The sequence below is a fragment of the Chenopodium album genome, chromosome 7, assembly GCF_948465745.1.
Source record: "Chenopodium album chromosome 7, dcCheAlbu1.1, whole genome shotgun sequence".
Lineage (NCBI taxonomy): Eukaryota > Viridiplantae > Streptophyta > Magnoliopsida > Caryophyllales > Amaranthaceae > Chenopodium > Chenopodium album.
In genome coordinates this window covers 10,456,690-10,528,778 of record NC_137840.1, presented here as the reverse complement: position 1 = coordinate 10,528,778, position 72,089 = coordinate 10,456,690, and the positions used below count along the sequence as shown (strand labels likewise).

Below are 72,089 nucleotides of genomic sequence, written 5' to 3'. Positions count from 1 at the left end.
TTTACGATAAAATTAGCTATAAATATTTATTGTAATCCCACATTGAAGCACAAAAAATATACACACAAATACAACGGTTGTACTATAAGTGTGATGTATGAGAGACATTCAGATGGTGCAAGGGTTATGTGGAGAAAAATGTCGTATCAGATTACGATAATCAAAACAGGGGAGGGATAGACACGTAATTGTATGGAGGTGAGAGCTTGTTGAAGCAAGAATTGAAGGACCTCAAGAGAAGAGTAGCAAGACAACAAAAGATAGTAGACATAGCAATTAAAATAGGAGTACTTATGTTTTTTGTTATTGTATTTGTAGCGTTAAAATGATTATTGTAAACAAAGTATCATTGCTAAAAGTAATATGCATTAGAATTCTTAGCTATATTTTGGTAAAAGAGCACTTTTACATACGAAAAATCGAAAGAGGAAGATGATGATCTCGAGTGTGTGGACATCATTTAGAAATGCTTTTGGAAGTGTGAAGTACTACGTGAATCCCTCAAACACTCCACTTATATAATAAACAAACTAGTCATTATTAGTGTTCAACGGCTAGTTTTTTGAAATATTACCGTTTCCAAAAAATGGGTAAATGGTGAAATAACTTTTAAAACATGGTATATGGTGAAAAAACTTTTACATAAAATGGTACATAGTGAAATGGTAAATTACCCCAAACGACTCACTAACGGCAGTTAGCCAAAAAGGCATTTCATGTTAATGTACAATAATGGAGTGGTATTTGGTGTATTAGAAAGTTTTTGATGGTATACGGTGAATTAAGCTTAAACTCAGTGGTATATGGTGAAATTTCCGTATTATTAACTATGGATTTTTCCGAAATATTTTATTATTATACAAAATTATTTATATGATTTTACGACGATGATTTTATTTTTATGAATTATAAAGGTTTTAATTATACGAGTCAAGTTAAAATTTGTCTTACCCGAAAATCGGATTTTAATTGGTTACTGAGTCAAGAAACCTTATTTTCGAGTCAAACTACAAATTCATTCCTTAAGCCCAAATACATACTTGTAGTACACTAGTAATACACAAAACCTATACTTCAATCTTCCTACTTCATAAAATTAGTATATACTACAAAAAAAAAAAAAAAAAAAAAAAAAAAAAAAAAAAAAATGTCGGCAAGGGGGGGGGGATTAACCATCCACTTGCCTCCTACATTTAAGAGTATGAATGGAATAATATCAAGATATTGCTATAGATAGCCATCTTACTCCATCTTATTCCTCCAAACTATCTCCTCCTTCTTTCCTCTTCATCCCCTTCTTTCTTTCATTTTCCTTTTGATTGTGAGTTGGTCGGAGCTCCTTCTTACCACTGCCCAACCACCACGACACTGCCACCATTGTCGCCACCTGCTGCCGTCAGCCACCAACCACCAAAAGCAGCCCTCCTTCCTTGTTGTTGTTGACTGTAAGTCCCAAACACTATACATATATTTCCTTTAATTTTTAACTACTACTACTACCATATACTAGTGATAGTGTGATACTACTACTACGTACTGCTTCTACTTCTTCTTCCTACCTTATTATTATTATTATTATTATTATTATTATTATTATTATTATTATTATTATTATTACTATTATTACTATTAATATTATTATTATTATCATTATTATCATTATTATTATTGTAGTCGTTGCTGTTGATGTTGCTATTATTATTACTTACTTACTACACTACTATTAGTGATACTCCTACACCTACGTCCTACTACTACCACCTTTCGCCATTATTATTATTATTATTGTTGTTGTTGTTGTTGTTGTTGTTGCTGCTATTGTTATTTTTATTGCGATTTTTTCACCAAATGCCCTTGAACTTTTAAAAAATTCACCAAATACCCTCTTACACAAAAGTACTCATATATTGAGGAGGATGATTTAGATTGATAAATCATGGTGTTAAAAATTTGTTTTTAAGCAAATAAGAGGGATGCTATGTATCGAGTATTTATGCAAAAATAAAAGGGGTGAGAATCAAAACTAACGGCTATTTTCCTTAAATTTTAAACTAGACATTGTACTTCTAAAAATAAGAGTATTTTGTGTAATTATTTAACAAAGGTAGGGCATTTGGTGAATTACATTTTATTGCTAACGGAACTTTAACGTCAAGGTTATTTTGAGGTCACGGTGTGAATATTAACAAACGTCAGTGGTATTTGGTGAATTTTGAAAAACTTTAGGGTATTTGGTGTATTTTTGAAAAGTTCAAGGGCATTTGGTGAAAAAACCGTTTTTATTGTTATTAACACAACTATTATTCTTATAAGTATGTTTAATGGATTATTAAAGATTAGTTTATAAAAGCAAGCGTTAAATTTATAAAAAGGGTTAAAATAATCAATTGTTCATGCACAACTAGTTAAAGTCGGCAGTCTAAGTCGTTGTGTTTATGGGCTGAAAAGTATTTGATTAGGATTATTGGTTTGTTGTAGGAAGAATTTGGAGTTCGTAAATAGGAGTCCCGTACTTGTGTGCAAAGATCAAGGTACGTACACGTGGTTAGATCTTTTATAAAGTGAATTTTATATGCAACGTGATTTACATGTTAAGTGATTTCGAACCATGTTTAAATGATTGCGAAATATATTTCGGCGAAACATGTTTTAAATGTTTGATCTCAAATGTTCAAATATTTCATATGGTTGATTATAAACTCGTACTGATATACATGATGTTTAAAAAAGGAAGTTTAATTGTTTAAATTATCCCGAATATGGGATATTGGAAATTTTATTTAACAGGATTTATTCCTTGGATCTTTGGAATTTTAACTCCCACTATGCGGAGTAAGTTGAAGACCATGGACTTCGTATAACCTAGTCTTTCCCCTTGATAGCATTATGTAAAGGAGTTACTACCTTGGGGGATGTGCACACTTAGATGGGAAATGATTTACGGAAATATGGATTGATCCATCCTATTTGGAATTATCTTTGGAAAGTTGGTTATTTCGGAAATTGGTTATTTTGACAAGTTTTAATATATGAATTACTATTCATGAATGGTTTGGATAAATTATGATTTATTAATTAAATTGATTTTACATGTCTAGCATTTGTATGTACTTAGCATTTTTGCTAATACGTATTTGTTTTGTTCTGGATTTGCCCTACTTATCATTAATGATGAATAGATAGGTGATGATGACCAGACAACGTGGATTATATGCGGCTTAGGGAACGATGGGCGGTGATCACCTAGTTTAATTTAGTCAACATAGTATCAGTGTTTTAGTTTCTCAAGAAGTGTTTCAAAACTATTATTATTATTAATAAAAGATAAGTACTATTTTCCGTTGCAAAACTCTGTTAAGCCTTACGTAATCACGTGGCGGTAATACTCCCAAGTTACTCCCTAAAGTTGGATTATAATTGTTAATATTAGAGAGTAATTTAGGGGTGTTACAGAAAAGAAATCCGTCGGAATAATTGGACGTTCGGACGGAATATTCCGTCGAAGAAGCTCATTTCTTCTGTCGGAAATTTTTGACGAAAAAAAAATCTGTCGGAACATGTAACTTTTAAAAAAATATTTATTTACTTCCTTACCCTAATCCCCGTTCTATCCGCCCCTTTTCTTTTATCCCTCCCTTCTCTTTCCTCTCTTTCTCTCTCCTCCTTGTCCTCCTCATCCCTCCTCCTTCTTTCCTTTCTTTTCTTTCTCTCTCCTCCGTCCGCCCCTTTTTCTCCTCCTTTTCTCTCTTATCGATCTTCTTCTCTTTCTTCTCTACTCTTCATTTTCATCCCCTCTTTCTTCTATCACCACCGACAACAACATCACTGCCATCACCGCCAACAACAACCAACATCACTGCCATCACCACCACCACCAACAACAACACCACAACTACCGTGCAACAACAACGGCGACCACAACAACACCAGCAACGCCAACAACATCAATTGCACATCCACCGTCGCAAGAATTGTAAAACGCATAATTGTTGTAGGTCTAGTTTTAATTTAGGTTAAATTGTAGATCTAGTTAATTTTTATGTAATTGTAATGTTAATTTATAAATTTATTAGATAATTGTATAATTATATATTTCCTTTATTTTGTTGTTTTATTTTTGTTTTTAAAATTTTCTGTATGAAATTCTTGTTAAATATGTAGATCTAGTGGTTTTGATTTATTTGTGTGGTATTTATCGTATTTTTGGGTTGATTTTCGATTATTGGGGTTAATTTTCGATTTTTTTTTTAGCTAAGTTTTGTGTTTTGGGGGTTCACTTTTGGTGTGGTGGTGTCGGTGGTGGTATTTGAAGGTGGGAAGGGGCTTGTGTGAGTATGGTGGTGTCGGTGGTGGTGTTTGAAGGTGGGATAGGGGCTAGTGTGTGTTAGTGGCTAGGGTCCGTGTAAAGTGGGGTCTGGTTGGGTGGGGTGGTGGGAGGCTTTTTTTTTGTTTTTTAAAAGAACTTTTCGACGGAATTTCCGTCTCAAAATATTGGCGGAATACAGTCCGTCGGAAATTTGTGACGGACTTGATCGCGCCTGAAAATCACTTCATACGGACTGAATTCCTTCGGAATAGTGTTTCCGAAAGAAATTCCATCGGAAAAACCCCTTTTCCTACAAAAGGTTTTGCGACATCCAGTTCCGACGAAATTTCCGTCGGAAACGGGTTTTTCGATGGATTTTTTCCGTCGTTATTTGCCTGTTTTCTAGTAGTGGTAATACGCCTCGACATGCTACCTCGTTTTAAACCTTACCAGGAAAACCTAATGTGGGAAAAAACCATGGTTAAGCGAAAAAGAGTGCAACGCGTATTTTCTCCTCTTGATGAATGCATAACTTGAGATCTTCCAATGTAACGAATCTAATGTTGTCTTAGGATAGTAACTTCACACTTGTAGCTGAATAATATTTCTTGATAGTTGATCCTCCCTGATCAAACTCGAATCTTCAAATCTTCACTTTAAGGAATCTTCATTTATCCATGCATACTTGAAAAAACAATACTTATGTTGCGTTTACCACTATCTTATATGACAATTTTGTTTCAAGTTGTCTTACCATCAAAATTATGCCTACTTTTGGAAGTAGTAAAAGTAACTATTGATAATCAAATATTGATGATAATTTATGGCAACTTGTGATATCTTGATATCATTATCTAAGATTATATGAATTAGTAATAATATAACATAAGTAATTAATTAATTATTATATACTTTACTCATGGTTCTTCTGGACCATAAGAAGATTATTCTTATTGTAATATATCTCGTTACTATTTTTCTTTAGACATTTTGTATTTTATACGAGAAAATTCTAATTAATACAAAAATTGATTAAATTTCACTTGGTTAAACTTCAGGTTGAAATGTCAATAACTTAGTCACCAATACTCTCTATGAGTTTGATAACAATATCAAAATTGTCATTTTTCAGAATATAGAATTTGAAGGGCTAGATATTTGAATATGTTGTATGAATTTTCTTCGGGGACTTTTCATGCATGATTCATAACATATTATTGGATCGAAATCATTTAAACTTTCATCACAGTTATAAGCCCATCAGAGTATAATTTTCTTCTTGTTAGCCTTCATCATAATTATAAACTCCTCATACCACAAACATTCACATATACTCCGTAACACAATTGTTGTTAGAACTAAAGCTTGCAATATGAGATGTAGAATTCATGATAGAACATTAAGCAAAGTATATATGTGATGAGTAATGCATCAAATTAAATCATATACATACAATGAGTAATTCATAAATCTAAAACTCAAACATGCACATAAATACAAGACTCTAAAAAATGCAAACACTGTACAGTGTAGATTTCAGAATTCCATTTTCTAATTTGACTGCTAGTCTATGATAAACTTTTGATTTATATCAAAATGGACACATATTTTGATCCCTTATTCAAAAGTCCATTCCATCTACATATGCATATTATTTAGGAAAATACACTTTAATAATCCCAACTTTGGCTCATTTACTTTGAATAATCCCAACTTTTGATTATTATGCAACAATCTCAACTTTTACTTGTGTTTTTTTTTCTTTAATCCAAAAAACCAGCAACCTGCTGAAAAGGTTATTTCTTTTTTTAATTTTTTGATATGCCACATTTCAAGCATTAAGTGGTCTAAAAATGAAAATCAAAAACATAAAAATAAACTAAAAAAACATCAACAAGCCCCCTCCCTGAATCCCTTTTACCAGCCCCACCGTGAACGGTGAACCTCCCTCCTTCCCAGCCAAGGATTGAGTCGCCGCCTTGAACCAACCACCCCCGGCGACCCCCTCCGCCATCGGCCGACCTCCGCTACAACCCTCCCCTCCCTAAACCCTAACCCCGACCCGTTGCAACCCTAACCGTCTTATTATATCCGCTACAACACTCAGGAAATTTGTCAAAAACACTCAAATCTTAGATGAAGAGAAAGCCGGAAAACGATAATCGATGATATCCTTCCACAACGATGCGATGTTTGATTTTGGAGTGGTTTTTGATTAGTTTAGGGTGACGTGGGTTTCGATTTTAGGGTGAATTCGAGTGGGTTAGGGTGGGGCCGGGCTTCGACTTTGGGGTGATTTCAAGGACGGGGCTGGGGAAGGGCGATATTTCGGTTAAATTTATGTGGAAAAAGGGTGGTTTCAGTGGTGGGATAGGAGGAGGAGTGGTGGTCGGAGAGGCTAAGGTTGGGTAATGGGGTGGCTGTTATGGATGAGTTTAATTTTTTTTTTTAAATAAAAATATTTTAAACCACTCATATGTCGACATGTGTCAAGTAACCTACAATAATAGGTTGTTGACTTTTGTTGACCGGTTTGGGATTGTTGGAAGAAAACAGAGTTGAAAGTTGGGATTGTTGCATAATAATAAAAAGTTGGGATAATTCTAAGTAAATGAGCCAAATTTGGGATTATTAAAGTGTATTTTTCCTATTATTTATCGGTTCCATCATACACCGGTATATCATTTAATTTCCCAAGATATATTTTTTATTTGGGTGCTATTTTGACAATAATATCTAAATATATTTCTCATCGGTACCTGTAGGCATTGTTCGAAGTGCGCCTACGTTAAAGTATGTTGTGAATATGCTTGGCACTCATAGGAAGTGGGAATTGACATAATACGATTAGGGACAAGGAAAGTAGGGAGCCGCCAACAAGTTTTTAAGGAACTTGTAAACCGTTCACGGATCATAAAAGGCAACCACAATTAAAAGACAACGATAGGCAATAACGACTGACCCGTGAAGGTTACACCCCATTCATAATCCATGAGATTACTAACTCCATATGGTTTGAAACCACGAAAGGAGGATCAGGGATGATGGTACAAAGTGAGTCATGGAGTCACATTCGCCCGTATTGGCCTCTACTCGATTCTTATAGTGAAAAGTGATTCCTGCGATCTCAAAGGCTTGCAAACAAAATATTCAAGTTGCTCCAAACTATTATTATGCTAAATTGGTTTGATATTAATGCAACACATAATTCTAAAATAATGTGATCACTTGAATTAACAACAAGATTAAAAAGGAACCTAAACCGGTTGTCCAAATTATCTTATTAGGCGTGATTTTCAATTACATATTCCCTTTAAACATGCAATATGGTGATCAAAAATAATATTGGAAGCAATTCAACAATAATAGCATTAGTCAAATCAAATATAACATAACCTAATCATGATACTAGCAATATTTAAATAAAATACGAGTAATTAAATTAATTAATTACTCACATTGCGCCCGTTCCTTTAAATTGCTACATCATGAATAAATTGTTGGTAACTTCAATAAAAAAATATAAATCAAATGAAAATTAAATTAAATAAATGTAGATTTGATTTGGTCCAAACCCTCAGTTAATTATACCTTTCACGCCTTGATTTAAGTATAGAACTCTGGGTATTGTATGAACTCCTTGGAGTGCTTAAGGGAAGAATGGTGAAAGAATGGGAAGGCTAGTGTTTAGAATTATTTGATGATCAAGCTTGTTGATGATCGAAAAAGGGGAGATATGACCTCTATTTATAAGGAAAAAAGAGGGTCGAAGAATAAAAAAAAGATAAGAATTCGAACCGGAATAATACTCTTGCGATAGACTGCAGTTTTTGCGGTTTTTGTTTTTATCATATCTTTTGATCCAGAAATCGGAATAAGATAAATAATATATAGTTGGAAATATAATGAATTCTACTTTCTAACCCAATTAGAATCAGATTAAAATAATTTGTAGAATAAAATATATGGACGAAAGAGTGGGACGGTATCAGTTTTGGATAGAGTTTGATATTTCATTCATGTCTTTTCCGTTATAGCTCATAATTGATATTATAATATATCATTGGAAGATAATTTCAAGGTCTATCCCACCATCTAAGATTTTGATAAAAAAAAATATGAGGCACGAAAATAATATCTGTCTATCTTTGAACGTCTTTCAATTCGGATAGAATTAGGACTTTCTAAAAGAAAAGTTTTATTAATTTCAAACTCTTTAATCTTATCTTTTCAAAAGGAATAATTAAGATATTTTAGAAACTTATCCAAGCTTCTAATTAATCCTAATTTGTTTAGAAATGGGATTAAATCCTTTGGACCCTCCACATGATCATTGGGTCGTAGGTAAGGTGGTCTTAGGTTCGATTTGGACTCAGTTTAGTATTTTAGTCATAACTTATTCGTTATAACTCGGATTTGGGCTTATAAAATATCGTTGGAAAGCTCTTTTCAAGCCCCATCCAACTACTCAATCATTGGACCCTGATTATGGACCAAAATAAACTGGAATAAATGTTTTTATAAAAAGGACACGAAATGAACGATTTTAAAGGACAACAAATAAATTATTTTGGGTTTAAAGGCATGAAAAGAGGAAAATAAGTGAAGGTTTGGGGAAATGGGCTAGGAATTGGGTTGGTTTATGAAATGAAAATATGGATTTAAGCACTCCAAGATTAAATACTCAACCCGACCAATAATGGCGGTGAAAGGTTGTTCATCATCAGGTTTGGTTTTGGGGAGACATTTTTAGGTGTCTACAGTGCCATCATAACTTTTCTTGCATCATAGGTTATCTATTGTAATAATTTAGATATCTATACCACTTTTTGAGTATTTCATACATTATGGTATTTATATATTATCACACTATTAAAAGTGTTAACTGCACTACCTTTCCATAATTCATATCTTTATATTGGAACCGATCATACAACCTACACTTCAGGTGCAGTAATTCAAGTATAATTGACAAGATTTTATCTCAATGTATACACATAATATGACCAAAGTGTGTCTTCAACGCTGTGCAACATGAGTCATAACTAAATACAAATCAAATCATAAATGTGCAACATATCTTGAAGATATATAGACAAAAGATGGCATATAGCTTTTCAAACTACCATCATAGGGATCATCAAATTTATTTATTTATTTATAATATTTTTCCAATTTTTGCTGATTCTTCTCCCCTTAATTTGGTAAAATATCTCATTTATAGGGGCTTCTAATTCTATACCAACTTAGTATATAAATTTGCATTAAAATTCATTTCATTGGTAGGATCACAGTAAAAATTTATCTCGCAGAAGATTTGTATCAAACAAAATTTATCACTTCTAGAGAACTATTTCAATGAAGCATCATTTCTTCATTAACTTTACATTTCATGTGTATTTATTATTACATTTTCCTTGATATGTTCTCTTCTGAAGTAAATTTCATTGGGGGGACATGTGTTGTGCAGTTGTATGTTTTTCATTATTATATTTATTTCTTATGTGCTGACATAAAATGGCCCCAATCAAGAGATTAACCACTTGTATTTAAATTGTAAAGCCACTATATGGCAATCTTCTTAGTTCCCCAAATACTTTAGCATCTAGTTAGTTACTCAAAATCTCTACACACACAAGTTTTTTTAGTAAGCTTCTGGCCACTTATTATTATTTGTTCACATGCAAAATTGTTCAAAACTAGCATATGATCTCTTGAAATTTCCTTAAAACAAACTATTAATTAAATCACAATCTTAATATAGCTCAATCTCAGTGTTATGTATTGCCATTCAATTCATTTTATATATCTAACATGAGAGAGCACTAGCATACTATTTCTTTCATATCAAGTGAAATTAAAGTTCAAGTTTTCATGACAGGTGATATTAAACCTGGATGGCCTAATTTAACTATCACATCCAATCAATTCTCTAAATTTGAACTCTGGTCAGTTTACCAACACCAGTGATCACTTTATTAAACTTTTTTATGCATGGCCATGAATATGATGTGATATTAGAACACCAACATGTGTTTCTTTAATTATACAATTGGCAAGACATTCAACTAATATTTTATCTTATAATTACTCATACTCTGCTGGAGTTTTAACTATAATCTTGATACATGTTAATCTTGTTGGAAATTTCATACTCTTCTGGAGTCTTTTTTATAATCATGGAATATAAGAATTTTACTAAAAGTTATTCCTTCAAGGAATGTAATGTGGGATTTATCACTTCCTCAAATTTGTCATTGTCAACAGTGGTTCCTTTCCTTTTCAAGGATACTTAATTATATTTAGAACCTATTGGTCTATCACGCTTCATGCGTGATACAAGTTCATCGGTAATTGATGATGTCCTTCTGGAACGTCAATTTTAATTGAAGCATGTACAATTAGTATATGATCAATTACATTTATTTATCAGGTTGGTATAATTTCAAAATATTTAATTAACATGTGACCACTTCTAATAAATCGTTGATATTAAGTTAATGTATATATGTATCAAACTGACCATCAATATATTTTATCATTTATGTGCAAGGATTATATAAAGGAATAAATACAATCTCCCCCTAATCCTTGCATATGGGGCATGAAATGAATCAAAAAACCTTTAAATCTCTTCTACCTTTGAAGGTATAATTTCTTTTAGCAATGCATGTATCAAGCATAACAAAATTATTTTTATAAACTCTTATTCATAATTCTTGCCTAATTATATAATTCTTATAATTATGGGCATAATAAATATATATATTTTTACAAGTAAGTTTCCCACAATGTCATCCATCTCTTGCTCAAATACATATTGTGCAATCATGTTTAATTTGCAGATTGTATAACTTTTGTATGAATTATATTCATCACGGAAACATACATGTATCATCTCAATCATACGGGTGCATCTAGGCGCATAGGGATTATGTATATGATTTGCACATAGGAGGGCAATATGGGGTTCAGTGGTACATTTTCACTCTCAAAATGATACAGTGATACATTTTTGTGTACTATTATACATGTATAATGTACCATTAAATTATAAGTTATTTGAATACTACTTTTTGTTACTATTATGCATATAGTGATACTTTTTTCCATTATATTTTCTACCCTCATATTCCCATTATTTACAAAACGCCATCCTATTTGCATGGCTAATACATAGGGCCTATGCGCCAAGAGTTTTTCCAATCATACAATTATTTCTCAATCATTTTTGGGAATAAGAATCTAGTAATCTATGAATCATTAATACTCACCCAAAGTGTGGAATCTATAGTAACCACCAAATTAAAAGACATTATTATATCAACTTTTCTAAAATTTTGTATTATTTTTCATGACATTGTGTTTATAGTATGTAGTGGTAAGAAACGTGCTTTACCTTTGTAGATCATGGACATTTCATTGTATTAATCTTAAGGGTTTGGGCCCATTATAAGTTCAAGGAACTTTACCCATGTGTGAGAGTACTCTTTATAAATCTAAGGAACTTCAGATCCGCACATTAAGTTTTACTTTCATTCCTATAATCAAACTTCAACTAGGTTTATCAGTACTGTAATTGAATTTAATCAAATCTTATACAAATCATATGATCATTTTAAAGTCAATTATAATGACTATGTACATGAACAATATCTAGAACTTACAGTTAATGTATGGAAACGAGTATGCAATAAGTGTATTAGTAATACACTACTTGTCTTAACATTTCATACAAAAATCATTAGTATCATATAATAGACATCATCATTATAATTCATCAATGAACTCATTTCACATCTAATTAACACAATAATTAATTGTTGTCAAATTCATCTTTAAACAAACGCTAGCTAGCATGAATTGAGGTCGAACAAGCATTCATGTGGCCAATAAAAATGACATAATGTATATACAAATAGTCACAATCATAAATGTATAAGTAACTTTATAAGCTTCAAAGAATTACATGTATATCATTCTTCGAATAGATTAGGCCCCAAACTTTAATTCCCTTAAACATATGGTCATAGTATCGACTGCTTTATCATACTACACATAAAATATATTCTTTGGTAGTATTATTTCCAAGCACTGATACATCTAAGTATATTTCAACACACAATATCTAAGACAAATAATATTTCCTGATGATATCAAGACTAATAAATAATTCTACCTTTGTATGATTGGACATAACTTATTATATAAAACAAAATATTAAGAATTAAAAGAAAAAAGTACTTAAAGGAAGGTAACATAACATTCTATTACTGTAAAGATTATTAAGAATTTATACATGAACACTCATACCAAACAAAATTACTACTCCGTAGTAGTCAAATATTAGCAGTATGTTTCATGTCAGCAGGTTATTATAATAAATGAAGTTGTAATTTATGTATAATAACAACTAGACATCAACAAAAACTAAATTAAATCAAGCATGATTGAAGTATAAATTTGCAAATCTACCCCTCCACCATCAAATTTACTTAATTTGCTCCAATTCTTTATATCAACTTACTGTATTATTATTTATACTCCATATGCTAAATATACATACATACATACATATATATATATATATATATATATATATATATATATATATATATATATATATATATATATATATATATATATATATATATACCATCCAACTAAAGTATACATATAATTAAACATAATTAATCAACACTTGACAAATTACACGCACAAGTTAATATATGGTGAAATTCACAACAAAATTGAATTAACAATCACTATTCGGTAATGCGAACTTTTGGTAAAACCTGAAATTTCTTTAAAAAAAAAAAAAAGGTTGGTAAGGTTCTAAATCGTCCTATTCAACAATAGTGGTGATAAAAAAAAAAAGTGGATATGAATCTATAATTAACATTATCAGATATTTAATTCAAAATAAACATACTGTGATCATCTAATCAAAGAATGCAATGGAAATTGATAATGAAAGTACGATCGTCTAATCAAACTGATTTCATTCATCAAAAGTATACATATTCAAATAGGATAAGTTAGCCGTAATAAATTTAATAGCATATTTAATTTCCCTTCTAAAACATCATATTCATACTTTTTTAAACATATAAGTTATCAATCGAATAACAAGTGTAATACACCCCATAATTAATTTTGTTAAAGTAAGACAATAGAAAACTTAATATAATAAAGTTTTTTGGCAAGAGAGTAGGAATGTAGGGTTACCCTGTTTAGCATAAAATAGTAATGTTGTTATTGAGATCCTTCTTTCGTCTTCCAAGTCAGGCTGATTTTGTCAAATTACTCAATTAGTTAGTGTTTGGGTCCAATTTATTCCAATTGGGCCAAGTCCATGAATTATTCAGTTTCAATCCCAAGGTCAAGGTTCAACCTTCTATCCATGCCAACTCATGTCAAGTTAATGGTCCAGTCAATGGCTCAAGGCCCATTTGGCTTAAAGGCCATTTTCTCCTCAATGTCAAGGTATAAATACATTCAATATTCTCTCTCTACATTCATTCACATAAATCCTCAAGCAATTGATACTCTTGCATAGCTCTCTCTCTCTAAACCACTGTACTAACTTCGGCATTGGAGGGGCCTTCCTCGGCACAACCCCCGAGGCCATTTTACGTGTGTTTGCTGTGCAGGAAATCCTCGGCCCAGCCATCACTTGGTCCGAGTCCAATCTTCAGCTCACCATAAAGAATCGCAAGAACGGTAAAAATGCCAACAAATTCGGTTCTTCCCCCTCGAGGAGGAACCCAATCCAAGCAGGAGTGGGGAAGTGTCCATTTTCCACGCCATCCCCTTCGCCCCCCTCCCGAGAAGACCGTCCTCTGTTAGAGTCAGCTCGGAGAGGGTACCCTCGGAGAAATCTCCATCTCCATCTTCGTCTTCGTCTTGTCATTCCCGGAAGCAAACGAGCTCTCATCACCAGAGCAGGTCGGATGCAAAGAGCCACCCTCAAAGCATTCACTCTCACTCTCAGCCGAGGACCCCTCAAACGGGGCCCTCAACAGAAAAGGTGGCACGGTCTGTAGCGACCCTAATGGTTGTCAATAAAGCCCAAGCCAATCACATGACACCGGCCTGCGATCATTGTAGACACCTACTTTTGGCATCTTGTCTCGAAAGGAAGTGCGATGATGTTACAAAAACCCGTTCTTCATGCTAGATCAAAGTTGAATTGTTTATGGACTACGAAATGCATTATGAAGTAAGTTAAAACTCATATTTGAGACCAAGTTATCTTAGAGCCTTGTGCGATTACTAATTAGGCCTAAAACGTGCTCATACATGTTTAAACTTGATTAATAACGGACCCAAAGGCGGCAAGTGCAATGATTCGATCCAATGGATTTTACATTGTTTAAAACCAAGCCAAATAGATAAACCAACCATAATATTTCCATACATGGCCTATACAGATGGATAGAACTTTTAAAGAGCTTTTCCAACGGTATATTATAAGCCAAATTCCAAGCTAAAACGAAGATGTTATGATCAAAACACTAAACCGAGCCTTAAAATGACACCCTTGCACTCCAACGGCCATATATTTTGATCCATATAATATTTTAACTTAATTCTAATGGCATTGGAAAGTATACATTCAGAAATTTCCAAAGATATCTCACACGCCTTAATCTGAATTTGTAATCAAAAGTTATGGAAGTTTTAAAAATGCGTTTTCGTATAAGGCAAACCGCACCCAGCGCAACCAGCGTGACTTAGAGTGTTGCGCGCGCCATCTGATGGAAAGGCTCTAAAACCCTAAACCTAGATCCCTACGCCTATAAATAGGGATCTTTGTTCAACCTAAAAGAGGACCGAAAAAATCAGAATTAAAACCCTAGCATTCTCAAAACCCTAATCTCTCTAGTTCTCTTACTATCATACTACTTTTCTTCTCTCTTCCCAAATATTTTCCAACCCTAATTGAATCCATTGAAGTCCTTGGAGGTAAAAAAAAGAAAGAAATTCCATAGACGCATTAAACGGAGATTTAACATAAAAGAAGATTGGTTACTTTCCTGAGCACTTAGATAATTCACTTTTCTTTTATTGTTTAAATAACTTTAATTGAATAAATAGTGTTGTTTGATCACTTTAAACAAACTTCTAATTAATTAATTCACATAGTATTCTTTCATTAATCAAGACTAGAATTTGATAATTAATTGTTGTTTTATCACTTAAGACAAGGCGAATATTGTTTATTTTGTTCTTTTCATGAATATTGATTAAATAAGAATAACGACTTTAGAAATGTAATTCCTACATGATTGACGCTTGTAAATAAAATCAACTAACTTAGAGCTTATTTGGCATCGTTTTTTGTTTTTAGTTTTCAGTTTTTTTTAAAACAAAAAACCAAAAACAAGAAACAAGAAAAAGGTGTTTCCACTTTTTTGTTGTCAGTTTTCAAAAATATCATTATCTTAATAAGTTTGACTAATTTATATTCATTATAGGACATATATCATATGATTTTGAAAAACAAAAAACCAAAAAACAGAAAACCACAGTGATGCCAAACGAACCCTTAGTTTTTAGGAACCACGTTGCACGTATTGAATTGTGATGAAATTGTGAAAAAGGAAGAGCTACAAGAGGCCCTAACTAGGGCTAGAATAGTGATTCCTCCCTAAAAGGAACGTTATTTTAGTACCCTCGCTCCTGAACTCATTTCTGGTACACGTAGACCAATTTGGGCATGGGTGAACTTACGATTCGTGCTAATTATCCCTTGAACTCTACTTGGGAGAAAGGCATGAACGAGGTTTATGAGTTTTCTTAAAACTCATTGGCAACTCCTACTTGTTTCTTATAAAAAAGCGTGATGAGAGTATCATTTCTAATTCAAGGTCTCCCAAACAGTTAGGAATTCAAATCCTAGTACACCCTAACAAGTGTAAAGTCCTAGGCTTTTAAAGGGACATGGGCATCTAAGGAGAAAGAACCCTTATGATAGGAACACCCTCCTTACAATCGTTCACCTCCGCAGTCGAGGCAGTTTTGAAGGAGAACCGATCGAGGGGAGAGGGGAAAGCCTCCTTCCTTTAAAGAGCTGGGAGACAAATGGGAAGAGGATACTTGGAGAACCGAGCGAGAAAGAAAAGGGAACTCGCATTTCTTTAGGGAATCCAACACTCAAAACTATCATAGCAACAAAAGAAGCATCTCTGCCTCAGCTCGGCCAGAGTCTGCTCGCCAGAGCGTCCTTAAACGCCTCGGCTCCAAGGAGTTGAGCGTGCACAGCCGCCTCTCCTACCTTGGCCATACTGAGCCTCATCTCGAGTCTTCCTAGCCGAGGACAAAAACCACTTCTACCTCTCTGAGAGGGCGGAGCGCGGTCCCAACGGTTAGGAACAAGGGAAAGGTCGTAATGGTCCCTACCATCTCACCCTTCTAGAAATGGATTTTGGAGGAGCATGTGCCGACGGTGAAAATCCCGACACATATTACATATGACGGTACTTCGGATCCGAAGGACCACATTGCCTTTTACAAGGGGCATATGTATCTTAACCTTAGCTCCGAAGCTACCTGGTGCAAATATTTCCCAACAACCCTTAAAGGTGTCGCGCAAGCGTAGATCACCAAAAGGGGTCAAGGAAGGTTCGATAACCGACTGGAGTGACCTCTCCAACAAGTTCAAGAGCAAGTTTTCTACGGAAAACCGCCGAGAGAAAACAACTGCAAAGCTCATGGGCTTGCAGCAAGGGGAGAATGAAAGTATCTGAAACTACCTGGCTCGCTTTAGCAACGAGTCGTCCGGCATCACAAGCTTGGACCAAGGGTTATCCGTCTTTACTTTGCAACACGGGCTACAAGCTGGCAAGTTCCTTGACTTCATGGTCAGGCATCCCCCGCAGACTTTGGAGGAAGCATTGGACGCCTCAGATAAGTTCATCCGAGCCGAGGAATGAAACAAAGCAAAAACCCATCCCAAATAAGGGCTGAGAAACAAAAACAACAATAGTCTGATGGCCAAGGCCAGAAGAAAGGAAAGGCGAAATCCCAGAATCATCTTTGGCCGCTGAGCCGAAAAAGGAAAAATATGCCCCGCACACGAGCAGATACGAAACCTATACTCCTCTCGCCTTTCCTTGCGCAAAAATCTACAACGTGACGAAGGACGAGCAAAAATACAAAAAGCTGAGACCACTCCCGTAGTGGTATCAGTAAAAGTACAAGAATCTATGGTGTGAGTTCCACGATTCCCCGGGACACTACACCAAGGACTGTTTACAGCTGAGGGATCAGATCGAGGATATGATCCGAAAAGGTTACTTGAAAAAATACTTCATGTGTAGACACCCATTTGTGTCTCCCCAAAACCAAACCCAGTGATGAGTACCTTTCACGTCGAATCATAATCGAATGAAGTGAAAGTGTGGAAAGTCTAGTGTTGCGGTTAGTTTTAATTCTTTTCTTTCTCTCTGTTTTTGAAAACCTATTTTAAGAAACATCCAATCCAGTTTGGTTTTGTCCATGGAAAGGGTCCAATAATAGTGTAGTTGGGTCGGGTTCAAAAAGAGCTTTCCAACGATATATTATAAGCCCAATTCCAATGAATAATGAGAAAGTTATGGCCAAAATACTAAACTGGGCCCGGTTTGATCTTTATATGCGGCCCAATGATCTAGAGGAGGACCTATTATGATTTATCATTCCTAATGCAATTAGGATTAATTATAGTCTTCTATAATTTTCTAGAAGTTTCTTTTCATTCCTAATTTAATTAGCATTGATAAATTGACTTTAGTTGACTTTTAAGAGTTTTAATAAGAATAAAAGAAGTGTTTTTAAGGAAATTACAGTTTTACCCTCTCGTACGCTTAAATTTTATCAAATTAAGAAAACGCGTGGAAAATTGATTGGCAACGCCATACGACAGCTCTGTCGCCTGGCGACAGAGTGCCGCGTCTGGCGACAGTTCTGTCGTCTAGCGACAGAGTGCCGCGTCTGACGACAGTTCTGTCGTCTAGCGACAGGCGCGTGTTTGGCGCTGCAGTCTGGTATTATTCTTTTTGAAACTCTGATTCGTTTTTTATCATATCCGGCTAATTTTCTCTATAAATAACCTCCCAAAATTTTTTTTTCAATCATCATCAACAATCACAAATTCTCATCAAGAAATTCTTGATATTCTCTCTCTCTTTTTCTAAACTAGCTTTTCTCATACAAAATTCCGCATTCACAAGATCTAAACACACCTAGCATAATTTGAAGTTGCCTTCGCCCTAGACTTGAAAGGTTTTAATTTCTGAGGGTTTGGTCCCAAATCTCTATTTCAATTATTTAATTTAATTGTTTAATTTTATTATTTTCCTTAAAGTTACTAACGCGTGTATTTTGTTATTAGAAAGAGGTACGAGGCATCCAAGTAAGTGCTTCAATTGATTTATTGATATTATGATATAGAAATCATGTCTAGGTTGTTATGATTCCTAGTATCATGTTAGGATGCTTGATGTTTTGAATGACAACAATGATTTCTAGTATCATGTTTAGGGAAAAGGTTATAATATCAAATATGACAATTGTGATTTCTGTGATGCCTTTTATCGTCTTTCCTAATATTCATGTTAGGTCTAAGCTTTGATTTTTAATGTTTAGTGACATGCTAGGGTTTGTTATTAATCTTGTTAGTATCATGCCTAGGATCTTGCTATTGTTAGTGACACTGCGAGTTCCTACATGTCAGGCAACAAAGCCAAATCGCGGCGATAGCCTCTGTTCGCTGACGCCAAGTTCTTCCAATACCAAGCAAGAAATATGCATTCTAATTTTGACCGGTTTTTAGCACTGTTTGCTCGATCCTACTTCCTGATTTAGTTTTCTCACTTTTCTGAAACCCATATGTGTTCTACATATGGACATAACCCTCTGGAATTCATGCTCCATCTACCTGATTGAACGCTCTGTGCAAAAAAGGGTACATTCGAGAATGGTGAATTCACCAAACCATGGAAGCGAGTTTTTAACTCGCGGTGTCCCATCAACTCGCGCCAATCCTTTAAAAGGTAAGGCTTCCGCGCGGTGCATCCGGACAATTAACCATGGACCCTCTTTGACTAACCCATAACCCGAAATTTAGAGAACTAGAGCTATGGTTAGGTTGCAAACTCATTGCTTCATATTGTGCCTACTTGCCTAATTGTGCATTATTTGTTGTGCATACTCGATGTGTTTTTCCTAACCGTTTGTTTTACTTGTGTTTAAGTCTAAATAAACTGATTAATGACTAAAAGGACTTTGCCTAATTAATTAATTAATTAATTTGAGTAATTAAAGTCTAATAATTTAATCGGAATTGACTTAGTACGACTTTAGGCATGTCATGTAGAGTAATAATACCGAAAGCAGTCCCAGATTAACGCTCTAGCGATGGCGCCAAGATTTGGACTGCAGCGCCACACTTTGTTGTGCAACGCCTGGCGACAGCTCTGTTGTCTGGCGCTGCACTGCATAGTGCGGCGACAGTCATGTTGCTTTGGCGATAGTTCGGTATTTTGCTCGAGTCATCACTATGAGTCTAATTAAACAGTTTGCTAATCAATTCGATTATTTTGTTAATAACAATACCGTTGTTAGGTCCTTAATTGAGTCCAGTCGCATAGTCTAGTCACATGGTCTTACACAAGAGTCTTAACACGTCACTAGTGTTAGCACACACTTTGAGTATATGGCACCATGACCATGTCTTAGGTTCATGCATGAGTCGGTTTTTTCCGTCATTTGAGTTGGGGGTACATTCTATTCCTAATTTTTTTTATCTCTCCATCTACGTCATCTTTCCATTCTCTACATGCTTTCTCCATATCACAACATTCATTCTTCCTACCTTCTTCCATCCACGCATGTTGAATAGAGTTGGAGTCAAATAATTAACAATGAATATCCCTAATTTCCCTTTTCATAGTACTTGATCAAGGAGAGAAGGGCGATTAATCAAGGACAACACCTTTATTCAAGTTCAACTTTTTGATAAACCGATTCGTCAAAAGAGAAAAGCTAAGAAGATGATGGCAAGTCAAGAAGAAGTCAATGAGCTTAAGAAGCAAATGGCTGACCTGACTGAGGTGTTGAAGGCTTTAACCCTCCAAATCAAAGACCCTGTGAAGCAACAACAAATGGATCTTATGAAAGAAAGCTTGAGTAAGATATCTTATGACTATAAATTCCAGGGCATTAGCTCGCAAGGGGTCTCGGTTGACAAGGAACTTCTTCCGTAGAAGTTCAATGCCTTTGACATCCCTAAATTTAAGGCAACAGATAATCCTTATCTTTACATAAGAGCCTTTGAAACTATAATGAACATTAAGGGGATTAATAGGAAAGTCTTCCATTCCTTGTTTTCCTTATCTCTTGAAATCGTTTGCCAACAATGGTTCTTCTCCCTTGACAAAGAGAAAACCTCCACCTGGGAATCGATAGTAAACGCTTTCATTGATAGATATAAGTGTAATATTCAAGTCGAAACCGATTATAGACAACTTGAGATGCTAAGACAAAAAGAGAATGAAGGCTTTACTACTTTCTTTAATAAGTGGAGGGAAACTTCTGTTAAGATGATTGAGGTGCCTACCGAAAAAGAATCTGTGTGGATGTTTATCAAGAATCTCCGAGAGAAGTATTCGAAGCATTTAAAGTATCAACATAATTTAAATATTTTCAAGGCCGTTTATGACATCGATATTGAGATCGTAGATGACCTCGCAAAGCAAAAAGCTACTAACAATAGTAACCATAGTGGCTGGAAAGGAAAGAAGAACGACAATACTTCTTCTTCCGAAAATGCCCACTCTAGCAACAATGTTAGTACCTATGATCTCAATGAAGTTTTAGCCATGGATAACCAAGGATCTAAGAAACAACTAAGGAAAGACTTCACCCCCATTGGGATGAGCTACGATACTGCCTTCGATCGACTCCATGCCAAGGGACTCATTACTCCCATTGGACCTATTCAAGATCCCGCACCTGAAAAGAGATTGCCTAGTTGGAATCCAGATGCACATTGCAAATATCATCAAGGTAGGGGTCATACTACTGAGAGCTGTTGGACGCTAAAGGAGGCTATCCAACATTTGATCGATAAAAACAAGCTTCCCATGCCTCTAGCTAGCAAGAAGAGCGAGTGATGATAAAGAAAACAACACAAGATAGAGGCGAGCTTCAACGATATGATTTCGTGACCTCCTCTTTTCTATTTCTTTTATTTACCCTTTTCCCAATAAGTCTAGCATAGGCACCTTCCTTTTCCCTTAGATTAATTTTGTAGATTCTTTCCTTTTCCCTTTTAATAAAATGATCATTTATTTCTTTGCATATGATCATTTCATTACATTGCATTAAAAAAAATGTCGAACTAAGCATAAGGTGTACCAATGATTTGAGGCACCCTTTATAGCCACATCATATCACCTTTCACCCTTCAAATATGCAATCCTTTTTTTTATGAACCACTTTGATCCTCGTCTAACGATAGACCTTTCATTTTTCAACCCATATCTACCTAATCTTGGGATGGGATGGTGTGCAACTTATGCAATTTTCAATTTCGTAAAAAGCTTGAGTGATTCGAAAGATCAAAATAGCAAAATAAAAATAAATAAAAGTGTACAAAAAGGGCAAGTGTTCCAATGTCTTTGACATGAACATGTCTTTGATATGAACACGTCTCAGATTGCGTCTCTTATCGAGTGCTCGGTACCGTGGCTGAGAAACATGAATGACAAGTGAGTGATATACCGCATGATCGGGATTTCCCACACTTATAAAAATAAAATAAATGCAAAAGCAAAAAAAAGAGAGCCAAAAAAAAGAAAGAAAGAGCGCAAAAGTGAGAAAACTCAAGAATACAAAGATTCAAAAGCAAGATTGCACACCTTGGGGGCTTATCTAGGGTCTTGAGCCTTGATCCCTTTCTTCTTCAACCTTTAGCCTAACCACGTTACAACCCTTAAAAAGACCTTTTTGAGGTATACACACACTTGTGCGAGGTTCGGCTAGAGCTACGTTCGGCCTGATTCCTAACGGATACGTAGGCAACCTCACATCGAGGTGCGACCGTAATAAAAATGCATTCATATTCACATTCACACACTCACACCATGATCATATCAAGGGATCCCCGTGGTTATCCCTATTCATTTAGAGCTAGACTTGGGGGCTTGATCCTTACATCATTAGCCTACCTAACCTAAGAGTCACCACCATCTGACTCTTTTCAATAATATTTTTTCACACACTTAACTCTTGCGGCCTAACTTTAGTGTCACCATCACACACTGCACAGATACATGACCGAATATTCCTTCCCTTAGGAACCCTTTGTCATGAAATCTTAACACAACGTTGAAGCATCTTTGTCACATAAAAATCACTCATCATTGCATTACAAAGTATGAAGTGCTTAGCCTCCGTGCCTAAGTTACCCAAATACTTTCTTCATTGAGTCAACAATTGAGATATCCTAGGATGAATTAATCCTTGCACCTTGAGAGATAGTATCAAACAACATTTGACTAAGCTCATTCAACATGCACCTTCAAAAACTTCACTTCGATTCTTTTTCGCGTCTTTCTTTTTTGGGAGAAAGTCGGTACCCTCCACAAAAATGACATTTTTGCTTTTTTGCATTTTTGAGTCGCACGATCACATTACGATGCACACATGAGTCATGTACATGTTGAGTCATGTCGTGTCATATCACCTTAATTTGAGTCTAACACATGTGTCAAGCACTTTGAGTCGAGTCAACCTCGAGTCAGTCAATCACAGTGAGTCAAGTTTATACCTTGAGTCACGACAAGTCAATGAGTCAAGCAACACTAAACCTTAGGTCAACCCTAAGATAATTAAAGATATTATCAAAGTCCTAAAAACGAAGATATAAATGCAGGTACATCCCAACAAGCAAGAACATTCTCGGATTTTTTCAAAAAAAACGCGAATATGACACAAGAGATTCCTCCAAGATGAGAAGATTTTGAGCAAAATTACATTTATTGATATTATGATATAGAAATCATGTCTAGGTTGTTATGATTCCTAGTATCATGTTAGGATGCTTGATGTTTTGAATGACAACAATGATTTCTAGTATCATGTTTAGGGAAAAGTTTATAATATCAAATATGACAATTGTGATTTCTGTGATGCCTTTTATTGTCTTTCCTAATATTCATATTAGGGCTAAGCTTTTATTTTTAATGTTTAGTGACATGCTAGGGTTTGTTATTAATTTTGTTAGTATCATGCCTAGGATCTTGCTATTATTATTATGTTTTATTTTTAACATGATTGTCATGATTATTTTAATTATGATTGTTATTTTTTATAAATGTTATAATTATTGTCATGATTGTCATTATTATGATTATTTATGATGTTTATATTATATTTATTGTTATTGCTTGATCACACCTTTTATGCATGTTGAAAAGGAATTTGTACTTGTAATCACGCTTTATAAGATAATTAATAATCTTGTTAGGTTAATTTGATTATAATTCAAGTGATCGCCAATAATAGATTTATTTGTGCATTAATATTCAACCAACATAGATAAACAGGTTTAGGGTAATCCTATTGACTGCATGTTAGTCAGAAAGCGCACATGAATACGAGAAGAATAAAGTAGAGGCCTATTATTAGGGCATGTTCAATCTGTTTTAGATTGGATTTGTACCTTCATCCCCGAACTTCCAGTCTTGGTTACAAACCTATTGGAGTTAACGATCTCATGGATCGTTAAGGGGTGTAACCTTCACCCTATGAACGGTTTATAAGTTCCTAAAACTTGTTGGCGACTCTTTTGCTCTATCTTCCTTCCCTTTGGACGCCACCATGCTTAAGTGTATGATCACAATGGGGTTCAAGTTTGGGATAATGTTGGAAATATTCCCTACATCATGGATCACCGCAAGGAGACAAAAGCTGAAAAGACCGAGAAAGACCCTCGACAAAAAATCGACTTTCCCCGAAAAAAAAACAAAGCGTCGGACAAGGAAACTTATCCGACAATCCTTGCCATTTTCGGGGGATCAACTCTCAGAAAGAGTGAAAACATCACTTGAGGGCGCTCACCCATCAGGTGAACAACGCTGATATCCGACCACCCGAGTCTCTAGTGCCGAACATGACGTTCACAGTCGAAGACTCCCGGGTGGTGACATTCCCCCACGAGGATCCACTGGTTATAATCACGACCGTAGCTAACCACAACGTATGGCGAACCCTCGTCGACGGTGGCAACGGCGCGAACATCCTGTTACGTTCGGCCTATATCCAACTGAAGCTGAAGATCAAACATCTCATTCTGATACCCTACCCGGTATCAGGATTCAATCCAAGTGGGGAGATCACCCTTTCTGTCACCATCGGCAGCGATGAAGCAGCCAGGAACGTTATGGTCGAATTTTTAGTCATGGATGTTCCATCGGTGTACAACGTGATCATGGGGAGACCTATGATTCACAAAATCCAAGGGGTAGTCTCCACGTATCATCATCAGCCTATGATCTACGTTTCAGACGCCGGCTACCCCGAGAGAATTCAAGGCAGCCAAAAGGAAGCTATCCGATGCAACTACGTCAAGCCACCCACAAGTCGCTCTGAGGACGACGAGGATGAGGAGGAAAAAGAAAAAAAAAATGGAGCGAAGCACAAAAAAGCCGAAAGGCCTAAGTGCTTCAGCCCAAGGCACCCCTTCAAAAGACAAATCTTCGGGGAAAGAAAAATCTGGCCAATCATCTGAGCAAAAAGACTTAGAAGGTCAGACTTACAAAAAGTCTAGGACGCCTGCTGACATAGATAGCAGGCCCGATTGCAAAGAATCCGGCCCCAAAGCAATTGAGCTGGATCAGCAGACTGAAACAATAGAGTTGGCTGAAGGAGACCCTGAAAAATGTGTCACCATTAGACTGGATCTTGATTCGAACGTCCGTATTGAGCTCATCTAACTCCTTCGGGACAACAGAGATGTGTTTGCTTTCTCGGTAGCAGACAACACCGGGATTGACCCAAACCTCATCTCCCATAAGCTTAACGTCGACCCCACGTGTCGGCCCGTTAAGCAAAAGAAGCAAAATTATTCCACAAATAAGAACCGAGACATCGTTGCCAAGGTCGAAAAATTGCTGGATGCAGGCTTCATCGAACCCTGCTAATATCCAGAATGGCTGGCCAATGTGGTGATGGTTTAGAAGGCCAAAGGCACCTGGAGAATGTGCGTTGACTTCATGGACCTAAATAGGGCTTGTATGAAGGAATTCTACCACTTTCCGAGGATCGATCAGCTAGTCAACTCGACAAGTGGACATGCCCTGCTTAGTTTCATGGAAGCATTCTTGGGGTATCATCAAGTCTTCATGCACCCCGACAACCGAGAAAAAACGGTATTCTTTACGAATGTCGATGTGTACAATTACAAAATGATGCCCTTCGGATTGAAAAATGCGGGGACAACATTTCAAAGGCTGGTGGATCAGGTTTTCGCTGATCAGAAAGGCCGTAACATGGAAGTCTATGTTGACGATTCTATCGTCAAAAGCAAGGAAGATAAAGACCATGTCGCGGACCAGCTGGCAAAAACCTTTTCCACCTTGAGAAAGCACCAAATGAAGCTGAATCCGAAGTTGTGTGTCTTTGGCGTAAAGTCTGGGAAATTCCTTGGCTTCATGGTCAACAATAGAGAGATTGATGCCAATCCCGCAAAGGTGCAATCAGTGCTCGATCTTCCCAAGCCGAAAACAAAGAGGGATGTTCAGCGGCTCATCAGAAGAATGGCCACCTTCTTGAGGTTCATCTCAAGAGCTTCGGACAAAGGGTTGCCCTTCTTCAAAGCCCTAAAACTCCCAAAAACAAAAGAGCTCGTGTGGAAAGATGAGCAAAAAGAAGCCTTTAAACAGCCGAATGAGAAACTCTGTACTTATTCGTGGTAGTCAGTCTAGCCACTATAAGTGCGGTACTTGTGAGGGAGGAAGAAAAAATCCAACAACCGATCTACTTCATTAGCCACACTTTGACGAACGCCGGGACTCGCTACCCCCTACTCGAAAAGGTTGCTTATGAAGTAGTGGTAGCCGCTCGGAAGCTGAGGCCCTACTTTGATTTCCATCAAATATTGGTCTTAACTGATCAGCCGCTGGTAAAAAAGTTCCCGGCAAAGTTGAAAAATCTTGTAGGCTGGCTAAGTGGGCCTTCGAGCTCCATAGTTCAGCATTAGTTACCAGTCAAGAGCAGCCATCAAGGCTCAAGCTCTAGCGGACTTCATGGTCGAATGCTCGTACCAGAAGACGCTAGACGAAGAAAAGAAAATCTGGACCGTTTTTACGTATGGATCCTCCACCGTAAATGGTTCGGGGGTAAGGGTAGTGATAACCTCTCCCGAAGGCAAATCCTTCGAAAATGCACTAAAATTTTCTTTTAAAGCTTCAAACAACGAAGTTGAGTATGAGGCAGCAATTGCTGTCCTAGAATTGTGCATCTCTTTGGAAGCCGAACATGTCTGTCTCAAAACAGACTCTCAACTCGTCGCATATCATATCTGAGACGAATATGAGGCCAAAGAGCCCTTGATTACAGCTTACCTCGCAAAGATCAAAACCATTATTGCAAAGCTAAGAACTTTTAAAGTCGAGCTGATCCCAAGAGGTCAGAACGCACCAGCCGACGCACTATCCAAACTCGCAAGTTTAACTCTAATTGAGCTAAAATGATCTGTATATGTGGAGGTGCATCGAGAAAGAAGTTTCGACGAAGCACCTGTAGTGTGCTGCGTTGACCATGAGCCGAGCTGGATGAACCCCATCCTAGCTTACAAACTTCGGGCGGAAATTCCCAAAGAAAGGAATTTGGCTTCTAAGATGAAGCGAACCAGCTCAAGGTTCATCCTTTTCAGATGGGAGCTTCTGAAAAATCCTTCTCAGCCCCACTGCTGAAGTGCGGGGGACCAACATATGCTAACTACATCCTTCAGGAGATTCACTTCGGCAATTGTGGGAACCACACTAGGGGAAGGAGCTTAGCCCATAAAGCATTAAGGGTAGGGTATTACTAGCTCACCATGATCTCGGATGCCAAGGAGCTAGTTATAAAATGTGATAAATGCCAAAAATTCGCACTATTCATCCATCAGCCAGCCCGAGATCTTCGGCCGATCTTGAATCTGCATCCATTTGCTCAATGGGGGATGGATACCTTGGGTCCCTTCCCAGATGCTCCATACTATAAAACATGGCTAATAGTTGGCATAGACTATTTCAGCAAATGGATCGAGGCCGAAGCAGCCTCAAACATCACAAAGCAGACTATTACGAAGTTTATCGGGCTGAATATTATCACACGCTTTGGAATTCTGAAGGTTATTGTTTTTTATCATGGAAGGCAATTTGATAACCTGTCGCTGAGGCAATATACTGATCAGTTCGGCATTAAATTGCCATACTCAACAGTGTGTCATCCACAAAGTAATGACCAAGTCGAAGCTGCAAACAAGCAGATCCTTAACGCTCTTAAGAAGAGGGTTGAAGATCAAAAGTCAAATGGTTGGAAGAACTTCCCGGAACTCTCTGGTCACTTCGGACAACCAAAAAAGAGGCTACGGGCCATTCACCTTTTGAGCTGGTGTATGGAGCCGAAGCCATCCTTTTAGTAGAAATCGGTGCTGAAAGCCTACGAGTGCACCACTTCTCAACTGAAAATGAACAACTTATGAAGGAATCCCTCGATTTCCTAGACGAGGTCAGAGACTCAGCCCGACATAGAATGGCTGCATACAAGCAAAGATTCAGCAAGTTCTACAACTGAAGGGTTTACGCGAGGCCTTTCAAAATTGGAGACCTCGTCCTTTAAAATGCTGTTATTGTACAGAAAAGTCGAATTCATGGGAAACTCTCAGCCACTTAGGAGGGACCTTATGAAATTTATTACGAGCTTCAACATGGAACATACCGACTTTGGCAATTGGATGGTATTGAGCTGAAAAATCATTGGAAAGCTGATGTACTTAAAAATATCATGTGTAAACCCTTCGGGGCATAATAATCTATGTAAGTGCATTTCCAATTATTAATGAAAAGGCCTTCGAGCCACCATTTCTACAAATACTAGAAAACTTTTATTCTTTCATTTTTCTGTCTTCTATTTCTCTTTAAGGATTTTCCCTTGGAATTCTCCAAAACATCGCCCTAGAGGCATTATGTTTCGGATTGCCGCCAAACCCGCTTGAAACAGAATATTGGTCTTCTAGCCAAAGCATACGCTTCGGACAGATTTATTCCTGAAGGCAATGAGTCCATGGACGATCTAGGGTGTTGCCTTAACTGAGCTTTATACCCCAGATGGTTATTGTTTGAGACATTGCCTTAATTTGGCCCTGTGTCTCAGATATCCATTCTTTTGGATAGAAAGAAAGCAAAGAAAAATAGCATAAAGTATTAAAAACGTTGTTAAGTTAAAAGCATCGTCTGAATAATAAAGGACAAGCAATCACCTTAGAAATCCGAAGACAATGACTTCAGATTTCCGGGGTGCAAGAAGCACACAAGTACAAGTTATCTTCGGCAAGAAATTTTCCAAGCTGAAGCTTTACTTAAGTTTTTGCAAATTTTTGAAAAACCAGAAAGGCAAAGACAGGTTAAGCTACTAGAATAAGACAATGGAAGGAAGAAAATAGTGCATATCATGAGAAATATGCTCGGTTCACGAGCTACATCAAGCAAATGTTTCAGAGCATAATAATAACATAGGCAGCTGCCCACAAGCAGAAATTCACAGCTGCCAAACTACGTAAAACTACTCAAAACAAAAACAAAAATAAAGAGTTTGTACATTAAGGCAAGTTGAAGTAAAAACATTCAAGGCAAAAAATTCAAAAGCGGCAAGTTAGAAGTTAAGCACATGTTGATCCGCAAGATTTTGAAGACGACTGCCCGAGTTCCTAGGCTTCAGCAGAAGGGTCAGGCTGAGCAGCAGCGGTGGGACTTTTGGCAGTTTCAGCTCCAGCTGTGGAAGAGGCAAGTTGAGCCCTCAGCTTGGCCTCATTTTCTCTATCTTCGACCTCTTTCCTCTTCTGAGATTCTTTCAGCTCAGCAGCGTCAATCCGGGCCAGGAGATCCAGCTCAGCTTGGCTGGCATATACCATGTGAGGGTCCTTGTCATCAAAGGCCCAAACCTCACATTGGTCCCAATTGATGTTAGGCTCGGCATGATGAGTCAGCCTCCTAGCCACATTGAAACCATACTCGAAGCCCTGATCATACTCAGCCTGAGTATAGATCTTGACCTTCAGCTGATCCTGAGCATCCTAAAATAACTTCTTAGCATCATTAAGTTGGAGCTGAACTCTTACGGCCTCTTCCTCTTGGTTCTGGAGCTGATTCCTGACGAGGCATAACTAAGTTTTGATTTGAGATATTTATGTCTTCTTCTGTTGTAGTTGAGTGTCCAAGTCTTGCAGCTTCAGATCCTTAGTCTCGGCTGCAGCCTCGACGTTGGCTAGTTTTGTATTGTTGTCTTCAACAACTTTGCCGAGGCGCTGAACTTCATTAGCCAGCTTTTGCTTCCTCTGCCGGAACTCTTCTTCACGAGCATCCATCCGAGCCTTAGCCTCCTCATCAATCTTCTGCTTGGTTCGAGCTTGAAAGCCGGGGATATCGACGGCCTTATACTCGTTTATCAGAGCCTCGCCCTGATCGACAGTAGGAAGGATGTGCTCCTCCATTTCTCGGCAAAAGGTGCTGAAGGCCTCGTCCACTTTCCTTTGTTGCTCTTCAGCAGCCTCAGTCTTCAGCTCGGCAAGCTTAGCCCTAGTTTTAGCCTCTTCAACCTTCAACTAAAGGGTCTCAATCATCTCTACTATAAGAGTATAATTATGTACAACCTGAAAATCCAAGGAAATCACAAGTCAGCTGAAGCGCAAATTAAAATAATAAAAAAAAAAGATAAACAAATAGATTGGAGAGACTGAAGTTACCTGCATCAGCAACCTTTGGTTATCGATTTCAGGGTCGGGAATCCTTCGGCTGGGCTCTCCAGTTCCTTCAGTGGCTTGGATGGACCAAACCCTAGCCCTACCCACCTTAGACAAAGCTGAGAGATCCCCAAAATAAGGTCACAGCCTCTTCCCGATGGTTTCCCCAAATGGTGCCCCGAACACGAGAAGGAACAAGGACGAGGGGCGCTGAGAAGCCCATCTCTCTAGACTGGAAAGTCCGGAAGGAAAGAAGAGAAGACAAAGGAGCCTCTTCAGGCTTAGTTATGACATCCTCCTCCTTCGCCTTTTCTGTGGAACCTATATGACCCTCTTCAATGATTTCCACTTCTTTCTCGACGAGCTGATTCACCAGTAGGGCATCAGCCTCTCTGTTAACGTCACTGGAGAAGAAAACTTCCCCGGTTTCCCTCTCAGCTGCATTCTTAGCAGCATCCTCTTTCCTCGGCACCTCCCCTTGAGCCACCTCCATCGGATCAGGGGTCTTTTGGTTTACCTCCACGTCTTGAGTGACCAGAGGCGGAGGAGGAGTCTTCAACGGGATCCCGATAGGAGTCTTTGGAGGGGTCTCGCCCTCCTTCGGCTCTTGAATTTTGATGCCCCCAGATGGCATCGCCCTGGTAGTGAACCTTCCAGGAAGGACCACCACCCTTTTCTTCTTTGGGGGCCCCATGAGATCCTGGCTCATTTTGTTGTCTGAGTCTAAAGAACTGTTAAACGAAAGGTCTTTGGCTGTTATAGGAGCTTTCCCCTCGCGCCTTTTTCAGTCGCCTTCTCCCTCGTCAGACTGCAAAAAATGGGGGGCAAGAAACAGGATAAGCAAACAGTGAAGAAAAACCTTCAATAAAAAGATGAAAATGCTAAGTCAAAAGTCTGGAGAACTCACCAGAGTCTTTAACAAATACGCGTCTTCAGCAGCATCGTCCTCTTCTCCTTCTACAGCAACAAAAGTTCCAACTTCGCTTTCAAAAGACTCGGCTACCCGAGCTACCTCAACAGCGGTGGCATCAGTCTCTGCCTCTTCAGGATTTAGGTGGAAGAAAGGACCCCGTTTCTCCCACCAGGGCTTCTGATTTAGATAGTCTGAAGCATAAACAATCAACCACCCCTTAGCGTGTAGAGAAAGAGGACGATTCTTTGGATCGGTGATGGCAGGCTTGTTGTTGGTCATAACTCTGTCAACACCAATTCCGAGCCGTTGGTAGTTAACACCAGTGTTACCTTCGTGCAGCTCTGAAAAAAAATAATATCAGATGAATCGCCAAAATAAATAAATGTTGAAGCACAAACAACAAATAATAATAAATAAAGTCCTTGGCCCCAGCCGAAGATTCTTACCGCCTTAGTACTTTCGGTTGAGGCCAACGACAGCAAGCATATGCTTTTGGAAAGCATAGTGGAAGTCGGGCAGCCAAGTTTCAGGCAAGTAGTACATTCGGCCCGTCTCCACAGGGTTCCTCTTCTTACCAAAGAGTTTCAGCTTAATGTAGTTGGGATCCCTGGCTGCTCCATCTTCAATTCCTCAGGGCCCAAACCTCCCATCCCCGGATCATGCTCCGTCAAATATCGAGGAGCGCCGAAGAAGTTCTGATGATCAGGATTCGATGGAGCCCTAACCCAGATCCATTGGCCTCGCCATTATTTATCAGAAGTATCGTTCGGCCAGATGGTCAAATGCTTCGGCTTGCTTACAATTCGCCACCAGCCGGGGCTATGGACGTCGTGCTCACTCTGCTGGTTCGGCACAAGCTTATGCAGCTTTTTAAAGTAGTGCAGGTTCGGCTCAAGGGCATTGAACAGGCACACCCAGAGATAGGTCATGATCCTTTGGATGCTGACCTGCATCAACTGACATAGAGAGATGTGGTACATGTTCAACACCCTCGTCACAAAAGGAGTGCAGGGGGAACCAAAGCACGTACTACAGCTGCTGAGTGTACACCCCCACATAGCCAGGGGGTGGAAGATGGATTATATCGGTTGCAACGGGCATTTGGCACCAAAACCTGTCCTCTTCTAAGATGCCATAGAAGATTTCAATTTGCTCGGCGAAGTGGTAGGTGGACCCATTGTTCACCCACCAATCATAGGGCATGAATGTCATCACCCCGAAGTCCTGTCCTATATCCCCCCATTCTTCGACCCCTAGGGGAAAATCGCAAGGTGTTGCTGCCAGAGCTTCCTCTTCTCGGCCAACAGTATTGGTCTCCTCAGACCCTCCAAGGGGCACCGAATTAATCAGCACCGAATTTATTTCTGCTCCGTCAGGAGCAACAGCTTTGGCCTGCTGATGCCCAAGACAAGGAACTTCCCTTTCCTCGTCACTTGCAGCCTCCCCAGGCCGTTGTCTCTGACCCCGACCTCTAGCCATTCCGGGTCACCGGAATATCGAATAAAACAGAAAAAGAGAAAAAATTCAAAAAATCAAGGGTAACCCAGAAATCAACCAAAATCGAAGAAAATTCGAGAAAAATTACCTTTATATGAAGCGGAATTTGCCAATCTACAAGTTCGTAGTAGCGAATTTGGGTTTTGGAGCGCAAATCTCAGAGAAAAAGAGAAGAATCAGAAATTGGAAGTGCGGGTTGTGAGAGTTCGAGTGTGATGAATTGGTGAAGAAATAAGGAGAGAGAGTGGAGCTGTGGCTTAAATATTTTCGAAAATGGAATTCTGGAAGTCGCACCACTAAACTCCCATTAAATCCCCATTAAGTAATCGTTAAACACACTTCCTCCAAATTAACTACCCACTAATCCTACCAACTTCCCTAATTGTTATCTAAACAGCAGTTATTCATTCATAACAGTCCAATTTAAATTTTAAATTAAATCATCCCTCCATTTTGCAAGTCAAAACCCGACCCGTCATGCTTCTAAATCGGGTCTGGGGGGCAAGTTGTTTGGGTCCAATTTACTCCAATTGGGCCAAGTCAATGAATGATTCAATTTCAAGCCCAAGGTCAGGGTTTAACCTTCTATCCATGCCAAGTCAGGTCAAGTCCATGGTCCAGTCAATGGCTCATGGTCCATTTGGCTCAAAGACCATTTTCTCCTCAATGTCAAGGTATAAATACATTCAATATTCTCTCTCTACATTCATTCATTTAAAGCCTCAAGCAATTAATACTCTTGCATAGCTTTCTCTCTCTAAACCACTGTACTGACTTTGGCATCGGAAGGGCCTTCCTCGGCACAAACCTTGAGGCCAATTTACGTGTATTTGTTGTACAGGAAATCCTTGGTCCAGCCATCACTTGGTCCGAGTCTAGTCTTCAAACCACCAGAAAGGACCTATCCAAAGTTCCATTGTTTTCACCCAAAACAGTTAGAATTGGTGCTAATAACATGTTATGAAATTAAAGAAAAAGCGGAAAAAGCAAGGGAGAGAAATAGATCGATATTCGTAATCCTGAATGATGCGGGAGTACACACACACACACACACACACACACACACACACACACACACACACACACACACACACACACACACACACACACACACACACACACACACACACACACACACATATATATATATATATATATATGTGATACAATTAGGGTTCCTTGTAAAATAAATAAGCCTAGTATATCTAGAATATCATACAATAATCATAAGGGTATAATGGGAATCCACTAAATACATATATTATATAACAAATAATGCATTTTAAAAAAAAAATTTACTTATAACTCCACAAAATTATCAAGAATTGGATTATAACACTACAAAAACCAAAATATTTACTCCCTTCATTTTTAAATACTTGCTCCACTTTTCATTTCCAAATGTTCTTAAATACTTCTCCATTTTCTTATTTGGAATGCTTGTACAATAATTAATTCATTTCTCTCAACTAGTAAGACCCAATAGAATTATATTTTATTACCTTTAGATTTTCTCTCCTCTAATTTACCTTTCACTAACCCAACTACATCCATACTTTCTTCTATTTATCTTAAAACTTCGCGCAGGGAGAAATGAAACAAGTATTTAAAAGCAGTGGAAGTATTACAACGCCACAAAAATTTAAAAATTGGCTTTCACAACCACTTAATGTATTCTTGAATGTCCGTTAAGTAGGGTCCATGTTGCCACGTGTCACCATAATATTGGTTAAAATATAGTAATAAGCTTATCTTATTTGATAAATTTTACCTATATATAATAAATAGTAAAGGTCTATTCTCTTCAGCTTAATTTCAGTTCAGTTCAGTTCAATTCCTAATTTCCTTCTCTTATAAACAATTTATTTCAGTTAAGTTCAGTTCAATTCAGCTCCAATCATTTTAATTCAATTTCAATCAGTTTAATTCAGTTAAGCTCAATTCATTAAATCAGAACAAACCCTAAGAATAATACTAATAAATTATCAAAAGATAAAGCTTTTTGTGTTGTGTGAAATTATCAAATGATGTTTATACCTTTTTGTATGTTGTGTGAAATTTATGTATTGGGAGTTATACATTATTGTTTGTCCGGTGGATTCATCTAAAATAAAGCTGACATGAAAAATTAATTGTTTATTATCAATGATAGTTACTAAAGACTGAAGAACAAAGTTACAAAGAGTTAGTTGAACCCTTGAATTAAAGAAAGTAGCGAAATAGAAAGTGGAAACTAGAAACATACTAGTAACTGGAATTCTGGAAAAGATTAATATCAACTTTAGTACTCCGTTATAAGAGGGAAACAAGACTAACAACCCTTTGAAAAAGTTGATTAGCTAAACCGAATTGTATTAAGAGCATTGGCTAGCAACACAAAACTACAGCTTCTGTCAAAAAAAAAAAAAAAAAAAAAAAAAAAAAAAAAACAACTGAGTACTTGTATATTGGACCCCTATAATCAACAAACCCATCAAAATTACTATTCACTCACGGAGTAGTATGTTTGTTTTTTTTGGTGTTTTACCCGGTTCACCCATTGAGCTAATTCGAATTTGTGGATCAATTCTGGGTGATTAGGTTTCATTCCCCTCCCGATTGTTGTTGTGTGGGATCGAACACGGATCCTCCTCACCAAATGTAGTCCCAATCACCATTACACCAACAACCAATTGATATGTTTTTCACTATGTGAGAGGGAGAAATATGCTTGTTTTAATCTATCTCTCTCTCTCTTTTTTTTAATAAAATATTTTGACTAATTATTTCCTAGCACTCCATCTTCAAATAGCGTATCATTCATTGTAGTATTAGTTAAGGACTTGTTTGGTTCACCTTATTTTTACTTATCTAAAGTTATCTAGTATGGTGTGGTTTAATATGATCTGATTTGATCAGAATGTCAAATTTGACCAACCTTTGACCTTAAATATACAGAAAAAATATATTATGCGGAGTCTTGTTAGATTCGTAATAATGTGTATTTTATTAATATGTGATTTTCATTTTTTTTTTCATTATGAAATTAAAGATTTTTAGTGATAAAAAAACTGCACATAAAATGATGATCTGATTTGAACTTATTTTTTCTGATGTGAACTTTTTTTTTCTAATCTGATGTGATTTGAAGTTATTTTTTCTAAAATAAGGTAAAACAAGGTGAACTAAACAATGCCTAAGGGCCTGTTCTCTTCCGTTGAAATTCAGTTCAGTTCAGTTCAGTTCAGTTCAGCTCAGCTCAGCTCAGTTCAGTTCTGTTCAGTTCAGTTCAGCTCTTAATTTACGTCTAATGATATTGCTAATGATATAAAGCCAAATTTCATTCTTTTAAGCTCTTATTACTACAACAACAACAACAACAACAACAACAACAACAACAACAACAACAACAACAACAACAACAACAACAACAACAACAACAACAACAATAATAATAATAATCAATAAGTAATAAATAATAATAATAATAATAATAATCAATAAATAATAATAATAATAATAATAATAATAATAATAATAATAATAATAATAATAATAATAATAATAATAATAACAATAATAATTGAAATAATAATACTAATAATAATAAATAAATAATAATAATAATCATCAATAAATAATAATAATAATAATAATAATAATAATAATAATAATAATACTAATAATAATAATCAATAAATAATAATAATAATCAATAATAATTAATAATAATAATAATAATAATATTAATAATAATAATAATAATAATAATAATATTATTATTATTATTAATAATATGTACATTTGTATATACTCATATGTATAGCAATAAATAATCAATAAATAATCAAAGATCACTAATCCGTAGTTAAAAATCACTAATTAATAAGTTCAATTCAGTTCAGTTCAATTCAGTTCAGTTCAGTTCAGTTCAGCTTAGTTCAGTTCAGTTCAGCTTAGTTCAGTTCAGTTCAGCTGAGTTCAGTCAATCGGAACAGGCCCTAAGTATTCAAAACTTGACCATGAATTCTTACCAACTTCATCAGGTAGGATATTGTTAAATTACCCCGATATGTAATTTAAAATGTAAATTTATATAATGTTGCGTAATATGAAAATAAAAATATTGTTGACTAAAAAATATTTAACATCACTCGTATATTTTGTTATAGTTCAATTCATCTACTCCGTAACGAGAGGCCTTGCAATTTTAAAAAATTCTTATATCTCATGAGCGCTACTTGGTCAGTAATATAGAGGTTATTTGCAAGGTTAGTTGGTCAGTAATATAGTAGTGTTGCAAGGTTAGTTGGTCAGTAATATAGAGGTTATTTTGTTCTTTTACAAACATACATGTGACCAGCTTGTGTCATTGTAAAATTTCATGTTTTGTAAAATTAAGCAGAGCCAGAATTTCTAAGTGGGGGAAGGGGGGGCAAGATTATACCTACGTATTACATTTACATTTTTAAAAAAAGAAACAATTTTTTTTTAAAAAAAAAAACAAATTTTGTTAGCTACAAGATTTGATCCCGTGATAACTTGCATACTATCACATGAAAAAAACCAACTCTTCTACACCAATATTCATAACAATTAAGAGCAAACTTTTGTATACATCCGGTTTACACTAATATTAGTGTACATCGAGCAATATAGGGGTAACTTTAAGCCAATTTAGGGTAACTTTTTGCCTTTTTTTGGGGTAACTTTGAACATAATATGATTTTTTTTTTTTTTATAAATCGAACAAGAAAAGTTTTATAAGGGTGATAAAATTACTTTCAATCACTATTAATTGAATTTTAGTCATTTAAAATGTGATTCTTTACCAATAAAACGTAGATTATTTTTATTTATATTGGGTTACTTTTATACATATTAGGGTAACTTTTATTCATTTTAGGGGTAACTATTGATCACTTTAAGAGAGATTTAAAATGGATGTACAATAATTATTGTACACCCGATTTTTTTAAAAAGTTTGTGTCCAAATTATTATCTTGAGCTAAGGGGGAGGCCAAGGCCCCCGCCAGCCCCCCTGGCTCAGCCCCTGAAATTAACTATACTACTTATTACACACAACTACTCTCTCCGTTTTTATATACTTGCTCCATTTTTCCATGCGCGGAGTTTTAGGAGAAATTAGATAAAGTAATAAAATATGGAGGTAGTGGGGTTGGTGGAAGAATAAAAAATTATAGAAAGCAAAAGTAGTGGAGAGAATTGGAGGAGAGAGAATATATGTTGGAACCACTAGGTGAGAGAAATTGATTAAATATTGTAAAAGCTTCTCAAATAAGGAAATGGAATAAGTATTTAAAAACGGTCGCAAATGGAAAGTGGAGCAAGTATTTAAAAATGGAGGTAGTATATGAAATTAAAATTATACTCCCTCCGTTTTTAAATACTTGCTCCATTTCTCCATGCACGGAGTTTTTAGGAGAAATTGGAGAAAGTAACAAAATATGGAGGTAGTGAGGTAGTTAAGAAAATAAAAAATTGTGAAAAGCAAAAGTAGTGGAAGAATAGGAGGAGAGAGAGTATTATATTGTGTCCACTAAGGGCCTGTTCCGATCTGATTGACTGAATTGAACTGAACTGAACTGAACTGAACTGAACTGAACTGAGCTGAACTGAGCTGAACTGAGCTGAACTGAACTAAACTAAACTAAACTAAACTGAACTGAACTTATTAATTAGTGATTTCTAACTACGGATTAGTGATCTTTGATTATTTATTGATTATTTATTACTATACATATGTGTATATACAAATGTACATATTATTATTATTATTATTATTATTATTATTATTATTATTATTATTATTATTATTATGATTATTATTATTATTATTAATTTTGATTATTATTATTATTATTTATTGATTATTTTTAGTATTATTATTATTATTATTATTATTATTATTATTATTTATTGATGATTATTATTATTATTTATTGATTTTTATTATTAGTATTATTATTAGTATTATTATTGTTATTATTATTATTATTATTTATTACTTATTGATTATTATTATTATTATTGTTGTTGTTGTTGTTGTTGTTGTTGTTGTTGTTGTTGTTGTTGTTGTTGTTGTTGTTGTTGTTGTTGTTGTTGTTGTTGTTGTTGTTGTTGTTGTTGTTGTTGTTGTTGTTGTTGTTGTTGTTGTTGTTGTTGTTGTTGTTGTTGTTGTTGTTGTTGTTGTTGTTGTTGTTGTTGTTGTTGTTGTTGTTGTTGTTGTTGTTGTTGTTGTTGTTGTTGTTGTTGTTGTTGTTGTTGTTGTTGTTGTTGTTGTTGTTGTTGTTGTTGTTGTTGTTGTTGTTGTTGTTGTCGTTGTTGTTGTTGTCGTTGTTGTTGTTGTTGTTGTTGTTGTTGTTGTTGTTGTTGTTGTTGTTGTTGTTGTTGTTGTTGTTGTTGTTGTTGTTGTTGTTGTTGTTGTTGTTGTTGTTGTTGTTGTTGTTGTTGTTGTTGTCGTTGTTGTTGTTGTTGTTGTTGTTGTTGTTGTTGTTGTTGTTGTTGTTGTTGTTGTTGTTGTTGTTGTTGTTGTTGTTGTTGTTGTTGTTGTTGTTGTTGTTGTTGTTGTTGTTGTTGTTGTTGTTGTTGTTGTTGTTGTTGTTGTTGTTGTTGTTGCTGTTGCTGTTGCTGTTGTTGTTGCTGTTGTTGTTGTTGTCGTCGTTGTAATAAGAGCTTAAAAGAATGAAATTTGGCTTTATATCATTAGCAATATCATTAGACGTAAATTAAGAGCTGAACTGAGCTGAACTGAACTGAACTGAATTGAGCTGAACTGAACTGAACTGAATTTCAACGGAAGAGAACAGGCCTTAAGTGTGAGAAATAAATTAAATATTGTAAAAACTTTCTATAAAAGAAAATGGAGCAAGTAATTAAAAACAGCCGAAAAAGGATAGTGGAGCAAGTATTTAAAAACGGAGGGAGTACATCGTATGAGACTAACAGAATAATAATAACAAACAAAATTTAAAAAAAAAAAAAATCACTCACTCTAAGGGCGTGTTCTGATAGACTGAATTGAGCTAAACTGAACTTATTGGAGTTAAACTGAACTGAATTGAGTATTTTATAAGAGAAAGAAATTAAAAACTGAACTGAACTGAACTGAACTGAACTGAACTGAATTGAACTTATTAGAATTGAATTGAATTAAAATGAAAATAATCAAAGAGAATAGATATTAAAAGAGCTACGTGGTATTTGTTTAATTTTTTAAAAATATAGTACGATTACCGTGGTGTGTTGTATTGAAGGACAAATGAAATAACAAGGGGTGGGTTATGCATATCAGAAGCTGACAAATAGAGTCTATGATGCTAACTCCATCCTTTTCGGTTAAGACAGAATTGTGGGTCAAACTTTTCAGAATTCTTAGCCAATTATATTTATTAACCACTGTTTTCTGTTTTTTCCCCTTTGCAAATTTCGGTGATAACGACAGGAAATCACCTTGAGAGATTAAATATCAGGTTTCTCTTTTTTAAATTAATTTTGATTCCATTTTTAGTCCTTTTTTTCCTTTCGTTTGTCTTAATTTTAGTCCCTTTTTATTCAATCATTTAATTAATTCGTATTTAGAGTCTCACAAGTCACAAGCAACCATTTATTAATCATTTTCCATGCAACTATTTCGTTTAATTTTTTTATCAATAAGAAATTAAGAATAGGCCTATATTCACTATTTAGAATAAAAACTAGTGTAACATTGTTTGACAAACTTGCCAACTTTTACTAGTATGTTTATTTTATGTAAAAAAAAATAAAAAAAATAAATAAAATAAAATAATCCGCAATAGTTTGATGATGACTGATGAATACATACCTTAATACTCTCTCCGTCCCCGATTGATAGTCACTTTTGTCATTTTTAGTGACTCAAAATGTTAGTCACATTTGTTTTTTTCAAGTACAATTAATATTATTTTTTTACCAAAATTCTCTAACATTTGCAAAAATATTTGTGCAAATTTAACTTTCCCATGTAAATTTTACTTTCCCATGTATTTTAATTATTTTCTCTCTCTATTTTTTTGCATACCCAATGTAAATTTACTTTTTCAATGTAATTTCTTTATTTCTCCTTAATTCCCGTGATTTTTTTAACAAAAGTGACTATCAATCGGGGACGGAGGGAGTAATACTTAATAATGCATGCACATAAAATGAGCAAATAAATTTATGATGAATATACCTCTTAACTATACAAATAATATTATGATGGTAATTAATTACACATATTAAATAATAGCTATTGATCGAGTTTATATTCCATGCATATATGCAAATGCATAATAAAAATTATCTTAAAAAAATGTTTTGAGAAGCTTAATAACAAGTATTAAAAAAAAAAAAGCATATTTGGATGTAGATTAGATTGTGTCATCTATCTATCTATCTATACTCTATACTTGGTATTTAAAAACTATAACCAAGGGAAACACATGTCTCTATCCTATTGCACTTCAAAATCTTTTTCTCTAACCTAAATGCCACATGTCCTCTTACACTATTAATTAATTTTTTATTACACTATATTTCTTTAATTCTTTTATTAAAATTATATGCTTCATCTTCTATATACACTTCATCTTCATCTTCATCTCCCCTCTTCAATTCAACCTTTTGCTTTTCTCTCTTTAATTTTAAACTCTCCACCTTTATTTAATCTCCATTTTGAATTACAATTCCAAAAATTAAATTTCTTAATCATATTTTTTATCACACATTATAACCATAATGGCTTATTGATATTTCCTAATTCATCTTTCAATGCAATTTTCATTTCACGGGTCAGAAGACTAGTTTTTGTTAATGAGTGATGAGTGATATAATAATTGGTGTTTGAGACTAAACAAGTGTCTTATGCTCAAAAAACAGAATAATGTGTTGGTTGTAAGGAATTTTAATCTCATTGTCCAATAGATTTTTTTGAAATTAAATAATTGATTGGTTATTAAAGAATTTTAATTTTAAATCTTCTTCATCGATATATTTTTTTATAGACATTTTGTTTGTCAATTTTAATAAGGTTTAAAATCATTGTAAAGTGTAGAATAATCTAAGAAAATATTAACTTAGATTTATGGTTCTGTATATAATTTTTTGACATATTTACGACGTATACGATGATTCTTATAATTGAGAGTGAGAGATAGCTCAAGTGCGTGGTTAAAGCTTCCCTTTATTTTGAAATCGATTCTCATCATACGCCCTTGTGGCTCTTCAAACACCAGGACATGAAAATTAATTCTTATAATTTATACACATTAAACATTACCTCTGTTTATGAAATTTCGACTCACAAACTATTCATTTGATAAAAATAAATTAACTTTGACCATCTTTTATGATTTATACAAAAGAAATAAATTATTATGGGATCTTATTTAGATTCTTCTTAGTTTATATTTCTCCAATATTAACTTTTCATAATTTTCATTTCTACAAGCCAAAGTTATTAATGGTCAAAGACACACAATAAAAACTGTGTAAATGTAAATTGAATCGAATTTTTAAAAACAGAAGGAATACTATTTTTTACTATAAGTAAATATTTTGTAATCCATACCATTTGTTTATTTATTTTGTCTTATGAGTTTTGAGTAGTCAAGCCTCAATCTTAATACAAAACGGTCCAAACTTTTTTACTCCCTATGATTTTTTTTACTTAAATAAAAAACATAAAGAATTGAAAAATAGAAAAACTTTTGTATACACCCGATTTTTAGTAATTTACTGAACATTGGGTACACTTTTGTCAGATTTAGTATCACTTTTTTCAGATTTAGTGTCACTTTTATCAAATTTATCAATGAAGCATAAATAACTTTTATATATGTCAGGGTAACTTTTGTGCGTTTTAGTGTAATTTTTACACATTTTATAACGGATGTTCATTAATTTACTAAATATCCGTTTTATTTAAAAGTTTGTCTGAAAAATGACATCACCTTAACAAATTCATACGAAGTAATTAGAAACCAATTTGCTCCACACTCCCATTACTATCGCCTTTCTAAAAACATAGCCTTAGTTTATTGTTAACAAATAAATGCGTCTAATCATCCACATATAAATACTCAATCATAAACTCATACACCCATTTTTACATACAATAACCCTCCAAATTTTCTACATTTTTAAAACCCAAAAAAAAAAAAATATAGAGAGAGAAAAATGGAGATGAATGAAGATGGCTTCTTAGAAGAGTTGTTAGCTCTAAGAAGAGAAGCATGGGAAACCAACCCATCATCAACAACCGTAGATCATCAAATCAACGGCTTCTTTTCATCAACTAGTTGGCCATTCGACGGCCTAGATTCAACCACCACCTTACTACCCAACACTACCTCCACCACATCCTATGATTCCTTCTCTTCCTCCACCATTGACCACCACCCTCCACCACCAACCGCCGCCGCAACAACCACCGCCGCCTTAGACTGCTCTTCCTTTTTCCTCCACCCTGACCCGACGTTCTCCGGGCCGGGCCTTGAGCCCGACTACTCTATTTCGTCCATGATCGAGGCGGCGAATGATGACAATAATGATAATCATAATAAAAAGACGAATATTCTTCCGTCATCGTCGTGTAAGGCGGAGCACTCTTTGTCTTCCGGTGAGCTTGAGTTTGAGGTACCCTCGCCTTCGGGGTTTAATGTGGGATTGTCCATGATTGATAGTAATAATAAGAGGGTTACTAGTAATAATGGTAATGTTAAGAGTAAAGTTAAGAAGGTTGAAGGACAACCTTCTAAGAATCTTATGGCTGAAAGGAGAAGAAGAAAGAGATTGAATGACCGTCTTTCCATGCTTAGATCCGTTGTTCCTAAGATTAGTAAGGTAAATTAATTTGCTTATGCTCGTTTTCAGGTTATTGTAATAGTCGCGACATATAATAATGTTATTTGAACTAGTATTGTGACAAATAGGTTTGTACCATGTGATTGTGGGTTGATTAGTTACTATACCACTAATAATTGATTAATTTAAAATGTGGATTAATTAGTTATGTTATTTGTTTGTTGTAGATGGATAGAACATCAATACTTGGTGATACAATTGATTATATGAAGGAGCTATTAGAAAGGATTAACAAGTTGCAAGAAGAGATAGATGTGGGTTCTAACAATAATCAATTGAATGTTATGAGCATTTTCAAAGATGCCAAGCCAAATGATGTCCTTGTCAGGAACTCACCAAAGGTATCATTGCAATTTGATTTACTTCTATTTTACTTTTTTTTTTGCTCATATTATTTGCATTTTATTTATTTTTGGTACATCCACTCAATTTACTATACTAATTTTATTGTGCTATACTTTTTTCTTTTCTTTTTATTTGACAAATTTTAATTATGAATATGTGTAATAATCTTATTACTAGTAGATTCATTTCGGTACATCATTCATATTATTTCACTCAAGCTATGCTTATATAAGGCCTTATGTACTTGTGTTGCAATATCAGATTTTTTTTAGGAATTGTTTATAAGTGTCGTTTCCTCGTTAATAAAATCTTTTTTCTTCGTGTTAAAAACATATATAATCTCCTAATTTCTTTTATTGATTAGATTTTTAGGGATGAAACAAATTAAGGGCGGTGAAGTCCGGACAAGAATAGGTCATGAGTCGATAGGTTACTGGTATAACCCATTCAATTATATGGATCAAAACATCCCACTACTTGAGGGCATACCTAAATTTTGGGGCAGATTGGGATAGGGCATGAATTAATTAGGTTATTTGTGAAGGCCCCAATCGATTATAGAGGTCAAAACATTCCACTACTTGTAATTAATTTATTTTGTGTAGGCCCCATTTAATTATATGAGTCAAAACATCCCATCGCTTAGGAGCTAAACAAAATTTGGGAGTCCATCAACATGGGTCATTACTCATTAGGTTACTTGTAGTCATGTAGGGTGGCCCATTGAATTATATGGGTCATATCCCACGGGTTAAATAATCACCTAATTTTTTCTTACCTAAAATAATCCGTATTTGCTCTAGTTGTAAGTTGAATTTGAATAGCCTTCTTTAAAACTGATATTTCTAAATTTTCAAGCTTTATCTCGACATCATTCTTTGGACTTTTTTTAATAAGTGAATGTAAAGTGAACGAGTTGAAAATGAAATTGGTGTGACTCCCTATTCAACAAATCATAAGTTTAAAAACAATGACATAGTTCAAAACTATGTAACAAATCCTTCTAATCCCCCAATCTTGCATACGGAGTAAATAATATACAAATTATTTGGTCACTTTCTTTTTAAAGTTTGATCACCACTCTTCTGTTTTTGTATCATGTCTTAATCTCAATTTGACTCACAAATTGATCAAATGAGCTCTATATAATTTTGAGAATGTTGTAATTCATGCAGTTTGATGTAGAGAGGAGAAACTTGGATACAAGGGTGGAGATTTGTTGTGCAGGGAAACCTGGACTTCTACTATCAACTGTAACTACACTTGAAGCATTGGGTCTTGAAATAAAACAATGTGTTATAAGTTGTTTTAATGATTTTTCACTACAAGCTTCATGTTGTGAGGTATTATTTTTGTATATAGATTGATTCAATTCATGCTAATTTTATTATATTTTTTTTCTAACTTTTTTAATAATGAATTTTCACTTTGGAAAAATTTTCTTTAGGAAATGGAACAAAAGTCGTTGATAAATTCAGAAGAAATAAAACAAGCATTGTTTAGGAATGCAGGGTATGGAGGAAGGTGCTTGTAGGTATTTTGCAAAGAGAAAAGAAAATCTCTTCCTTAATTATTATTATTTTTTTTTGTAATTTATTTTTTCTAATATTTCATTGAATAATTTGCAATATATTGAGAAAAGTAAAACCTCCTACGTGTATTTCTCTTTAGCTTTTTTTTCCCTTCCTTTTAATGAGTTACTCTTTGATGCTTGTTTCTCAAGTTTAGTGACATAAGAAAGATTTCATGTATAATGTCAAATGAAAGTATGCTTTAGTTTAGTCTTTTAACTAGATTAGACTCTTGCGTTGCACAATTTAAATAATTTTGGTATTATGCATATGAAATAATTTTGTTATCATGCATACAAAATTAATTTTATCATTTGTGTAAAAATGAGTGGCAATTTTTTATTATTAAAAAATGTATAGTATAGATTAAAATAATAATTGTTTAAAAAAAGATTAAAATAATAATAATAATTTATGACATCATCAATAGAATTGGAGGAAAATTTTTGGGAAATTATCTTTGGTAACACTGTAGTTTTAAGTTTTCTCAGTGGTAAATTGCAAAAAAACTTATTATCATCGGTAAACTTGAATTTTTGATCCCAAAGAGAATAACTATTTCAACCAATTTTCCTTAACCATGGTTAGTTTAATTAATTTTCTAACAATTAATTAAATTTAAAAATATATTAAAAAAAAAAAAACAATCTCCCCTTCCACCACCAGCCAACTATTGCCACAACCAACAACCACCGTCGGCATCCCAACCTCCCTCTCCCCTTGCCGGCGCACATCCCCTCCTAGCCGGTGACCCTATCCCCCTCCCTTTCCTCAACCACCACCAACCCAAAACCTCACACCACCACCCACGATCCTCCTCCCACCGCAACTACATTACAACCATCCTCTCAATCTATCTCCTCCTTTCACGCAACCTCCCTTTCTTGCGCCAGATCTAACCCAAACCTACGACCCAAACCACCGGCGAAAATTAGCGGCGCAAATAAGGATGAAATCAATCAATTTCAATGGCGAATCTGAGCGACGTCGCTTCAGGTTGAAAGCCATGGTTCTAAAAACCGATTGGTTTCGAAGGTGGGGGATTTTGAAGCCAATTAGGGATTTTGATGGTGGGGTATTGGGCGGCTAAGGAATTTTAGATTTTCGGGGGTGGTTTCTGGGATTTTCGTGGGGAAGGGAAGTGGGTTTCGGGGAAGGGGGAAAGGTGCGGCGTGGTGGATGCTGGTCGGGGAAGGAGGGCTGGATTTTTGTGGGAAAGGGAGGTGATTTTCGGGGCTGGAGATGCCGATGCTGCGCCGGCGAGAGAGGTGGTTAGGCGTTGACGTGGGTTGGGGCAGGGGAGTGGGCGCCGGCGTGGTGGATGCTGGTCGGGGAAGGAGGTGATTTTTTTTTTAAAAAAAATAAATTAGTTTTAAAATTATTTTTTAAATCATTTAAATGTCAAAAAAAAAAAAAAAAACTAACTATAGTTAAATATTTAGTTAAAATTAGTCATTAATGTTACCGTTAGCTTAATATAAGAAATTCGAGTTTACCAAAGATAATAAGTTTTTTTTGCAATTCATCACTGAGAAAACTTAAAACTATAGTGTTACCAAAGAGAATTTCCCAAAAAATTTTAATGTGAGAATGACACGTAAGATAGTTTAAGGGATGATGATGTCAGCAATGTTTTATTTTAGTAACCGTTAATAAATTAGTGTGAAATTAATTTGGGGCAATCGAAAAGCTTGCATGATTCATCAATTAATATTTGCAATTTTTTACTTCCACCCCTATGTAGGTAGTGTTGCCAGCATCCCTCTTTCTCTTATAATGACGTAATTTGTTGTTTTTTCAGTTTTAAATCACCAATGAAATGTTCATTTTTATGTTTTAGGGCTATGAAGTGCGTTATTTAAGGGCTCGTTTGTCCTCTTTTTTTTTTCCCTATTTTTTATTCGAAAACTTAAAACAAAAATAGGTAACCATTTTAGTTTGTTGTCAATTTTAAAAATTATGATGGTTCTAATAAATTAGACTTATTTTTATTCTCTTTATAACATATTAGATGAAGACCATGCGAAGCACGGTTTATTTGTATTTTTTCAAATAAAATATGTACTAAATATATACTTCGTATTTATCTAATATATTTTGTGATATTTGCTTGCTTACTACTTAATTTATTTTTTTTTTATCATAAAATGAATTATTAACTTTGTCTCTCATATTTAGATAAAACTTGTAATGTACAAAGATAATATTTTATTTCACAAGTTTCATATGTGGCTGGTTACATCGTGTGGTCGAGATTACTTGGTCTACATGATTGATTAAGGATTACTCAATCGAGCAGGAGTTACTCGTACGATCAAGGGTTACTCGGCCAGTGTTTGAGTATATATATAAGCCGTCCACGCATAATAGTTAGCCACACAAAAAATGCGCTGATTTTATTTTTAAAATTAATATTAAATTTTTGATCTAAAATAAATTGCAAGTCTTTTTATTTATTTATTTATTTATTTCATTGACTAAATATAACCATTTCCTACATGACACACTAAAATTAATCTTATGTGGCATAATTCTATTATATCATTTTAATATTATTAATCCCATGTGGTGTTTTTTTTTTATTTTTTTTTATTTTTTTAATTTTTATTTTATAATCCATGTAACGCTTTTAAAAAAACTAATCTTGTATGGCATAATTTGATTGTAGCGTTTTAAACATATTAATCCTAAGTGTCGCTCTAATAATTTTTTTAAAAATAAAATCCTAGGTGCTTAAAACTCGGGAAAAAACTCCCCTTTACATTAAATTAATTACCCGTGCATTGCACGGTGGTGATAAATAAAATTTTCATATTACTTTTATATATTTTGTTGTTGATAACTTTTTAAAATAACCCAACATTCTTTTTTGATTAAATTTTTTTATATAATTTTTTTTAAAAAAATTACATAGTCCTTTTATAAAATGGTTATTATTTAATGCTGCATCATAAAAGTTACTATGTTATGTAAATTATACTAAAACAATGGTTAAACAAAATAAATTTAATGTTGCATTATGGGAATACGTTAGTAGGATTATATTAAATTAATATTCGCCTAGGAAATAATTCCTTGCAGAATATTGCCAATACAAACGAGTTCATCGCAGTTACGGGTGTCCCATCTTGCAATAAGTTGGACAACTGTATTCCCTGCTCTACATACATGAGAAAATTAAGTACATGAAAAGGTTTACTAAGCCAATTCATATCATCATAAATCAAACAGACGGGAGAGCTTCCAGATTTTGCTTGTCGCACCATATTCACCACATTCATTGAGTCATTTTCAATCCACACCTTTGAAATGGCCAAAGGCAGTGCAACCTGCCAGCCATAGCATACAACAGCTGCTTCAGCAGCCTTAACCTGCTAATTTGCAGGGAGTTTCTTGGTAGCTAACCAAAGAACTACACCTTTATAGTCCCTCGCAACCACACCCAAGCCTCTAGCAATCCCCAGTCCAATGTGTGCATCAACGTTGAGCTTGATAGTGCCATAAGGAGGGCGAATTCATTTAATTATAACAGCAGTAGCATTAGCATTAGCAGTATAGGCAAGTGATTCGAATACCTTGGCCGTGAAGGAGTTATGTCTTCGATAAGTGCAATTACTAGATATATCAAGGGTCACGATTATAAAGATAATTAGTTCATTCTATAGGGCTGTCAATGTTTGGTGCTAATCTTTGGGCTAGCTAAATGGCCCAAAGCCTTATAGAGTGGATCCTACAAGGTCACACATAAGAGTATTGGGTTAAACAAGTTAGAGGCCCATTATTAAGCCTCATGAGTTTATGACATACCATGTTGATAGTTGGGCTTGGATAGTTAGAAGAGTCTAATGGGTTTTGGACTTGACATGGTTTTATTTCTAGATATGATCAATAAATATAAACCATGCCTAGGGTTGCATAACAAATTTTTTGACATACAATGAATTGTCACACAAGCAACCAATCTTCCCAAAACCCTAATTCTCTCTCTCCTCCCTGTCCGTACGACCCTCCTCCTTGGGTAGCGCGTGTGGTGGCGCGTGGGTGGTGTTGTGGTGTATTCGTGGCTCAAATCCTCGTAGAAGGTTGATTGAAGTGTTCGGTCACAACTAACTAGCATTAGTGGAGGTTTAATCCGTGCTCGTGGACTTAGTAGAGGAATCACACGTGGGGTTCTTGTTCTCCTTATTATTCTTGTTCGATCACTTGTGGAATCACGCTTCAAAGGTATAATTCTTACTTCTTTATGTGTTATGCATGAGATCCTTGGTTTAGGAGCTTTATGAATGTGATTCATGTCTATTCCGCAATTTAGTACCAGTAATCTCCTACAGTGGTATCAGTTAGCCTCTTGCAATTACATATATTGAGTATTAATTCTTTGATAATCCACAATTTTAATTCAATTAGGAGGGAGAATAATTTAGTTATGGGTCAATTATTATATTAAATATGATTTAACAATATAGAATCATTAAAAGTTGTTTAATTTGCTCCATATAAGCCTTAATTTGATCCGAATATTGCCCTAATTAATTCGAAAAATTCGAACCACCCACCCTATTTTTTCGAAAATATCAAAATCATAAACCCTAATTTGTGAAATTTGTGTTTTTGGTTTTGATTTAATTCAATAATTGTGTGTTTAAAGAATTTAATCCATTTAATTTCTTGTTAAATTATGAATTTTTCATGATCAAATTATTTAATTTAAAAGTTAAATTTAATTGGGGATTAAATTCATGAAGAACCCTAATTTTGAAATTGAATATGATTTAATTTCAAAATTAAAAGGACCACATTAATTTAATTTTAATAAAATGTTTTGTTTTAAATTAAAAATAAAAAAGAAGGGATTTTAGGTGCGGCAGCCGCGGCTGGGTGGCGCAGCCACGGCGACTGCTGCACCGGTGGTGGTCCAGGAGGGAGGGAGGGCTGGGCAGGGGTCGAACAGGAGTAGCACAGCAGTGGACCACCTTGTTGCGTGTGCTGCTGCTGTTCTTGTGTAGCTGCAGGGCAGCGTACACCGCAAGGTGTACGACCACCGTTGCCGGCTCCGGCTGGCCACACCACGGTGGCTGGCGCATTTTTCAAAAAAAAAACTTTTTTAATTTTATTTTGGATAAAAATCAGTTTTCAAAATTAAAAATTAAAGGATAAGTTTTGGTTTTGAAAAGAGAATTAACAAAGTTAAAGTTGTTAATTTTGTTAAGATTGGATAATTATGGAGCAAAAGATTCTATTTGGATAATAATTGATTAAATAATGTGATTATCCCATAATTATTTTAGGATATTAATTGATTTAAAATATGTGATTGGAAAGTAATTAGGATAGAATTTCCTAAATTAGTTAGGATAATCATGAAAAATAAATATGATTCATCTTCCATAATTAAAATAAGATTTGATTCTATCTCATACCTAAATTAAAATATATGATATTTTATAATTGGTCATGAATAATATATGATATTATCTAATAACAGTAATTAATTAAAATATAAGATATTTAGGAGCCATGTTTCCTTAATTGTGAACATTCGATGTTGTAGTTTAGGAAAGCATGATGGGTGATTTATTATATGGCATTTTATAATATATGATGTTATTTATTTCTATATAGACTAGTATGGCCCATAGATTCTAAATACAATCCGAGCATCGTGATGTATTTTTGTAATCTAAATACGATCTGCGTACCGTTAAGTATTTTTGTAATTTAATTTTATTTTATTTAAGTTGTAGATAGAATAGAATAGTATTACAGGTTGCAGTTAATCCAAGAAATCCATGGAGTGAAGGCCCAAAGGAGCAAGATGGATGAGATCCATGAAGGTTCAAGTGGGAGCTTTTTGCTTTATTAGTTTTCTTAGGATTAAGGGGCCATACTATGTCATGTTTTATTTATGCATTAGTAGATTATGCATGTTAGATTTTATTTATGTTGCTTGATGATGCGCTAGAGTTCACTAAATAATCACAACATAATAAATCTAGGTCCCGATAATATTGAGGTTGCTTTTCCAATTAAAAACCCGATGAAACCTTCGATATTTATGATGGGTCATGCCTCAGCTGGGTGTCATATTATATCTTAGGGGAGTGTGGGTAAATCACGTTTTACAATTTTAATTGGTTATACTCAACTAGGTTACCTAAAGAGTTTAGAACCTTGAAGCTAAGAGTAATATTTAAACATGTGATGGGTAATTATTCAACCAAGAATTACAAAGAGTTGTAATTAGTAAAGAGTTTACTCACCTTAAAAATGCAGTACTTGATTGTAGGGCCTCAGTCCGGTAAATTATTGCACAAAAAAAGGATCTTGGAATCATTCTATTCAATAAGGATCAATTAAATTGAATGAATGCTTTAAAGTTACCAGTTTTAATATCGTTTATGGTACTTTAAATTTATTAAACATAATTATTGAATTTTGCCTCGTTTGTTTATGATTGTAGATGAATAAATTATAAGACAACACTGTTTTACCAATGAAACTTAATTTAAGGCTGAATCTCAGAAACTTCAGGGAATGGGAAAACGAGTTGAAAAAGTTCTCACAAGCCATAGGCTTGAATCTCGTTTATATATACCTGTTGAGAGCGAGTACACTAAGGGTTATAAAGCTGAAAGGCATGATGAAATTGTTTCAGATGCAGAGAAAATCAGAAGACTCATTTTAGAATCTATTCCAAGTTGTTGGAAAAGAAGATTCAGGCACTATGAGCTAACCAACTTGCATAAATGTCTTCATGCTATCTGTCGAGGTGGCATTGGGGCATTAGGAAGTGGAGGCTTCAAATATCATAATGTAAGAGAGGTCGTTAATTTGATCCCTCAGATTTACTACTCCTTGACTGAAAGCATTAGGTATGAGGCTTACAATGTTCATTGTAAGATAATGGCTAAGAAACTCATGGATGGTCAGTCAGTAAGGGCCCATGTCAATGAACTGATTGAAATGTTCAATCAGATGGATGTCCTTGGGAAACCGATTGATGATGACTCTGCACATGATATTATCTTGTTCTCACTCCACGATGGTTTTGATATAGTCAAGCTTACTCATAATGATGAGGGCTCGTCGGTGACATTGATCAACCTTTTACTCAACCATGCTGAGGAGTTCCTAAGAAGAAGAGGAAGCGAATGCTTCTTTTGTGGTGGTTGGCCATGCCATACACCAGGGTGTCCCCATCATACACTAGTGAAAATAGAAGGTAAAGAGTTACTTGATGTTTTTGTTGTAGAAATTTATCTTACTTCATCTTCCACTTGGGTATTCGATACCGGTTGTGGTGCTCACATCCTTAATAACGTGCAGGGCTTGAGAGAAAGTAAGAAGTTAGCAAAAGGGGAAGTAACGCTTCGTGTAGGAAATGGAGCAAAAGTTGTTTCACTTGCTATTGGAAGTTATCACTTGAGACTTCCCTCTGGACTTATTTTGGTGCTTAATAACTGTTATTATGTACCAACAATTATTAAAAACATTATTTCAGTTCCTGTTTTATATTTTGAAGGATTTTTATTTGAAATAAAATACAAATGTTGTTTTATTTTTAAAGAAAATATGTTATATGCTAACGCAAAATTAATTAATGGTTTGTATGTCTTAGAATATACAACTCATGTCTACAACATAGATCATAAAAAGCAGAGAATAGATGGTTCAAACCCAACTTACCTATGGCATTGTAGGCTTGGTCACATTAACCAAAAGCGCATCCAGAAATTACATAAGGATGGACTCCTTTCTTCTTTTGATTATGAATCATTTGAAAATTGTGAGTCATGCTTGCTTGGAAAAATGACTAAGTCACCCTTCAAGGGTATAGGTGAAAGAGCTAGTGACCTTTTGGGACTCATATATACAGATGTGTGGACCAATGAGTTCAAAGGCAAGGGGTGGATTTAATTACTTCATTACTTTTACTGATGATTTAAGTAGATTTGGTTACATTTACTTAATGAAGAACAAGTCGGAAGCCTTTGAAAAGTTCAAAGAATTCCAGAATGAAGTACAAAATCAACTTGGGAAAACAATTAAAGCACCGCGATCTGATCGTGGTGGTGAATATTTGACCCAAGAATTTGATGAACATCTGATTAGTTGTGGAATACTTTCACAGTTAACTCCTCCAGGAACGCCACAGTTGAATGGTGTGTCAGAAAAGAGGAATAGGACCTTGCTAGATATGGTTCAGTCCATGATGAGCTTTACTGATCTTCACATATCGTTCTGGGGATATGCATTAGAAGCAGCTGCGAGAATACTAAACAGAAGCCCGTCCAACGCAGTTGAAAAGACTCCATATGAGATGTGGAATGGAAGAGCTCCAAAGTTGTCTTTTCTCAAGATTTAGGGATGTGAATCCTATGTAAAACGTTTACAAGGCGATAAACTACACCCTAAATCAGACAAATGTTTCTTTGTGGGTTATCCAAAAGAAACAAAGGGGTATTACTTCTACAATCGCAAAGATAACAAAGTGTTTGTTGCTCGCGATGGTGTCTTTCTAGAAAAGGAATTCCTCTATAGAAATCCAAGTGGGAGTAAAGTGGTTTTCAAAGAAATTCGAGACGAGCAACAAATGGATGTGGATAACACCACATCAGAGGCGAGGGCGCATGAGTCGATTAATCATGCGTCGGAGCAAGCTAATTCGACTAACGAGACTCCTATCGTCCCACTTGAATCTAATTCATGCGAAAATCTTCAAGGAGTTGGAGAGAATATTTCTATTGTTGCTCCTACCCCAAGTAGGTCTGCCAGAATCAGAAACAAACAATTTGTCGAGGTTCTGATAACTGAGGATTCTGAAATCTTCTTATTGGAGAATGAGGAACCTACAACCTACAAGCAAGCTTTGGCGAGCCCCAACTCAGATAAACGGCGTGAGGCCATGAAATTCGAAATGGAATCGATGTCTGAAAATGAAGTGTGGACCCTAGTTGACTTGCCTAATGGGGTGAAACCTAGTGGTTGCATGTGGGTTTACAAGATTAAAATAGACAAGGATGGAAATGCCTACATCTATAAAGCAAGACTGGTTGCAAAAGGATATAGACAGATTCGTGGTATTGACTATGATGAAACCTTTTCCCTAGTAGCTATGCTTAAGTCCATTCGGATCCTTCTAGCAATTATGGCTGCATTTTTTTATTACGAAATTTGGCAGATGGATGTCAAAACCGCCTTCTTGAATGGGTTCTTGACGGAGGAAGTGTATATGATACAACCTGAGGGTTTTGAAGATCCAGAATATCCTAGAAAGGTATGCAAACTTCAGAAATCCATTTATGGATTGAAGCAAGCATCCAAGAGTTGGAATCTTCGTTTTGATAAAGCAATGAAACAGTTTGATTTTGTTAAAAGTGAAGAGGAACCTTGTGTATACAAGAAGTCTAGTGGGAGCAACATTGTTTTCTTAGTCTTGTATGTAGCTAGATGACATACTACTCATGGGGAATGCCATACCAATGCTTGAGTCAGTCAAGGAATGGTTGAAGAGTTGTTTCTCCATAAAAGATTTAGGTGAGGCTGAATACATATTGGGGATCAGGATCCATCGAGACAGATATCAAAGGATGATTGGATTGAGTCAAGAGACTTATATGATAAGGTTCTTGATAGGTATTCCATGAAAGACTCTAAGAGAGGATTTCTCCCCATGTCTCATGGCACTACACTCAGTAAATCTCAGTGCCCTAGTACGCCAGAAGATATGAGACGTATGGTTGATAAACCTTATGCTTCGGTACTAGGATCAATCATGTATGCCATGATATGTACAAGGCCGGATGTTGCATATGCTCTAAGTATGTGTAGCAGGTTTCAGGCAAGTCCAGGAAAAGCAAACTGGAAAGCTGCCAAGAACATCCTTAACTACTTGAGAAGGACTAAAGGAATGTTTCTAGTATATGGTGGCGAAAATGAGTTGGTTGTCAAAGGTTATACAGATGCGGGTTTCCAAACAGACAGAGATGATTATTTCAGATCACAATCTGGGTACATTTTCTGTCTGAATGGAGGAGCAGTGAGCTGGAAGAGTTCGAAGCAAAGCACTATCGCAGACTCTACAACAGAATCAGAGTATTTAGCTGTTGTTGAAGCAACTAAGGAACCAGTTTGGATTAAGAAGTTCCTATCTTAGCTGGATATCATACCAAGTGCTCAAAAGGGAATCGAGTTGTATTGTGATAACAATGGGACCATTGCTCAATCAAAGGAGCCTAGGTCACACTTCAAATCCAAACATGTAGAGAAGAAGTATCACCTCATTTGAGTGATCGTTGACAGAGGAGATGTCAAGATGTGCAAAATTCATTTGGATGAGAATATTGCTAATCCACTTACTAAACCCCTTCCATTTCCAAAGCATGAGAAACATGCCAATGAATCTAGATTGAGGCAAATGATGAAATTAGAAGTTGTATTTTTTTTTTGAGAAAAATTAGTTACATATGTAATACATTCATTTGCAGAATTATGTTTAATCAGAAATTTTATTATTTCTCTTTTTTTTTTGAAGAAATTATTTCTCTTATTTAATTATGGTTTTCGATGTTAAATAAAATGTCCAAAATAATTATGGATTGATGGGCTCATTAGGTTGATGACCTGGTGAATGAAACCCCACAGGTGAAAAAAATCCATATATTATTTGAGTTCCTAGTTCAGAATCATTAAACTGGACATAAATGATTTCTTAAATTGGACTAGCATGTAAGATTGATTGGATAGTGCAGTTTCATGGGCTATAGGAGCATAGTGATGATGCTCGGTCAATCACAGGGATATGCATGTATGATGCATGATCGAACTATAGACCTACTTTAAAGTTCAAGTATAGAACTTCCGGATATATTAGTGGATTCCTTTGACATGAGTGGAACACTGATTCCATTCAATGATTGATTTAACTTTGGTACACTCAAATGTCTAGCTATAACTGGGGATTATAAAGGGTATTTCCCAGTTGCTTCATGAGTTGAGTGGGAGGTTTGGTTTCCATAAAATTGGATTGAGTCTACCTATTTATTAGGAATGTGTCTTGGCCCCTTGAAGAGGGAGAATTCAGAAAATGCATGGTCGTGCTCAAAAGCATAACATAGTAATCATTTGTTCTGTGAATCTAACTCAATATTTCAAGAAAAGATTTGTAGACTAATATGATCACGACATGAGATGCAATCATATTATCAAATCGACACACATTGACTTAAGGAATTTGAATATTGCGCACTTGTCTCAGACAAGTGGGAGATTGAAGGAGTTATGTCTTCGATAAGTGCAATTACTAGATATATCAAGGATCACGATTATGGAGATAATTAGTTCATTCTATAGGGTCGTCAATGTTTGGTGCTAGATATGACAATTGATCTTTGGGCTAGCTAAATGGCCCAAATCCTTATAGAGTGGATCTTACAAGGTCACACATAAGAGTATTGGGTTAAACAAGTTAGAGGCCCATTATTGGGCCTCATGAGTTTATGACATACCATGTTGATAGTTGGGCTTGGATAGTTAGAAGAGTCTAATGGGTTTTGGACTTGACATGGTTTTGTTTCTAGATATGATCTATAAATATAAACCATGCCTAGGGTTGCATAACAAATTTTTTGACATATAGTGAATTGTCACACAAGCAACCAATCTTCCCAAAACCCTAATTCTCTCTCTCCTCCCTGTCCCAACGGCCTTCCTCCTTGGTTAGCGCGTGTGGTGGCGCGTGGGTGGTGTTGTGGTGTGTTCAGGGCTCAAATCTCCGTAGAAGGTTGATTGAAGTGTTCGGTCACAACTAACTAGCATTAGTGGAGGTTTAATTCGTGCTCGTTGACTTAGTAGAGGAATCACACGTGGGGTTCTTGTTCTCCTTATTGTTCTTGCTCGATCACTTGTGGAATCACGCTTCAAAGGTATAATTCTTACTTCTTTATGTGTTCTACATGAGATCCTTGGTTTAGGTTCTTTATGAATGTGATTCATGTATATTTCGCAATTTAGTTCCTGTAATCTCCTACAGGTTGCATAAATATTATAATCATACACCATCCTGATAAATCCAGCATCAATGAGGGAGTTATCATCATGCACTCTCTTGTTTCTACACAACCAGATATCCCACGCAATAGATAACACCTTTCTAAGTATCCCCTTATCAGTCTTCTCAACCATCCAAAGCAATCAGTCAGCAAAAGGAGCATGGTGTGGAGAATTTTCAAATATTGTAGCAAAATCATTTGCAATCCAAACCTGTTGAATTTCAATACAATCGAACAATGCATGGCTGATTGATTCCTCAACTCCATTTTCGGGTCGGGTATGGGTCAGGTCGGGTCAGGTTAATTTCGGGTTTTAGGTCATGTTCAAGTAAATATTTTTGGGCCAATTTTGGGTCACGGGTCGGCTCATTCGGGTTCGGTCATTTGGTCTGGGTTAGGATTGCCAAGTTTAGCATAGCCCATCAGTGGGAATATGCCTTTAAAAAGGTTCTTGTTTTACTGCCTTGCTACCCTAGCACGCATTATAGACGAAGTGAGATAGTTTGGGCGGACCACCTAAACCCCAAATAATTCACCAAACTTGGTTGTTTGCATTTCCAGGATTACTTTTCATCTGATCAGACCCCAACTTTCCAAGCCATTATGCAGTTCTCATAGTGAACTCACCATGTTTGGAGGGCCACCAGAATTTTTAATCATTTGGCAATCCAGAGCTTAGGGAATTTGTTGAATGCAAACACAAATCTCCCCTAGGAATAACTATTGCAGCATATCCTGCTTCCACTCACTACAATGATGGTCTATTAAATCAACAACATAGAGGTATGGGTCAAAGTTGGTGTCATGAGAGGGAATTACATTACTAGGGATCCATGAGTCAAGCCAAACCCGAATATCCTTACCATTTCCAACCCTTCAATTTAACCCATCCAAAAGCAAAGCCTTGGCCCCCAACATGCTCGTCCATGAGTTTCTTAGATCATAACCCCTATAAGCCTCCAAAACTGAACTATTCTTGAAATATCGAGCTTTAAGGATGGCATGAAGTAAAGAGTTTAGGTTATTATAAAGTCTCCACATTTGTTTAGCCAAAAGATCTTGGTTAAAAACCTTGAGATCTCAAAAACCCAAAACCCCCATCGACTTTAGTTTACACAATGAGTTCCAACTATGCCAATACATTTACCTAGATGACTCTGTTGATCCCCACCAAAACCGAGCCAAGTAGCATGAATATCATCAATTAAAGTCTCAGGAACTTTGAAGATACTCATCATGTAAGTCGAAATCGTCTGAGCTATTGCTATGATTAAGATTTCTTTTCCGGGCCTAGATAAGAGCTTCTCTTTCCACCCTTGGATTTTCCACCATATTGTCTCTTTTATTGTGGAAAAAATGGCTTTCTTCGATCTCCCAATGATTATCGGCAATCCCTAGTACTTTTCATGTTTCTTAACTTCCCTCACCCCCAAAATATCCACAATTTCCAGCCGCCGAGACTCAATTACATTTTTACTAAATTCGACATCTGTTTTTGTCAGATTGACACTTTGACCTGATGCTCTTTCATACTTGCTGTTAATGTCAGCTATCACTGAGCACTCACTAAAAGTAGCCTTTGCAAAAGTAGGCTCTCATCACTAGCAAAAAATAGATGAGACACCCTAGGAGCATCCTTGCACATTCTAGCCCCGTGGATCAATTTATCATTTGCAGCTTTTGATAACGTAGATGAAAACGCATCTAAAACAACGAGAAATAAATATGGGAGATTAGGGCACCCTGAAAAACTTCCCGTGAAGGAACACCAAAACCAGAAATTTTCCCATTTATTTTAAAAGCAAAAGAAACACTTGAGAGACAATCCAAAATCCTTCGAACCTAACTATAGCTAAACCCCATTTTATACATGACTCTTTTCAAAAAACCCCATTCAACTATGTCATAGGACTTACTCATATCATGTTTCAAAGCTATAGTCCCATCTTTTCCTTCTCCACCTCTCTTCATGGCATAGAAAATCTCAAAAGCAATAAAGACATTGTCTGTTATTAACCTTTTTCAGGATAAACGCACCTTGGTTAATGATTATGAATTTAACTAGGAAAGGTTTCAATTTATTAGACATTAATTTTGAGATAATCTTATAAACCACATTACAAGAACTTATGGGTCTGAATTCCGAAACACGCTAAGGGTCATCACATTTCAAAATTAGAACCACACAAGTCTTGTTAATTTCATCTAGTGACAACTCCCCTCTCCACAAACTCTTCACAAAGCCACAGATATCAAACCCAATAATATGCCAAAATTTCTGATAAAAGAGAGTGTGCATACCATCGAACCTGGGGGCCTTGTTTGGGTGCATTTGAAAAAGAGCAACTTAATCTCATCATCATTTGGTTCCTCACACAACTTCACATTCATCTCTATAGTAATAACAGTATCAATGCCATCAAGAACAGGCCGAAATCCATGGGTTACAAGTTTGGAATATAGTACTGAAGGTCCTATAGGGAATATTTCAAGCATCCCACACTTGAGCCCCACTGTGATCATACACTTAAGTATGGTGGCGTCCAAATGGAAGAAAGCTAGAGTAAAAGATTCACCAAAAAGTTTTAGAAACTTGTAAACCGTTAACAGGGTGAAGGTCACACCCCTTCACGATCCATAAGATAGCTAACTCCATAGTGGTCTGGAACCGTGACGGGATATTCGGGGATGAAGGTACAATCCAACCTGAAAGAGATTGAACCTGTCCTAAAAATAAGCCTCTACTTTATCCTTCTCATATTCATGTGCGCTTTCTGACTAACATACAATCAATATATTAATCCTAAACCTGTTTAATCTATGTTGATTGAATATTAATGCACAAACAAATCTATCATTGACGATCACTTGAATTATAATCATATTAGCCTAAATAAAATTATTAATTATCTTATTAAGCGTGATTACAAGTACAAATTCCTTTTAAACCTGCAAGAGAGAGCGTGATCAAGCAATAACAATAATCATAACAATCAACATAATATTAATGACAACGATTCATCATCATAATAATAATCTCAACCTCATGAAAGCATAATGATATTAGCAAGATCCTAGGCATGATACTAACATGATAATAACAAATCCAAATATGTCGCTAAGCAATAAAAATCAAAGCTTTAGCCCTAACACAATACTAACATGATAAAAGAAGATAGGAAGTAACCTAAACATGATACTAGAAAGAAATAAAAGCATTCTAACATGATTCTAGGAATTAATATAATCTAATCATGCTTTCTATAAAAATAGAGTAATTAAAACAACTTACTTGGTTGCCTCGTATCTCTTTCTATCAAAACAATACACACATTAGTAACTTCAAGGAAAATATTAAATCAAACAATTAATTTAAATAATTGAAATAAGGATTTGGGACCAAACCCTCAGAAATTATCAACCTTTCACGTCTAGGGCGAAGACAACTTCGAGATTGGCTAGGTGTGTCTAAGTCTCGTGAATGAGGAATATTGTATTTTGTAACATGGTGTAGAAGGGCCTAGAAAGAGGGAGAAAGAATAAACTTCTAGCTTAAAGAGAGAAAATAATAGAATTAGATGATTGTTGGTGAATAAAACGGGAAAATACGACCCTATATATAGAGAAAATAGTACGGAAATGATAGAAAAGAGTTAGAATTCGAATTAGAATAAAATTAGTTATGTCACAAAGCGACAGGGTCCAGCGCGGCGCGACAGGACTGTCGCGGCGCGCTGAGATAGTTTTTTGCGTATTTTATTTTATCATATCTTTTGATCTAGAAGTCCAAATAAGTTATATAATAATATGTTGTTGGAAATATCTTGAAGTCTACTTTCCATCTCAATTATAATAAGATTAAAATATTTTGTATATAAAAATAGTGGAAGGGTTTCAGTTTTGGATAGAGTTTCATATTTCTTTCATATCTTTTTCGTTATAAATCAGAATTAAACGTCTTTCATTTCGAATAGAATTAGGACTTAAAAAAGGAAAGTTTTATCCAATTTCAAACTTTTTAATCTTATCTTTTCAAAAAGGATAATTAAGATCTTTTAGATACTTATAGAAGCTTCTAATAAATCCTGATTAGTTTAGGAATTATTGGATTAAACCTTTGGCCCTCCACATGATCATTGGGTAGTAGGTAAAATCTGGTTTGGGCCCATTTTAGTATTTTGGCCATAACTTCCTCATTATTCATCGAAATTGGGCTTATAATATATCGTTGGAAAGGTCTTTTAAAGCCCTATCAAACTATTATTGGACCCATATTATTTACCAAACTAAACTGGACGTTTTTCATAAATAGAGTACAAAAAAAAAAGATTTTTGAAAACTGAAAGAAGTATTTTTATTAAAACAACCGCATCACAAGACTTTTCACACTTTCACTTCGTTCGATAATCAATGATGCGAAAGGTATTCATCACTTGTTTTGGTTTTTGGGGAGACACAATTAGGTGTCTACAGAAGCCCCCACTTTGAGTGAGTTAGGATAAACGCATGTTTCGAAAACTAACGTCAAAGTAGCGATAGTTACGGAGAATGATTCAGAACGTTCTGCGATCCTAAATCATTCTTGTAACGCCGATACCTGAAAAATAGCGTTAGTTAAACAGATAAAAGAGTTAGAAACGCGTATCTTGTACCGTCGAGCTAGGGGACATTTCACAAGCTAGGGGACATTTCATGAAGACTGCTCCGCTTATAGCTGCCTTCAATTTCCGCTATGACAGTCTTCCACATCTTATGGAACACCATCAAAGATCGCTCCGCTTGTAACAATCTTCTGCCGCTTTGTGACCATGTTCTACATCCTAAGGAACATGATCGAAGATAACTCCGCTTATAGTCATCTCCCGTTTTGCTGTGACGTCCTTCCTCGTCTTGGAAATTCTATCGCAAACCACTACACCTCGAGTGATCCACTGGACAATAATCTTCAACGCCTTGGGAATTCTACCGCGAACCACCACGTCTTGAGCAGTTCACTGAATGACGGTCTTCCACGCCTTGGGAATTCTTATTACGAACCACTACTGTAGACACCCATTTGTGTCTCCCCAAAACCAAACCCAGTGATGAGTACCTTTCACGTCGAGTCATAATCGAATGAAGCGAAAGTGTGGAAAGTCTAGTGTTGTAGATAAGTTTTAATTTCTTTTCTCTTCTCTCTGTTTTTGGAAACTTATTTTAAGAAAACAACCAATCCAGTTTGGTTGGTCCATGATACGGTTCCAATAGTAGTGTAGTTGGATGGGGCTTGACAAGAGCTTTCCAACGATATATTATATGCCCAATTCCGATGAATATTGAGGAAGTTATGGCCAATTTACTAAACTGGGCCCGGTTTGAGCCTTGTATGCGGCCCAATGATCTTAGGGAGGGCCTAATATGATTTATCATTCCTAATGCAATTAGGAATGGTTTTTGTCTTCTAGATTCTTCTAGAAGGTTCTTTTCATTCCTAATTCAATTAGCATTGATAAATTGACTTTTGTTGACTTTTCAGAGTTTTAATTAAAATCAAATAGCATTTTTGAGGAAAATATATGATTTTATCCACCAGTACGGCGAACTTATCTGATTTTCGAAAACGCGTTGAAAACAGGCCTGGCGCCTGGCGCCAGCCATTGGCGCCTGGTGCTAGCCATTGGCGCCAGGCGCCAATTAGCCAGGGTTGGCGCCAACTCTGTTTTTTGTGCGTCAGACTCTTTTTTGATAATTTATCCTTTTGGCTGATTTTTTCTATAAATAACGTCGTAAAAACTCCGTTTTCATTCACCAATTCTCACTAATTCTCACGAATTCTCACCTACAATCAGTTTTCATTCGCAATCATTAATTCTCTCATTCTCTTCTCATTCATTCAATTCTTTCTTTCTCTTTTCTAATCTTTGCTTTTCATATACAAAATTCCGCATTCGCAAGACCTAGAAACACCTAGCTATATTCGAAGTTGCCTTCGCCCTAGACGTGAAAGGTTTAATTTCTGAGGGTTTGGTCCCAAATCTCTCTTTCAATTATTTAATTTAATTGTTTGTTTTATTATTTTCCTTGAAGTTACTAACGTGTGTATTTTGTTATTAGAAAGAGGTACGAGGCATCAAAGTAACTGCTTTAATGGTTTTAATTGATATTATGATGTAGAAATCATGTTTATATTGTTATTATGATATTCCTAGTATCATGTTTAGGGAAAAAGTTAAAATATCAAATATGCTTATTATGATTCCTGCGATGCTTCCTATGTTCTTCCTAATATTTATGATTATTAGTATCATGTTAGGGTTAAAGATTTGATTTTTATTGCTTAGTGACATGCTAGGGTTTGTTATTAATCTTTTTAGTATCATGCCTAGGATCTTGCTGCTTTAATGTTGATATGATTATTTTAATTATGATTTATGATTATAATTTTATGATTATAATGGTTATAATTTATGATTATTATTATGTTGCTTGATATTTATTGTTATTGCTTGATCACGCCTTTTATGCATGTTTAAAGGGAATTTGTACTTGTAATCACGCTTAATAAGATAATTAATAATCTTGTTTAGGGTTAATTGTGATTATAATTCAAGTGATCGCCAATAATAGATTTATTTGTGCATTAAATTCAACCAACATAGATAAACAGGTTCAGGATAATCCTATTGATTGCATGTTAGTCAGAAAACGCACATTAATACGATCAGAATAAAGTAGAGGCCTATTATTAGGGCAGGTTCAATCTCTTTTAGGTTGGATTTGTACCTTCATCTCCGAACCCTTATTTGGTTCTAGACCTTATGGAGTTGACGATCTCTTGGATCGTTAAGGGGTGTAACCTTCACCTCGTGAACGGTTTACAAGTTCCTAAAACTTGTTGGCGACTCTTTTGCTCTATCTTCTTCCCTTTTGGACGCCACCGTACTTTAGTTTATGATCACAGTGGGGTTCAAGCTAGGGGTTTAATACTTGAAATTTATTCCCCACAGTTTTTGGCGACTCCGCTGGGGATGATTTCTATTTTAATTCTTGAATTTGTTTAGGCAATGATTTAGAATGAGTGGATGAGACTCGAAACGTTCTAAGTATTTCATGTGCGTAATTTTGATTAACATTATTGTCATATGCATAAAAAAGATGTCATTGTAAAGACCATCCGTAATGAGTTAAAAACATAGGATTTTACACGTAGGAAATTTGAGAAATATCTTTCACAACTAGGACCGAAATAACACCGCGCGAAACTTGAAAATTTTATCGAGCAAAGAAAGCTGCTGAGGCATGTGGGAAGTAGCGTCAGGGGCCAGAGCTTGACGCCAGCATTTTAGACGTAGCGCCAGATGCCAGCATTGGCGCCAGGCGCTACAGCTAAAAGCTGGCGCCAGTCTCTGATTGCTGGCGCCAATTTCCCCCATACCGAGCCAGAAATATGTGTTCTATTTTCGAACGGTTTTTCGTATTGTTCGCTCGTCCTACTTCCTGATTGAATTTTTTCTCACTTTTCTGAAACCCATATGTGTTCTACATATGGACATAACCCTCTGGGAATTCATGCTCCATCTACCCGATTGAACGCTCTGTGCAACAAAGGGTACATCTGAGATGTTGAATTCACCAAACCATGGAAGCGAGTTTTTTCTAAAGCTCGCGGTGTCCCATCCACTCGCGCCAACCCTTCACGGTTAGGCTTCCGTGCGGTGCATCTGGACAATTAACCATGGAACCTCTATTGACTAAACCATATCTCAAACTATTAGAGAACTAGAGCCATGGTTAGGTTGCAAACTCATTGCATCATATTGTGCCTACTTGACTAATTGTGCATTACATGTTGTGCATATGAGCTATGATTTCTTAACTGTTTGTTGACTTGTGTTGAGATTAAATAAATTAATGACTTAAAGAACTTTGCCTAATTAATTAATTAATTAATTAATTAGAGTCAATAAAGTCTAATATTTTAATCGGAATTGACCTAGTACGACTTTAGGCATACCCCAACTGACTAATAACACCGAAGACAGTCCCAGACTGAAGCTCCAATTTCGGCGTCAAATTCTGAGCTGTAGCGCCACACTGTGGAGTGTGGCGCCTGGCGACAGCTCTGTCGTCTGGCGCCAAGCTGCACAGTGTGACGCCAATTCTGTCGCTTGGCCGACAGTTCGGATTATTGGCCGAGTCGTCACCTAGTGTCTAATTAATCAGTTTGCTAATTAATTCGGTTAAGTTTTGCTGTTAATAGTACCTGTTTGAGTCGTTAATCGAGTTTAGGCACTAAGTCCCATGGTCTTACACAAGAGTCCAAGCATGTCACTTACACTCAACGCACACACCAATACACATACTTTGACCATGATTAAGAGAGTCTTAGGTGCGCGTTTTTCCGTCATTTTTTTTAGGGGGGTAAGTCGGATATTAATCCTCCAATTTTAAAAACTATACTTAGTTCCCTAAAAAATATGTACATTATTTTTGCCAAAAATAGGCACCCATTTTTTTATTTTTTCTTTTTTCCTCCTTAAAATAAACCGTAAAGTCAAGTTGATTCGAGTCAAGTAATTAAAACGCAAAATGGTTTAATTTACAGCGCGTGTTCAAGAAAGGAAGGACGTTTAATCAAAGACAACCTTTTCGTACAAGTTCAACTTTTCGACAAACCCATAGCTCGCAAGAGGAAAGATAAGACTATAATGGAAACACAGGAAGAAGTCAATGAGCTTAGGACCCAACTGGTTACCGTGACTGAGACACTGAAGCTTCTCACACTCAAGATCGATGGTCCCGCGAAGCAACAATAGATGGACCTCATGCAAGAGAGTCTAAGCAAGCTGTCTAGCGACTACAAGTTTTAAGAACTTACATCACAAGGGGTCTCGGTGGACAAAGATCTTGTTCCGCAGAAGTTCAACGCCAACGACATCCCAAAATTCAGAACAACTGACAACCTTTACTTTCATTTAAGAGCATTCGAAACAATAATGAGTATTAAGGGTATCAATAAGAAGGTTTTCCCCTCTCTATTCTCACTATCTCTCGAGACCGTTTGCCAACAATGGTTCTTTTCTCTCGAGAAAGAAAAGACCTCTACCTGGGAGTCCATAGCAAACGCTTTCGTTGATAGGTACAAGTGCAACATTCAAGTCGAGACTGACCATAGGGAACTTGAAATCCTCAAGCAGAAAGAGAATGAAGGCTTCACCTCTTTCTTTAACAAATGGAGGGAAACCTCATCTAAGATGATTGAAGTGCCAAGTGAAAAAGAGTCTGTGAGGCTGTTTATAAAAAATCTTCAAGAAAAATATTCCAAACATCTCAAGTATCAAAATAATCTCCATACCTTCAAGGCCGTCTATGACATTGGGATCAATATTGAAGACGACTTGGCTAAGTTAAAAGCTGCCAACAATAGCTCCAACAGTGGCTGGAAAGGGAAGAAGAACGACAATCCTTCTTCTTCCAAAACCACCCACTCAAACAACGTTAGCACTTTTAATTTAGGAGAAGTCCTTGCTATGAACAATCAAGGACAGAAGAAACCATTTAGGAGGAACTTTACTCCTATTGGCATGAGTTATGACAACGCATTTGATCGATTAAATGCAAAAGGTCTTATAACTCCTATTGGACCATTTGGGGACCCACCAGTCGAGAAGAGGTCGGCTAATTAGAACCCCAATGCACACTGCAAGTATCACCAAGGTAGGGGCCATCTCACAGAAAACTGTTGGAAGCTTAAGGAAGCTATCCAAGACTTAATCGACAACAACAAGCTGCCATTGCCCCCTGCCAGTAAGAAGCCAAGCATTGACAATGCACCTCTCGCTCATACCCTGGCCATCTCTGATGAGGAAAACGAGGTTGACCCCTCATCTATCATTAGACCCGTCAAAGAAATCTGTGCCACAGAAAAGGAAGAGGAAACTTTTTTCGATGTCAAGGATAACCTTCCAGAACCGGCAAGTAAGGAAGATATACAATTGCTCACACTGTCTATAATGGAGGTATCACATCTACTACGTTAAGCTCTCAAGGCTATAAAGGAATCCCAAAAGAAATGTGACAAGGTTCCACTTCCGAAAGATGAACCTAAAAGGGAATGCACACTAGTGAGACCGACTTATGAGGCAAAGCATTTTCCTTTACAAGTCACTGAAAAACCCAAAAAGAGCAATAGGATTTACACTCCAATCGGAATCCCATATGCATAAATGTTCAAAATTCTCTCCGAGAGTGGCGAGATCAAACCTCTTGAACCGAGACCATTCGAATCGTTGAAAAGAACAGATAGATATTACTGTCAGTATCATCAATCAGGGGGTCACACTATAGAAAACTGTTTCAAATTCAAGGATTTGGTTCAGAAAATGATTGATGAAAAGAAACTAGTCCAAGTTCAACAAGAAGAGGATGCAAATGGAGTTTGGGAAAGTGATGAAGAAGATGTCTATCTACAGGACATAGTAGGACCTCTACCTTCTGTGTCATACACCACAAATGACATTTGGGCTGAAGAAGACTCATCGATAGATGTCCTCACAAGATCCAGGAGAATGCAACCTCCCGTTTCAACACAACCTATGCCAACCACACAACAAGTTCCCATACCTATCATTGAAGACAATGATATTGTTAAGCAGTTTAAGAAAACAAAAGTTGAGATGAATGTATGGAAACTTCTGGCAACATCTCGAGAACATAGGTTGGCTGTAATGAACGCCTTGGACAAAATTGGGATAGATTCTGACACTACCCCTGAGGGATTAGCCAACTTCCTCACAAGTGATCTTCTTAGTCCAATTAATTTGATCACTTTTTCTGAAAAAGATTTACCCCCAGAAGATGACAAACATTACAAGGCATTAAACCTCACAGTAGTTTGCAAGAGGATGAATGTTCCTATGACTCTCGTAGACAATGGATCGGCCATCAACGTCTGTCCACTTAGAACCGCGAGGATGCTAGGCATAAGGGATGAAGATTTAACTCCGTCTACACAAGGAATAAGGGCCTACGACAACACTAGTCGTCAAGCTCTTGGAAAAATCACCCTGAATGTAACGGCATGAGCAATAGAACATGCTACTACTTTCAAAGTAGTAGACATTAAAGCTTCGTTCAACTTGCTGTTGGGACGCCCTTGGCTTCATGATCTAAAGGCCGTCCCTTCATCTCTCCACCAACAAGTAAAAGCAATAGTTGGGGGAATTCCTATCACCATCGATGCTTCGCCTATGAGGATCAAATCTATAGAGAATCTGATCATTAATGTGGAGCACGACGAGGATGATGAAGATTTATGGGGCTTTAACGAAGAAGTCTCCTTAATCAAGGAGGATGAAAGGACCCCTCTTTGCCATGACCCCAATTACAACATGATTGTAAATGCCATGCTGAAGAAACAAGGACATTTTCCTGGGATGACCCTAGGAAAGAAGAAAGGAATGGAAAAACTGTTGGAGTCACCTGGCCTCCCTAAGTTAGACACTTTCGGACTTGGTTTCGAACCGACTCGGAAAGATCTCAAGCGAGCCCAGGAAAAGTCAAAGGCACGTAGGGACGCTCGCATTCAAAAGAAAGCAATCCCAATGGATCAGTACCCTCTTACGCTTAATGGTCAATTTATAAAAGAAGGAGAGGACTATCCATGCCATGAATTTCCCGAGCCATTTGTTGTAAATGGCATAAGACAACCGAGATTCGAGATTTTCTTGGATTGCTACTTCACCGATGAAATCCCAACTCCTGTCCACAAGGAGAAAGCATCCCCATGCTTTGACTTTAACGTCATGGGATTACTGTTTGGGCGAGAAAAGAATGAGCCAACTTGTAAAGAGGATAACTCCTCGCTCATTCAAACAGTTCTACAAAGTGAAAGCTTCAATCCCTCGAAGCTAATCACTCCAGCTGAAGGATCACTACAAGGGTGGCGCAAGACTATCAAGGTGACTACTCCAAGCGGAAGGAAGATATCCATCACGACAGGGCAAGGACCAATGTTTGAAGAGTCGTTTGAGTCAGAGTCTGAGTCGGAGTCTTTCCCCCTAGAGTCTTCTAGATCTTTAGTAGTAACACCTTCCCCTCCTATTTCTTCTCCTAGAATAGTTAGTGATCAAGTCCCTGAGGACATATCACTCTTTGATGTAATGATCTCAGAGTATGATAATATTTCTCATTCTCCTTACTTCTCGTGTTCTTCTCTAACCCAAGATGACGAGCATTGCTTAACTAACAATGAAAAAGACAAAGAAATTATTAAAGCAATGGAAACACTCGAAAAGAAAACACTGGTAATTGAAGAAACTGAAACGGTTAATATCTCAAATGATTCAACCCATAAAAGAGAAGTTAAAATCGGATTAACACTGAATAAATAAGAAAGAACCGATTTAATTAACTTACTTAAAGAATTTATCGATGTATTTGCTTGGTCATATGAAGATATGCCAGGCATTAATAGAGAAATAGCTCAACACACTATACCACTTATTCCAGGAATGAAAGCCGTAAAATAAAAGTTACGTCGAATGAAACCCGACGTAGCTCTTAAAATAAAAGAAGAAGTTCAAAAACAAATAACTGCAGGTTTCATCAAGGTATCCAAATACCCCGAATGGGTCGCCAACGTCGTCCCAGTTCCGAAGAAAGACGGAAGGGTAAGAATGTGTGTCGACTATCGAGACCTAAATAAGGCAAGTCCAAAGGACGACTTCCCTTAGCCACACATCGATATTCTGGTAGATAACACGACAAATCACGCGCTTCTCTTGTTCATGGATGGGTACGCAGGTTACAACCAGATTCTCATGGCAGAAGAAGACATGGAGAAAACAACCTTTATAACACCATGGGGCACTTACTGCTACACAGTAATGCCATTCGGGTTGAAAAACGTGAGTGCTACTTACCAACGTGCAACAACTGCCTTACTCCATGACATGATGCATAAAGAAGTCGAGGTATATGTCGACGACATGATTGTAAAATCAAAAGACCGTCTAGGCCATTAAGTAGCCTTAAGGAAATTTTTCGAAAGGCTAAGAAAATACAACATGAGGTTGAATCCATCTAAGTGCGCTTTTGGAGTCACCTCAGGCAAGCTTTTGGGTTACGTCATAAGCTCTAGAGGAATAGAGGTAGACCCAACCAAGATCAAAGCAATCATGTCAATGCCACCGCCCAAGACTGAGAAACAGATTCGAGGATTTATTGGCCGGTTGCAATACATAAGTAGGTTCATATCAAAATTGACGACAATATGTGAACGAATCTTCAAAAAGCTTAAGAATAATGTACCAGTACTATGGGATGACGAGTGTCAAAAAGCCTTTGAAAAGATCAAAGCCTATCTCGCAAATCCTGCCGTATTAGCACCAGCACTTCCCAGAATACCTCTTAGGTTATATTTGACGGTTACCAAAGAGACAATGGGAGCTATGCTAGCACAAGAAGTAGAAGGCAAAGAGAACGCAATCTATTACCTAAGCAAGAAGATTCTCGAATACGAAGCACGCTATACACCGCTCAAGAAGTTGTGCCTCGCCTTGGTGTGGGCCACAACTAAGTTAAGACATTACATGCTGGTGCATACCGTCTTCGTAGTCTCCCGACTAGATCCACTCAAGTATCTATTCGAGAAAACTACACTCAATTGACGCATATCAAGATGGATAGTCAATCTAGCCCAGTTTGATGTAAGGTTCATGCCACAAAAAGCTATCAAAGGATCCGTGGTGTCAGACTTTCTAGCAGATTTTCCAATAGAAGACTCGACGCCAATACAAGACAATGAATTTCCAGATGAAGACTTAATGGTTACTGAAGACGATACTTGGACCTTATACTTCGACGGAGCCTCGAACCAAAAGGGATGTGGCGTTGGAGTATTACTAGTATCACCTAAAGAAGAGCATGTTCCAATCTCCATAAAGCTCGATTTCGACGTTACCAACAATGCTGCTGAATATGAAGCATGCGTGGTAGGCCTTGAAACAGCTTTGGCATTGGGAGTAAAAAAGTTAAGGATATTCGGAGACTCTTCTTTGATCATCAATGAGATATCTAAAAGGTGGAAAGTAAGGAGCGAAAGTCTAGCCCCTTACCAAACCTATCTGGAAACTCTTACCGATCAGTTAGAGAAGGTAGAATACACATATCTACCTAGGGAAGAAAATCAATTTGCTGATGCCTTGGCAAGACTAGCCTCATTGGTTAGGATTCCCACGGAAATCGAGCAAATGCCTCTAACTATAGAAAAAAGGCACAAACCAGCATACATCCAGGCTATAGAAGACGACGAAGTAGTCCAAGGCGAAGAAGAAGAAGAAGAAGAAGAACCGTGGTACACGGACATACTCAATTATGTCACCAAAGGAGAATACCCTCCTCATGCTGACAAAAAGCAAAACGAGCATTAAGGCTTTTGGCTTCCCAATATGTACTCATAGACAACGAGATACATAAAAGGGTACCTAGGTCGAGCTCTCTTATGTGTAGGAAAAAAGGATTCACAAAGAGCAATGAGGATAGCCCACGAAGGAATCTGTGGCAC

At 36.1% G+C, this 72,089-nt stretch overlaps 2 protein-coding genes across 2 annotated transcripts; both read left to right on the top strand.

The window, feature by feature from the left end:
* Positions 1-27,395: 27,395 nt before the first annotated feature.
* LOC145639983 (uncharacterized) lies at positions 27,396-27,983 on the top strand. The gene has a single exon (XM_081691295.1). The coding sequence runs from the start codon at positions 27,396-27,398 to the stop codon at positions 27,981-27,983; it is 588 nt and encodes a 195-aa protein (XP_081547421.1).
* A 14,827-nt stretch (positions 27,984-42,810) lies between these two features.
* On the top strand, positions 42,811-45,721 carry LOC145640901 (transcription factor bHLH93-like). The gene is made up of 4 exons (XM_081692131.1): positions 42,811-43,557; positions 43,746-43,919; positions 45,099-45,266; positions 45,371-45,721. Exons 1-4 carry the CDS (start codon positions 42,892-42,894, stop codon positions 45,455-45,457), a joined length of 1,095 nt encoding a protein of 364 aa, XP_081548257.1. The 5' UTR covers positions 42,811-42,891; the 3' UTR covers positions 45,458-45,721.
* Positions 45,722-72,089: the final 26,368 nt, after the last annotated feature.

What these genes read in the sequence shown, in the direction of transcription:
- LOC145639983 (XM_081691295.1), top strand. Translation starts at nt 27,396, where the DNA reads ATGATCTCGGATGCCAAGGAGCTAGTTATAAAATGTGATAAATGCCAA.
- LOC145640901 (XM_081692131.1), top strand. Translation starts at nt 42,892, where the DNA reads ATGGAGATGAATGAAGATGGCTTCTTAGAAGAGTTGTTAGCTCTAAGA. An exon ending in TTGTTCCTAAGATTAGTAAG is followed by an intron (nt 43,558 to 43,745) that starts GTAAATTAATTT and finishes TGTTTGTTGTAG; the next exon opens with ATGGATAGAACATCAATACT. An exon ending in TACAAGCTTCATGTTGTGAG is followed by an intron (nt 45,267 to 45,370) that starts GTATTATTTTTG and finishes AATTTTCTTTAG; the next exon opens with GAAATGGAACAAAAGTCGTT.